This window comes from Solanum dulcamara, chromosome 2 (assembly GCF_947179165.1).
Source record: "Solanum dulcamara chromosome 2, daSolDulc1.2, whole genome shotgun sequence".
Classification (NCBI taxonomy): Eukaryota; Viridiplantae; Streptophyta; class Magnoliopsida; order Solanales; family Solanaceae; genus Solanum; species Solanum dulcamara.
Window position 1 is genome coordinate 1,951,771 of NC_077238.1, and position 71,031 is coordinate 2,022,801.

At 38.4% G+C, this 71,031-nt stretch overlaps 5 protein-coding genes across 5 annotated transcripts; 4 read left to right on the forward strand and 1 right to left on the reverse strand.

The window, feature by feature from the left end:
- The first annotated feature begins 2,101 nt into the window (after positions 1-2,101).
- On the forward strand, positions 2,102-12,656 carry LOC129879953 (glutamine--tRNA ligase). The gene is made up of 23 exons (XM_055953714.1): positions 2,102-2,365; positions 3,815-3,865; positions 4,128-4,199; positions 4,419-4,518; positions 4,710-4,805; positions 5,822-5,883; positions 5,963-6,064; positions 6,220-6,315; positions 7,190-7,342; positions 7,414-7,469; positions 8,959-9,049; positions 9,119-9,205; positions 9,420-9,617; positions 9,701-9,799; positions 10,265-10,396; positions 10,490-10,626; positions 10,707-10,806; positions 10,909-11,004; positions 11,135-11,235; positions 11,343-11,448; positions 11,543-11,632; positions 11,730-11,859; positions 12,379-12,656. The coding sequence occupies exons 1-23, from the start codon at positions 2,243-2,245 to the stop codon at positions 12,471-12,473; spliced, it is 2,373 nt and encodes a 790-aa protein (XP_055809689.1). The 5' UTR covers positions 2,102-2,242; the 3' UTR covers positions 12,474-12,656.
- A 2,849-nt stretch (positions 12,657-15,505) lies between these two features.
- On the reverse strand, positions 15,506-17,193 carry LOC129874145 (MYB-like transcription factor EOBI). The gene is made up of 3 exons (XM_055949391.1): positions 16,938-17,193; positions 16,595-16,724; positions 15,506-16,428 (listed from the first exon to the last, which is right to left on the reverse strand). Exons 1-3 carry the CDS (start codon positions 17,113-17,115, stop codon positions 15,861-15,863), a joined length of 876 nt encoding a protein of 291 aa, XP_055805366.1. The 5' UTR covers positions 17,116-17,193; the 3' UTR covers positions 15,506-15,860.
- Positions 17,194-24,653: 7,460 nt separating this feature from the next.
- On the forward strand, positions 24,654-29,918 carry LOC129874138 (uncharacterized). The gene is made up of 10 exons (XM_055949380.1): positions 24,654-24,709; positions 25,984-26,212; positions 26,865-26,966; positions 27,221-27,390; positions 27,489-27,622; positions 27,715-27,892; positions 28,261-28,831; positions 29,000-29,112; positions 29,223-29,466; positions 29,694-29,918. Exons 1-10 carry the CDS (start codon positions 24,654-24,656, stop codon positions 29,916-29,918), a joined length of 2,022 nt encoding a protein of 673 aa, XP_055805355.1.
- Positions 29,919-31,230: 1,312 nt separating this feature from the next.
- Positions 31,231-32,682, forward strand: LOC129874154 (ethylene-responsive transcription factor CRF2-like). The gene has a single exon (XM_055949402.1). The coding sequence runs from the start codon at positions 31,321-31,323 to the stop codon at positions 32,506-32,508; it is 1,188 nt and encodes a 395-aa protein (XP_055805377.1). The 5' UTR covers positions 31,231-31,320; the 3' UTR covers positions 32,509-32,682.
- A 1,081-nt stretch (positions 32,683-33,763) lies between these two features.
- Positions 33,764-35,090, forward strand: LOC129874163 (dehydration-responsive element-binding protein 1F-like). The gene has a single exon (XM_055949412.1). The coding sequence runs from the start codon at positions 34,203-34,205 to the stop codon at positions 34,908-34,910; it is 708 nt and encodes a 235-aa protein (XP_055805387.1). The 5' UTR covers positions 33,764-34,202; the 3' UTR covers positions 34,911-35,090.
- The last annotated feature ends 35,941 nt before the right edge of the window (positions 35,091-71,031 follow it).

Sequence of the window (71,031 nt, forward strand, 5' to 3'; positions counted from 1 at the left end):
TCGATGAAACATTGCCTAATAAATACTTTGATGATCGTCGCGAAGAATATTTTGAAAAATCACTTCGAACAAATTATTTGTGCTCAATCTCAATTTTTTATTTTTTTTAGCATTAGTAGATTTGTTTTTGGATTTGCTTAAAAAAATAACTTTTTATGTATGAAGTGATTTTAGAACTTTGAAGTGCTGAAAGTTATTTTTATAAATAAGCAGTTAAATGTTTGGATAAAAGTGCTTATGTTGAAAATAAGTGTTTGAATTTTAGGGTTAAAAGAATAAAAAAGGTAGTTTGGGAATTTAGTTAAAATATAAGGGATATAAAAGTAATTTTTATGGTCAAACAAAATGGCTTTAGTACTTAGAAAAAAAAGTTAGAAATCCTAACTTTTTATTTTTGACTGACTTTAAGAACTTTATGGCTTAGAGTTAGCATTAGACAAACACGTCTAAAAGCTAAAAGGGGGCTTATAAGTTGATTTAACCAATTTAAAGCCCATCCAAACATATTTTCAAAATAGAGCAGCTAACATCAAAGTCAGAACCAACATATTTTCAAAATTCCAAACCTATTTTCACTTTACTCTATTATTTAAATTATATGTCGTGATGCTTTTTTATATGTCTCATAAAAAATATTTATTAGGAGAGACTTTTGATAAATTTATCCTTACTTATGCATTAATATATCATCTCTCTTCGAAAAATATTTACTTTATGTATATGTCATTTCTTCATAAGTGAGGTATTTGTATTCCTCAGAAATAATTACTATTAAGAGTAAAAATGAAAAAAAAAAAACTAATAAGGAGTTTTTTATTGCTTGGTTTAAACTCTAAACAACTTGCAACCCAAGAAAATATTGTTGGAGACCAATAAGACATATACGAATATTTTCAGTCAATAATTTTGCCTAAGTTTTCTATAAAGTGGCTATTGGTTTAATCAAAATCGTCTTCCCAAAGTACTTATATTTTAAAACTCCAAATCTTGTTGCATAATTGTACTATAGTAATTTACTTCAAGTCATTATATCTATTAATAATGTATAAATTTCAATTATACGTATAAGTTTTGACAAGACTAACTTTAGATACTATTTAAAGTTGTTTCATGATAACTAGACACAATAAGTTTAAGACATAACTTAAATATGACATCAAAATTGGGTATTTGTGAACTTCAAACCACGAGGTGTAATAACAGTTTAAATGTTCAATCATGGGAGAAGAGCTAAAAATAAAATCACATTTCAAAATAAATGAAATTCAATTACAAATTTGTTTTCAGTTGGTTTGGGCCTTTTGAATAACGCGTTAGATACAAAAAATTGCACACAATAATTTTGGAAATGAGTGATCTTGAAGTTTTAACTGCCATTTACTTCATGGCAAAACTTTGAGGTCAAAAGTTTCAATTTGTTAAACTCAAAATTTTGGCCATTGAGACGAATATAGTTTAACAATTTAAGACCACCTATCCCAAAGACCATTTTTGTTGATCACCCAAATGACCCAATTAGGGCTTAAGTGACTTGTCGAAGTTAAGCAGGGATTTTCCTATTTTGGGATGTACTTTAATTTTTGTCCATACTGCTTATTTAATGAAATTTATGAAACAAAGTATTTTTATCTATAATCAAATTCGCTTTGTATAAATTTAGAGAATTTTTGTCTCATTCGACGTAAATTCTATAAGAATTATATTATGCTTTTTACGATATAACTCGTGGATTTTGAAACTAAAATTTTTGCATTGTTCGTTATAAGTTTAGTAGGAATTGAGTTATGATTTTTACAACATAACTCGTGAGTTCAGAAACTAAGCACTTTGCTTCGATCGACATAAGTCCTGCAATCATAACTTGTTATCTCTTTTACGTCATAACTTATGCATTATGAACTGAATTTTTACCTCACTTGACTATAAGTTTCGTAGGAATAAAGTGATGCAGTACGACATAAATTGTTATGTCCTTTTACTATGTAATTGGGCCAATTTGATCCAACACTCTATTGTAGGGCCTGTCAAGCTTTAGCCCAATTATGGTTTAAACTTAAAACCAAAAGACCTACTAAAATTTTCTGTTCTTCATATTCCCCAAAGGAAAACACTGTCCTAAACTTCCAAAGATTCCTTCTTTAAAGAATCTTTTTATCACTTGTTAAACTTCCCAATTTTATTTTTAATAGTCCTAAAACTCAAGATTCGGTTTTGGGGTTTCTGGGAATCCATTGAAGAAGCTATGGTGAAGGAGGATAGCAATGTTTTGGACCTGTTCTTGAAAATTGGGCTGGATGAAAAAACTGCCAAGAATACTTTGGCCAACAACAAAGTCACCACTAATCTCACTGCTGTTATACACGAGGTACCCCCATGAGCTTCATCTGCAATTTTTGTTTTTCTGTATCTTTTTTTTTTTGAGAAAGTGGTGTAGCTCAAAAGAATTTTAGATGCATAAATACGTATTGGGTATCTCTATATTTGTGTTAATTATGCAAAAGATTTGATTTTGATGAAGTGTTGTAGCTCAGCTCAAAGATTTTTAGATGCATATGGGTATCTCTGTATTTGTGTAAATTCCATACTTTGTATGTAAAAAGGTTTGATTTTTTGAGGAAGTGTTGTAGCTCAAAGATTTCTTGATGCATAAATGCATATGGTATCTTTATTTTTGTGCAAAATTCCTACTTTGTATGCAGAAACGTTTGGTTTTTTGAGGAAGTGTTGTAGCTTAAAGGTTTCTTGATGCATAAATGCATATGGGTATCTTTATATTTGTGTAAATTTACTAATATGTATGCAGAAAGGTTTGATTTTTGGAGGAAGTGTTGTAGCTCAAAGATTTTTAGAAGCATAAATGCATATGGGTGTATTAGTGTAAATTTTCTACTTTGTATGCAAAAAGGTTTGATTTTTGAAGAAGTGTTGTAGCTCTAAGATTTCTAAATGCATAAATGCATATGGGTATCTCTATATTTGTGTAAAGGTTTGATTTTTTGAGGAAGTGTTGTAGCTCGAAGATTTTTAGAATCACATGCATATGGGTATCTCTATATTTGTGTGAATGACCTACTTTATATGTGTATAGATAAAACGTTTAATTTTCCTACTTGTCGGAGAAGAAAAAAGTTTGTAAAAATGAGCAAATGGTAATGTAGATTAAAGAATCTGTTTATTTTTTTCTTTTTCCTTTTGTTGTGTTGAGAAACTAATGAAGAGGGTTGCAGCATCCTGTACCTTCTGTCGTAGCTTATGCTGGGAAATATTACTTGCTTTTCCATTTTTCTGCTGTTTAACATTTGAAAGATTTATTATTATTTATGAAAAAGATTAATAAGTGACCTGTGACTATGCTGCATAGTTAGTGTGCTTAGATGGTTTCTAAATGAATGTTTTATGTACTAAGTCTATGTTATTTATTTGTGGTCGTAAAGCTGCATTCAGCTATAGATGGTTTCCAAATAAATGGTTTATGTGCCCATAAATTTTGGAATTTTAGATGGAGCTCATTTGCTGTTTATACATGCTCATAAAACTGTGTTCAAGATATATATGGTTATATATTGCCATCATCTTTCTTATACCGTCATATTCTTGCACCAAACTGCACAATATAACTAGTTCTGGGGAGGGGTGCTAGGACAGACGTTCAATGTCTCTTAGTGGTTACATGGGCTGATTCTTTGTTTTGCCGGATTTTGTCGCTTGTAATTTGTAAGTCTCGTGAGATGTGATTTCTTATTCTCAACAGAAGTTCCAGAAAAGCAATTATGTCTTAAAATTTGCTCCTAACCTTGTATCATTATTAATCCAGGCAGCTGTGACTGATGGTTGTGACCGTGTTGTTGGCAACCTGCTGTATACGGTAGGCTTCTAGAATCTTGAGACATAAGTTGGCGATGTGTCCTTTATATTCTACTTTCTCATGAAGAAATAATATATTTGAGGTTCATTTTCTGTCAATGCATTATTTAAAGCTTAGGGACATTCCGGTTCTTTTAATTTATCTATTTTTGAAGATAAAAATCTAATTGCACCTCATTCCTTTCCATTATGTTGGGAGGACAAGCGCTACAGCCTACAAGCATGTAAAATATGTAACTGAGCTTTATCCTTTTGCATGATAGGTTGCTACAAAATTTCCAGCCAATGCACTTAACCATCGGCCCACATTGCTTCAGTACATTGTATCTACAAAGGTTTGTTGTTCACTCAAATCTATGTTTATCTATTTTATTTGGTGGTCTATTTATGCAAGCATAGCAGTAGAGTGACACTTAAATTTTGTACAACATCTTTTTCTGTTGCACTAGCAGTATAAGTCCTTTTTTGTCGGAGTTAGGCTTGTAAAGTATTGAGGCTAGATATAATTAATTGGTGATGCCCCTTCACATTTGTCTTTTACTGGATCATTGCAGATTAAAACCCCTGCGCAGTTGGAAGCTGCATTTGCCTTTCTTGCTTCAACTGCTTCTGAAAATCTGAAGGTCCATGATTTTGAAGAGGCTTGTGGTGTTGGTAAGAACAAATCAATTTCTCAAGTCAAAGTATATTATATTTATGACAGCAGATTGTTGTATCTTTTATATTATTATTATTGGGGTAAACTTTTGGACGTGGTGGTGGGTTTGAATTACTCTTTCCTGGAAATAATAAAATATGTTCCATTTAACAGAAAAATTGTATGTATTTCCTATAATTTTGAGCAGGAGTTGAGGTATCCAAGGATGACATTGAACGTGCTGTCAGTGAGGTCTTTGAAGAGAGGAAGACCAATATATTAGAACAGCGTTATAGAATCAATGGTTAGTATTGTTTCTTGTAGAACTCACCTAGTTACCTTTTTCTCTAATTGGATAATCTATGTCTGTCTGTCTGTTTTTATATGCAATTTATTGAATGTTGAGAACTATGAAATGCTAGCAGTTATACAGAACAAAAGGCCTAGGACACTCAAATTGACTTGGTCGTTCTAGATATCCTTGTACCTTTGTTGTTTCTAGATGTCATGATATGCGAACATTATTTGGATGGATTCATCTTGTTTTCATAATTCATACTTATCTTTCAGGCTTCTACGGTATAATAACTCTTTCATACTTGCAAAAGTTTCAGTCCATCTTTTATATCAACTTGATATCTATCTCATAAACAACAGTAAACAATAAGAAAGAGTGTGGATTAATTAATGGTTGTGATGCTTCTTATGCTATTAATAATATAAATGATCCAATTGTCACCTTGTTTGATTAAGGATATTATTCCTGCTTTCTAAATTAGACATAAATGAATAGGATTTTCAACTTCTATAGTTTATTTGTTTGATGAAGGGGAGCCTTGGAGTAACTGGTAAAGTTGCTGCCATGCGACCAGGAGGTCACGGGTTCAAGCCTTGGAAACAGCCTCTGGCATAAATGCAAGGCAAGGCTGCGTACAATAGACCCTTGTGGTCAGGCCCTTCCCCGGACCCCGCGCATAGCGGGAGCTTTAGTGCACCGGGCTGCCCCTTTATAGTTTATTTGTTTGATCAAGTCACTGCCAGGACCTAAATTTGGTAGCTTACTTGTGACCCCTAGGTGGCTCTTTTAACTATCTGATGTGATACTATACTTTTTAAATAAGGGTGGGATTTGGCCCGGGGGTGGGGGTGGTCTCAGATGTATGTGCAGTTGCGACCTTTTTGAAATGTTGGCAACTATAAATGTTATTTGATCCAGGACTTCCTTTTTAGTAAATAAAGTGAACATGGAGGTAAGGGCACCTCTTATTTACAGAGATAATTTCTCTTCCTAATATGCTTTATCTAATCTCTCCTTAATAGTTGGTGAACTCTTTGGTCATATTCGAAAGAAGTTGCCGTGGGCAGATCCGAAAGTAGTCAAGGTACGTTTCTTTTGATGTCAATGTAGTAGATCTGGATTGTGCTTCTTTTTTGATAATTAAAGATTACTTATTGTCACAGGAAGTAGTAGATCTGGAGCTGTATAAATTACTTGGGGAAAGAACTGCAGCAGATAATGAAAAGCCTGTTAAAAAGAAGAAAGAGAAGCCTGCGAAAACTGAGGTGGTGCTTCATCTAATATATTTTTTTTCTTAAACTGACAGGGTTATAGAAAGCGATGTCCTACCTTTTGCTGACCACATGTTTAGGTGGAGATTTTTCATCTAATATTATTTTGTATAAGCTAGGCTAAGTTGCTTCTTCTTCATCTTATGTAGGATAAAGCAAAAGTTGAGGAGACCTCTGCACCAAAGCAGTCTGAAGAAGAACTAAATCCATATTTGATCTTCCCCACACCTGAGGAAAATTATAAGGTGCTTAAGCTAATGTTATATCCATTTTTGTGTATTCATGTTTATAAGTCTTATTTGTCAGTCTTAAGCTTAATACTGTGATGTTTTTCCTCACTTAAATTTTAATGCCATTTCCATGCTTTAACATCTTTTACATGATTAACTACATGACTTTTTAAACTAGAACAAATACGCTTTTGCTGCACGAGAACATCCTGACTAGTTTGTAATCATATGGTGCTGGTCTTATTATCCGCTTTTGCAACTGTAGTTATGTGTTAGAGTGGGTAAAAAGTCCCACATTGGTTGGGAAATGGACTGGTGGTCTCCTTATATGGACTTGGGCAATCCTCCCCTCACGAGCTAGCTTTTGGGGTTGAGTTAAGCATAGGTGCTATATCTTTACATGGTATCAGAGCCAGGTCCATCCCCATTTGGGCTTCCTGTCCACGCTCCAGTTGGGGCTGGGCATGGGCATGAAGGGGGTGTTAGAGTTGTAAAAAGTCCCACATTGGTTGGGGAATGCACTGATGGTCTCCTTATATAGACTTGCCAATCCTCCCTTCATGAGCTAGCTTTTGGGGTTGAGTTAGACCTAGATGCTATACCTTTACATTATGTATGTGAGAAATTTATTTTTCTATGTTGGGTCCTTAACTATGTATTTATGCACACATTTTCCTTGTTCATTCATCATAGGCAGGATCCATTTGGTTGTAAAACTTAGGTAGTCGCTTGTTAGGCTAGATTGCGTATTTGTAGTATAAGTTGTTGGATTAAAGCAGTCCGTTGTTGTCAAATTCCTCCACTTTCAAGCTCTTTAGGAGAGTTATGCAAGATTTTTAGCTACGTTCTTATTTTTAGTGGTATGAACATCTCCTATCCTGATAATCAGGTGCATACAGAAGTATATTTCAGTGATCGGCCTGTGCTTCGAGCGTGCAATTCCAAAGAACTACTTGAAAAGCATTTGGAAGTGACTGGAGGAAAAGTTCGGACACGCTTTCCACCTGAACCTAATGGATTCTTACACATTGGACATGCAAAGGTATATCCGATTCGGATATTGTGTAGTGTGATTTTAATCATGCTCTTAATCTTGACTTTGATGCTAAACAGGCTATGTTTGTGGACTTTGGTCTGGCAAAAGAAAGAGGTGGTGGCTGTTACTTGAGGTACACATTCCTTTTCCTTCTTGCTATGTGTTTTTCCTTCTTCATTATCTTATGTAAATATTACTGCACAATTTTTGCTCAAGATGAAGCAATATATTATGGGAAGGGCGACTGTTTTTGATGCTCAGAATATGTACCCGTGTGTTGTTAGAGTGGATACCTCTCCTGGGACCTGGTCATCATTTGGCATTCACTTATGGTCTTTTGGTTTGAAGATGGGATAATGCTTTTCTCTTATACCCTCAGGTCTGGGATGGAAGTACAATGCTGATGGATTGGTACAGAATTAGATTATGAAGGATTATAACACTGGTGGACCATGGAGGGGTAGTCTCACAGTTTTGATCAAAATTTTCCGCATTTAATTTAGTGTAAATTAGGCCACTCAAACAATAAAGATAATGCAATTTAACAATGCTATTTGGAGCGTAAGCGAGAGGCACAGTGGAGGAAGAGTGGGAGAAGGTTGTGGCTGGAAGGAACTAATGTTGTGCTTCTGGATTAATTAATTGGCTGAGAAAACTGTGCATAGGTTGTCTGAATGTGGTTCACTATGCAATCCACAAGATAACTGTCTATTGTTAATTCTGCCCAAAAATCAACTGAAGCTGGTGGATGTTAGTATTCGCCAATCCCACCTGTTCCTATTCGTCTCTATATAAATGTATTAATTCAGTGTCTAGGTTTAGGTTTCCAGAGAGAAAGGCATGATGTCTTATAATGGAGAGGTGCTATGTTTAGGAAGAGGTTTACATAGTGAAATATAAGCTCTATAAAACGGTGAAACCATTAACATTGTATAGGAGTCTGTGTTGTGCTTTTACCACCCAACATATCAACAAGACGAGTGCCATAGAAATGCTGATATTAAGATGATCAAAAAAGATTAGATAGACAAGTTTAGAAAGACTGAGGTTCAAGTAACACAGGATAAAATGAGAATTCACTCAAGATGGTTTGTAAAATATCATATCTAGAATTCCAAACACGCTGGGCCATAGGTGAAATAATATGATCGTTGCAGATATTAAAGAGCACAAGAGCGACGTGTAATCACAGAGGATTGTTGTCTCGCAAGATCTAAAATTGCTTGAGATCCATATGGACTTAGCGAAGTGGATAATACAACAGAATCAAAGGATCCATATTAAGCGGTATCAACGAGTCGGATTGAGGTTATTCACCATTGACACACTTACATTAAGTTCAATGTTAACCCATAATCTTTTTAGTTTGGTTAAAGATTTGTATAATAAATTACGTTAAGAGTGAGATTCAGAGAATGTATAGTTTGATATCCATTAATTTGTCTTGAAACAAATTATTGAGTATTGGATTGAGAAGTATACAAGGATTTATATTGCCAATCCCAAGTAGTTTGATATCCATTAATTTGTTTTCACATGAAAGAAACCTCTAAGTTTGTTTAATGGAACCTCTTTTTTACTTGGGAGTGTTAGATTCCTCATGACTTTGCTGTGGGATGTAGGTTTGATGATACCAACCCTGAAGCTGAGAAGAAAGAGTACATTGATCATATTATAGAAATTGTTGGGTGGATGGGATGGGAGCCTTTCAAGGTATGATACTGTTCAATACCAATTGTCTACTTTTCGTGTTCTCTATACTAATACGTTGGCAATTTGCAGATCACTTACACCAGTGATTATTTCCAAGACCTTTATGAGCTAGCTGTAGAGCTGATAAGAAGAGGCCATGCATATGTTGACCACCAGGTAATACGGCTATTGTAAATACAAGATGATATGTTTAAAACATGAAAATTGCCATTATTTTTTTCTCTTGATACTCGATTTTGGTTTCTACCTTCAAATTTGCCCTTGCTGACCTGAGTCAACCTCTATTGTAAGGGGCTTAACTGATTGTTGTGATTTTACACTAACTAGATATTATTATGACATATATGGTCTGATTTTATACATAACCCAGACAGCTGACGAGGTAAAAGAATATCGGGAGAAAAAGATGAACAGCCCTTGGAGAGATAGGCCTGTAGAGGAGTCCTTAAGATTGTTTGATGAAATGAAGAGGGGGATGATTGATGAAGGCAAGGCGACATTGAGGATGAAACAGGACATGCAGAATGATAATTTCAATATGTATGACCTCATTGCATACCGTATCAAGGCAAGTTTTTTCTAACAAAAATCTTTTTGAATTCTGTCTTTTTTTTTTTACTGACATTTAATCCATATTACTTGGTTCTACAGTTCACTCCTCATCCGCATGCAGGGGATAAATGGTGCATCTACCCAAGTTATGATTACGCCCATTGCATTGTTGATTCTTTGGAAAATATCACTCATTCGGTACGTATATAACTTGTTGCTGTCAAATACTGTGTTTTTTTCACTTTGGCAAGTCAGCATGGCCTATGTTGAGATTTATACGTCCGCTATAGCTTTCTACTTTCATTTTCATTTGAAAGTAACAAAATATTTATTTATAAATCCATTATGTAGAGTATTCCCTCTCCCCTGTCAAAAAGAGAGAGAGAAGATATTTTTGATGTTTTAGACAGTTTGTAACTGGCAAAGGATATAGGATCCCTTTTTGTAAGTGGACTACACATTTCTGTGCAGCATACCTGTTGATATTAATATAAATGTTACCATTATTTAAAAATAAAGAGAAGCTAAAGCACTGATGTTTGAATGTTGCTATAAATTACTGGTCTATCTTGCTGTGCAGCCCCTAATTATGATAGTAAAATAGTATTGCTGTTCAATAATAGCCTAAATTAATTCATATTTCAATTTCACCATCTTATGCAGCTTTGCACCCTGGAGTTTGAAACCCGCCGTGCATCATATTACTGGTTATTGGATGCTTTAGGCCTTTACCAGCCTTTTGTTTGGGAGTACTCACGGTTGAATGTGTCCAACACTGTGATGTCAAAGCGTAAAGTTGGTTTTTGACTCCTTGGTGTTTCTTATGTTAAAAATTATCTATAATGGTATTCTTGTTTCCAACTGATGCTTGATTTTTATTGTTGTCAGTTGAACCGTCTTGTAACAGAGAACTGGGTTGATGGCTGGGATGATCCCCGTCTCATGACATTAGCAGGATTGCGACGTAGAGGGGTAACTTCAACAGCAATAAATGCTTTTGTTCGTGGGATTGGAATAACTAGAAGGTTGGGTCTCATTTATCAATGTGTTTATGTGTTCCTGGTACAAAAGAAAACCAGTGTTTGACAGCTTTTTTTTGATGCAGTGACTCTAGTATGATACAGCTAAGTCGCCTAGAATACCATATAAGAGAAGAACTAAATAAAACAGCTGCTCGGACACTGGTTGTGCTAAATCCTCTTAAGGTGGGTATCTAGATTTAAATAAAGTGTTCGCGGATGGAATATGCGTATATATGTATTCTACTTCCAATTTTCAGAAACTTAAGTTATGAACTTCATATTCAGGTTGTCATCACAAACCTTGAAGCTGGATTAGTAATGGATCTAGATGCAAAGAAATGGCCTGAAGCACCAGCAGATGACGCGTCGTCGTTTTATAAGGTGGGGACACATTTTGTACCAATAATAATCAACTGCTGATGGATGTTGTCTACTTCTGTCTCCACCTAATAAAGCATTTCAATGTCTTCAATCCCTTAATATCTATTTGCCGTATCTGTTAATTTTGCAGGTTCCCTTTTCTAGAGTTGTGTACATCGAACGTACAGATTTTCGTTTGAAAGATTCTAAAGATTATTATGGCCTTGCTCCTGGAAAATCTGTTCTATTGAGGTACTGTCCTTTAACTCATCTCTTTGGTCATCCAAAATTAGTCTGATTTCAGTTCAGCACTTGCCTTAGATGTACAGTTCAAACTATAAGGCTTATTTGCTTTACAGGTATGCGTACCCTATAAAGTGTACAGATGTAATTCTTGCTGATGACAAAGAGACAGTTCTTGAGATTCGGGCAGAGTATGATCCGTCCAAGACTATCAAGCCTAAGGTGGGCTTTCTGAAGTTAAATTTTTCCTTAAATTATGGTTGGCTTAGTATTTCAGATTCCTTGTCCCTAGTTTCCTGAAACAATGAAGTTGCAGGGTGTTCTTCATTGGGTTGCAGAACCTTCACCTGGGGTTGATCCACTTAAGGTGGAGGTCCGGCTATTTGACAGGCTGTTCCGTTCTGAGGTTTATTTTCTTTACTTTGTTGAACTTACTATAACCCCCTTTTCCCCCCACGTGAGGTTACTTCTGGAGACTTAATGTTACTTGGTTTTCGTAAAAGAATCCTGCCGAACTCGATGACTGGCTTGGTGATTTGAGCCCTGAGTCTAAAGTGGTGATACAAAATGCATATGCTGTGCCCTCAATTAGTAAGGCTGCTCTTGGAGACAGATTTCAGTTTGAAAGGCTCGGTAAGTTTTAATACCTGATAATTATTGGCAGGGAGCTGAAACTTTGCTAAGATGAAATTTTAAGTGCCATTATAATGTTATTTTCCTGGAGTCCCACAATAGGTTCCGCAATTGTCTCTCTTACTTCTTTGATGTTTGTTTTGGGGCTCTTAAAACACAAATAGCGAAAATATCAATTTCTGCCTGACACGCCTTTTCTAAGTTCCTCCTAATAGAGCGCAATAGCACGTGTTTGTGAAGTTCTGATGTGCTGAAATATGGTTTTTGATTTGCTTTAACAATATCAATTTTAAACTGACAGAATCTGAAAAACAAAACATGAAAGATGTAGGTCCCTTGATTTTTGTTTTTCATTTTTTGCGTTTCAAATTCTGAAAGGCCTCATCGGAGCTACCAATATATTGATCAAGCTCAGCAAGAACTTAATTCCATGTGCCCTCAGTTTTTCTTTATTTCCTTAATTTCTCAAAGAAAATGAAGGCCTAACACTTGAGTTGTTTCAACTGATGACTTTTGCAGGGTATTTTGCTGTTGACAAGGATTCAACTTCTGAAAAACTGGTCTTTAATCGGACTGTTACACTGCGTGATAACTATGCCAAGGGTGGAAAGTGAAGCTCTTTTATGAAGAAATTGAAGTGTGTGATTGAGATTATCTAATGTAATTTTTCTTGATATTTACGTGTACAAATAGACGATTTTCAATAGATCAATTTTCCATATTTCATGATAATACTAACTTTAGATTTGTACAAACCATCTATACTTCAAAAAGACAATAAAGTTTTGGTAGCTCAATCTTGTTACTCTCCCTATAAAGTACTTTTTGCTGTTCCATTTATACAAAAAATTGCAGTTATGGACATTAGTTACTGGAGAAGCCAATATTCTGCTTCCATTTCATAATCAGATTTTCGAGCAGCTTCTGGCTCCTGGCAGTTTATTTAAGTCTGCTTAAGTTCCAGCTTTTTGCTTTGATTCTAATCATTGATCATAAGCTTATCTTGTGTGACAATACTACAAAGCGAGTTCTTTTGGTGGGCAGTGGTGTGATAACACGACAGATATAGCGAAGCTATAAGAGGTAGTGATGAGTTTCACGCGTACTTGATAGGAAAACTACTGTTTAGATTTCTCTTTAATGATCTGGCAAGGAGCTCTAATTGCGATGGAGCATGGCTCTTATCGAGATTGTTGAAGCTTTATGTCAGCTAGGAACCTTGATCATAAATGAGTTATTTGTCCCAATGAAAGGGACAAACTCATTATCGTGCATGTTGAATAGTTATGTGCATAACCGAACTCTCCACCAATATGAAAACAAGAAAAAAGTTGCAAAAACTTGGGAAGTTTGTAAATTGGCAAATCTTGTGTAATTCTGTAGCTTGATGGAAGCAGGGACATGCATTTACTTCTAAGGATGGGGGGAACTATGTAGGGTCATCTGTGGAATTTCATTGAAGGTGAAAGAGTCATAGGTGAACACTGAAGGGTAAAGACACCCATAACTTAACAAGATTTTAATGAAGGGTCTTTTGACAAGAAATATCATATTTGGTCCTATGTGAGGATTGATAGAACTACTTTAATGACAAGGGACCAATCAACATGGAGTAAGGGGTCATTTCAATCAAATGTTCAAATTCTCTCAAAAGGTCTTGTACCATAACATGGAGGTGAATGATACCCTTATCATGATGGAGAAATAAGTTCATGTTGCACTGGAGTGTGTCGTTTAGTGGTCAATATAGATATAAAAAGTTAGGTGATTTTTTTCCATCTATTTAAGCCTTGATAGGCAGAGTTATTCAATATCGGTGTTGGTGGGATAGTAGGTACTCAATGGAATAATCAAGGTGTTATGTTGTCCGGACCGTTCAAAAATGTTGCTGCATTGTGTCGGATCATCCAAAATGTGTAGCTTTTGGAGGATCCGATACATAATAATATTTTTAAAAAAGTCCGAGCAATATAATCGAGGTGCGCCTAAGCTTGTCCTGATACTACTGTTATTGGGGGTGGGTGGTGGGATGGGAAGTTTCAAGCTGTACTGTTATTGGGGGTGGGTAGTGGGATGGGAATTTCAAGCTGTGAGCTGTGATTTATGAGAGTTGGAAAAGGAGAAAAGTATGATGCTTAGTAAGTTTCATTTTCACATGAAAACTTAGCCAGTTTGGTCACATGCTAAGTTGCAACTTTTTAAAGGATAGTGAATTCCCAAAGAACATTTGACAGCAAATCTCCTAGCATAAAACTTTTCTTGAAGTTCAGTACTCTTGTTTCATAGTGAAACTTCCACATTGTTGTAGTGTAATTTAGTGCTTTAACCTATGTTGCTTGGACTTTCAAAAAATGATGTTACACATCCTAACTAAATCCTCCAAAACTACACTATTTTTGATGGCTCCGACAACATTTTTGAAGAGTTCGACCATCATGTCCAATTGCTAAAGTATATTAGAGGTATAAGTGCCATCTTTCTTCTTTCCTCTCTTGCTTTTTTCCTATTTGAGAAATCAAGAATAGCATTGCTCTGTAAGTCAATCATTCTCCTGCAAGTGCACCTTGTTATATTTTCTCATAATGCTCTGTTGGTAAAAATGATCACTTTAAGTGTACATCTTTTTCAATTTCACACTCATCACATCACAAGTCCCTTTTTATCCTTCTTTTTTTCTTGAGGGTAAAACAATCAAATCAGTGATTGGATTTCACAATATTCCTTCTAGTTGACCTTTCATTTCATAGCAATCATCCCTGCCTACCATAGGATGACAATGATGAGAGTGCCTACCAAGGGGTATGACTATCCACGGGCACAATGCAACTATTTTTAATCAAAAGTCTCAGGGTCAAATTGAATGAATAGGTTTTCGATCGGAAGCAGTTTTCCCTTAGGTCTTGGGTTTGAACAAAATGAAGAACTTTTCAATCAAAGGTCTCGAATTCAAACTAAATGGAGAACTTTTCGTTTGGGAGCATTTTACCCTTAGGGTCTAAAGTTTGAACTGAATGAAATTTTTTTTGATTAGAAGTCTCGAGTTCAAACTTAATGAATTTTTTTTCTATTGTGAGCATTTTATCCTTAGGTCTCAAATTCAAACTGAATAGAGAACTTTTCGATTGGGAGCACTTTACCTTTAGTGGACCGGGCCTACATGGTAGGAAGAACCTTTGGTTGGTGGAGCTTTACATCTTTAATGACCTACCTGACATGAATCTGGATTAGTCGATGTTAGTGAATATTGAATATTTAAAAATTATAAAGAGGATGAACCCAAGCCAGAGGATGGGGTGGCTATTTGTTGTATGTGTGGGTGGTATATTACATATTACATACCAATACTATATGAAATATCTACCCCCTTTACATGACTAGACAACACAAGGGTCCTTTTCCTTAGCATTTTGAGCTCTCTCTTTCAGCAAGTCACTTCCTCACAGTTTCTTTAATTTGACCACATCCTTTGAGCTTTCCTAGTTATCTATCTATGACTGAAGAGTCATCTTCTCAATCATGGATCAAAATTAGTGGATAACCATAATGTTAACTAAGACTCCTCAATAGTAAAAGAACAAACTTTATTTATTTTTATTTTTTTTCAATAAAAGAACAATCTTTATTTGATTTATCATAAATTAACAAATTTTACACCGACAACTCCTTTATTCGAGCTTGGAACCAGCAAAATGAGCAAGTTCACACATTCGGAGTTCTCAATAGAAAAAAACATGAAAAATAATTAAACAAAAAATCAAGAAAAACATTTCTTAATAGACACTTAAAGAGTAGCCATTTGATATTTCCTCTGTACAAGTCATAGTTAGAACTTTTTTAAAACCTACTAAAAACCATAGTCCATAGCATATAGGCATTATCAAAAGTGATATAAAGCTAAGCTAAGACTTTCAAATACTATATTATGATTTGCATTTTGCCCCCCCCCCCCCCCCCCCACTCACACATCCCTTTCTTGACTTTTGAAAATTGCCCAAGTCTAGCTAGATGTTTACATCTTCTAGCTTTTTGAATTGCCAAAACTCATCCATGTTCCACAATGATCCTTCATCAGTGAACCAATTAGCTTCTGCCACCTCACACTCTGAAATTGACATTTCTTGATATGTAAAATGCTCTGGCTGCTGGATGAAACTTCCCACATGGTAACACTCATCATCTTGATGAATTGAATTGAAATTTTCTGTCAGCACATTCATTGAATCTGATGAATTGATTCTTAAATTTTCTAGTGAAGCCCATGTTGTGTTGTTAACATTATTATTATTAGTATCATGGGATTTGTTCTGTTTTGTACTAGGTTCTTGATTATTGGTTAAGGGTAAATTAGGAAGTACTGAAAGGTTCTGTTTTTTTTCAATGGATGATGAAGAACATTGTTCCATTTTTTCAAGTAATCTTGGCACCCATAGATTCTTGATTGCTTCAACAAACTTCTTGCTATTTGAATCAACTTTGAGTTGTCTTGCTTGTTTTTGTACTCTTGTTCTCCAATAATTCTTGATTTCATTATCTGTTCTTCCTGGTAAATGCTGAGCAATCTTTGACCACCTAGAGGCAAAGACGTATTCATTATTTAAATTTAATAATACCTTGTTTGAAATTAGAAAGGTAATCCCACATTATATGTACCCCTAAGGAGTATAATATAAACAACCTAGTGACACTGGCTTAAATCCGTAAACTATAAATCACACATGTTTGAAAGTAAATTTACCTATTTCCCCATTTGGAGTGAAGTTCAAGAATTAAGAGTTGTTCTTGTGGAGTGAGATTTCCACGTTTAATATCTGGTTTTAAATAGTTCAGCCACCTTAGTCTACAACTTTTTCCTGTTCTCTTCAATCCTGTGAAAAAAAATAATGAGAATTTTCTTTTTATATACCAATATTAAGCATCAATAATGTTTTATTTTAAGACGAAAATAAATAATAGTAAAAGGTTCGTTTTGAACTTGATAGTTCAAAAACACAATTACGACATAATAAAAAAATGTATATTTTTTATAAAAATATTTCTTATGTTAAAAAATAAAATAAAATAAAATAAAATAAAATTACCAGCACATTTTGCTAAGGCATTCCAACGACCTTCACCATGAGTAGAAATATAATGAATAAGAAGATTATCTTCTTCAAGAGTCCATGGCCCTCTTCTTAGCTCAAATAATTCATCTTCATTTGATGAATTATTATTATTATTATTATTATTACTCATTAGTAATATACTTTTGCTCATATGCAAAATAAAGAAAAAATAAATTAAAGGAACTAGAAAGAAGAGAGAGTAGAAAAAAAAGGATTTTTTTTTGTTGATGAAGAATGAAAGAGAATTTAAAGCCAAGTGAGGTATTTTATAGATGATGACAATAAATGATTTTTTTCATACGTGTCAAAAAGAGAAAAAAATATATGAATAAAGAAAGAGTGAATTGTTATTTTTTCCACATGAAAATAGTACAAACTTTATGGATCATAAAAACTCAAATGGAATTTTTAATTATTTTTTGTGTGTTTAAGATAGTATGGAAATATTATGCCAATTAGTAAATAATAATAATAATAATAATGATCTTTGTATGAACTTCTAAGTAGTGTGCTCTAAATGCATGTGGATGGACCCCTTTTCTTTCACTTGAGAATAAATATTGACCATATAAATCTCAACACTCTTTGGTCCTCCAACAAACCCCCCCCCCCCCCGCCCCGCCGCCCCCCCCCCAAAAAAAATAAATATTATTTCACTTTTGAAATAATTTAGCTTAAATTTTCAGATTTCCCTTTAATAACATCATTTCAAAGTTACAATAATGACATGACATATTTAAAAGCTTTTTTTTTTCCTTTTTTAAATTTGGTGTTCAGTTCAACATTTTTCATGTAAAATAAGATTAATATTTTACTTTAATTATATAATTTTAGGATTATAAAAATATTATGACATATTTAAAATTATACATTTTATTTATTTATAAAATACAATAATTTTTGTTTAATTAACATAACACCTTCTTATGAAATGAGACGAAGTGAGATTATTAAGTACATAAATTATATATATATAAAGTTCTTGAACAAGAAAGTGATGGGATCTTTTTTTATCTGGGTGGGTAGTGGGTAGGGGGTTGGGTCTATTATAATACATAGTGCTCTAGCTAGGTTGTCTATTATACTATTGTGTCAAAAGTACATAATCTAGATGATGCATTAAGATAAGTAAATATGTCTTGATACAATGTAAAGAAAATCACATTGAATTGAATAAATTTGTTACTTCCTTCGCCTATTTTTATTTATTCAATTTAAATTTTGAATATTTTTTTTAAAAAAATAATAAAAGAGACAGTTCGATACACTAAAACTTCCGCTATGCACAAAATAATTAATATAAATATTTTATTATAATATTTATATTAATTAATAATTTAAAAATATATAATTTTACTTAATATGTTAAATGTAATAAGTAAAATTTATTTAATTAATTAATTAATTTGCATGGAAAGAAAATCCTTGAGCTAAAAAAGGGAGTCAAGAAAAGTATGATCTTGAAAATGAACTTATCTTTTTCGCTGCCTCCTTGGAAATTGATTCTCTTCACTTTGCCACTTATATTATATTATATTATATTATATTATATTATTCCCTCGTTTTTAATTACGTAAGAAACGTGCTTGACTAAAATATTAGGAGTATATAACTAAAATATTATTTTATGCCCAAGTAAATTAAATAGGGGATTATGTGGTTTGATCATAAGGGCGGCAACCAGAACTTTGCCAAGAAAATGTATGGAAATTATATTAATTAAAATACTTTTTGTTTTGTGTTTTCAAGATAGTGATGTTTCCTCTTTTTTTCTTTCTATGCTTATTCCTATTCTCATATTAATTATCATTTTTCACTTATTTAGAATTAATAATGATATCTTTTTTTATTTAATATATAAATATTATACTTTTAGATATATAAGAATTATATAAAATATATATTAATTTTTTTCATGTTTCGTAAAAAATATATCTTAAAATATTAATTAAAGCTTTTACCGTTTAATACTAAAAAAAGAAGAAGTAGAAATATGACAAATCTTTTGAGTTAGAGAGAGTATTTACAAAATCTTTTTAGAAGCCCAATGTTTATTCTTAAGTCAGAGTCATCAAAATGGCTAACAAATCCAAAAAGTTCGATGTTTTCAAAGTTTTTATAATGCTAAGTTCTTTGTATTAGAATAATGTTTTGTTGGAAGGAATATTATGAACTAGATGTCATTGTAATAGGTGTTGATCATGGGAATCAAACTAAGTGGTGTATCCAATATTGAGCCTTAAAATAATTTAGTGGATGATTCGTAAGAAAGTACTATAAGAAGTTATTTGAGAGTTTGAAGGTAGGGGCCAAGAGGATAGTATGTGTTAAAGTCCTCAAATTTACTTCTAGAAATTTTATTTTAGAGTAATATTTAAATTACATCTAATGTCTACGTATACTTTATCTTTTAGAAATTTTATTTTTGAGATTAAATTTTGTGATGAAACAAGTATTTTAGTAAGGGGAGTTAAATATAAATAAATTAATAAATATATGAAGAAATGAAAAATATTTTTTAAAAATAAATAAGTTGAGGGTAGGAAAGGGGAAGGAGAAATGACAGAGGAGATTATCAGATGGAAATTCAAATCCTCGTCAATAAAATGAAAATTTAGATAGTCAATCAATTAAATTAGTAAGACTATCCAATTAAAAGGATTCAACAAATAATATACATGTTTACCTTACATAGTGTGTTTTTCCATAAGAAAATTAGCTAGGCATCTAAAGAAAAAAAAACATCAGAAATAGGTAAAAATCTTTTATCCATTTATATTTGATTTAATGTCAAAGCACCTCATATAATAATGAGATAAATAGACATATTCTTCCTCCCTTGAGTAATTTTCAAAGATGTCAAAAGAATCTCTACAGAGTGATATTCAGTAAGTGGCAAACATATACAAAAATAGCTAGCAGCATCCAAATTATAAATAAATAAAAAAAGCTCAATAGTGTTGACAATGATAACATTTTTCTAAAGGGAATGCATTATCGTGAGAATTCTCGACTATCGATAAATTACGTTATGATTATAATAGATTTACTTTCGCAAGGAGAAATTTTATATGTCTCATAATCTATTATTTATACTAAAATTACAATTATAATCAAGGTGTTGGATGAGTGAATTTTCAGATACTACGTGGTTAAAGAAAAAAAAGTGTATTTATGTAAAGGGAAAGTTAAGAATATATAATCTTCAGTCAACTAGTTTATCAACATGGACGAAATACACACAACATATACACTATCAATATATATGTTATGTATAATATATGCATATTATATGTATAATATATGTATATATTAAATAAAGTATGCACTATTAATATAGTCATACATATTTTATAAATTAGATGGCCAAAATGGCCAAATGATTGAAACATGTATAAATGAGTCTTAATGGCAAAGTTAAGAGTGGTAAACATGTATTCTATTTACTTTTAAGTCCATTCCAATAGATACAAGAGAGTAGACAACACATGACTAAATCCTATGTAGTCTAAACCCCTCTTTTGCCTCCTCAACTTCAAAAGACAAAAAGAAAAAAAATGAATTCACTCACCAAAAGACAATGAAAAGAAAAAATGAATGATGTGAATTAAAGTAGAAAGAATGAGAATCAATTATTGAGAGTGGAAAACGGAGTGTATAGAGAGAGTTTTGTTATATTCTTAACAAAAGGGACATAGTTTCCATATTGAGTAATAAGGTATAGTGGGAAGAAATGGATGATTTGTTTTTTGTCCAACTTTGGGAAATATATAAAGTTAGTGACTATGCATGTGACCTTAGAGAATTAGGATAAGAATTTGATGAGTAAATTAATGAATAAATCAAGAATTGGACTTAGGATCCATTTGTTTTGATCCTTGATCAATGATATCATAATTCTAATTCCAAAATGAATGATTGATTGATGAGATTGACAATATTGTAGAAATGGACATAAACCAATAACTAATTAATGCTCCCCACACTACATGTGTTTTCACTTCAAGTGAGTTTATGATTTGAGAAAGTGACTAGTATATCTCAACCATTTATCAAACATTTATAAGCAAAATGATAAAAGTTTTATTGGTTTTCTACTTGTTATTTGATATCCAATTTGATCTGGATTAATTTGTATTCGCATAGAAAAGTTTCACTCAATTTGGAGAACTATTTCAGGACTAATATATGTTCTTGTATGAAAATTTTAGTTTGGAGAGTAAATCGTTTTTTACCAAAAGACAAAACTATTCTCATTGCTCGAATTCGAGACTTTTGATTAAGAGTGAATGAATATTTTTTTATTTGTTCCCACTTGATGTTCGATATTCGTGTTGGAACTATATTAAATTTGAATTTGCGGTAGAAAATTGAATATTGAGAGATGAAGCGTCTCCTAATTAATAAAGACAATTTCATATCTAAAATTCTAATTCAAAATCTGTAACGACCCGTTAGGTCATTTTGAGTATTAGAACTTTTTATTTCCTAAAAGACTCATCCCGTAAATTTTTAATTGGGTATTTTGGACTTTTCTATAACTATGATTATTTAGTTGAGGGATAAATTTAAATAACTAATTTAATTAGTGGGCTAAGTTAATAATTTATTTAACACTCTATACCAATTATTAAAGGAAAAGAATCGGGTTTATTAATTCTAGTACATAATTATTTTAGAAAAGAAAAGAGAAAAAACAGCTTACGTGCGCCGAAGGAGAGAAAACCAAGAAATTGATAAGTGCCAGGTAAATCTCATTCTAAATATGTGTAAATTGAGGGCTAGATTAGATAACCCATATATGAATATTATATAATTGGGTGGAACCTTTCAAATCTTTCTATACGTAATTAACAATTAGTATAACTTTTAGAATTGTAAAATAAAGCACTGCAATTTGATGCTTGGTTGAAAAATTGAGGCCCAGGATTGAGAGCAAATCATTGGCAATAGTGAGAAAGTTATTAACAAATGATAAAATAGTTATTAGGATGGATAGTTAATGGCTTTTGTCTAGTTCAAGTTACTGTCTTGTAACTTGAGGGTAATTTGATGTTCTTCTTTTCTTGTTTTGTTATGGGTACTCTATAAAATTAAATTTTTAGTATATTAAAATAGGTAATTAAATATTAGGTATATTTTATTTTATGAATATCATTAGATTTTTTTTAATACTTGAGAAACTGAAACTCTAGGCTTGAGTTTTAGGGAAATTGATTATAGAATTGAGTGAGTTGTTGGGTCTAGGTTAAACATATGAATAATATTGGTGTCTACGGACTAGTTTACTTATAAATATTATATATTTGATAGATTGAAAACAGTCTGAGACATCAAAGAAAGGGAAATCACCGGTGAATTAGCTTGCTTGACTTTGGTTCTTCGGTGGAGGTAGGCTATGGTTTTTATTCTATATCATAGATAGACTTTTAATAGTGATTGATATTCATTGAGTAATATGTGTGAAGTTTACTACGCATTTAATTGTTGTGGTTTGGATGGTTGATATGTTGTTGTGATTGATCTGAAATCCCGAGATCGTGAAATCCATAATCTTGAACCTGCCCTATCAAAAATGGTGCATTGAATAAAGAAGGCTTGATGAAATATTGTTAATGAAGTGGAATGTAATTATGAAGAATGATAAATTAATTATGTTTGGATCGGGTGTCACGTTCCGACATGATATATTTGAATCGGGTGTCACGTTCCGACATGATATATTTGGATCGGGTGTCACATTCCGACACGGTATATTTGGATCGGGTGTCACGTTCCGACACGGTATATTTAGATCGGGTGTCACATTCCGGCACGGTAATGTTAAAGGAAAACAAATTAAAACGACTTAATACTACCCAATCTCCAATAACTCATTATCCAAAAGAGTGTGATGTGAAGGTTTGAGTACTCAGGTGTGATCTTGATATTGTTGATTGGTTATGAAATTGTTCATTGTGTTGTCACTTGATCTTGTTGGTTGCCACCTGTTAAGTGCTATGGTTGATTTCCCGCTATTATTTATTGCATATTGATTCCTATTTTGAGTCGGCCGATGATACCTACTTAGTACATGTTGCCCTGTACTGACCCCTACGTGTATCTTTCTTTGTTTTATTTTGTGAAGTGCAGCGTGTTTTCCATCGGCTTCGACTCGACCTCAGCTCTAGTCAGTCTCCAATTCAGAAGATTTCAGGGTGAGCTATCCTTCTAGCTCGTGATGGATTCTCTCGGTTATGACATAGTGTCTTTAGTTTTCGGACACATTTTGTTATTTGTTTATTCTGGTGTTTGATATTTCCAGACTTAGTTTTAGAATTTAAATGTCCTTCATGTGATGACTTTCAGGTTTTGGGAAAACGTATTTAATTGAGCTTCCGCGTTATTGTCATATTTATTAGTTGATGTTTGTATTGTTGGTTCTCCCACCTAGGATGTTAAGTGTGGGTGCCGCTCACGGCCCATTTTGGGTCGTGACAAAATCTTTAATTAAAAATGAACTAATGCTTTATCTCTATGCTATTATTTTTATTTATAAGATATATATGATCGTAATTACCCCGCCACAGCTTTTTGTTAGACATGCTAAATTTTTATTTAGTTTCCAAAGCTTGGGATTAATTAATTTTATTAGACAAATAAAAACATTATGTTATTTTTATATTTTCCTGTTTTTAATATGTTGAATGAAGAAAATAAAAATTGTAAATCAAGCTGGCAATTTTGAGATTAATGGCTGGGAAGTGTAGTGGCATCTACAAGTTTGAGGATAATTTCCCCTTTGATGATTATTAAGAATTTATACATTGAAAGATAGATTCGATTCATTGCCTTTTTAATTTCTTCAAGCACATGATATAATACTTATTTAAAAAGTCATATTTATTTTTTCGTTATAGTAATTTTTTTGGATCATGAAGATATTTATGTAGTTGTTGTGTCCGCGGCTTTCTTAATTATGTCAATTGGGAAAACATGATATATTTATATTCAATCTCAATTTTTAGGGCATTCTCAAGATATATTATTAGGTAAACCAAGGAGTGGATTAGAAGACATTTTTAGCTAATTATGCCATTGATGAGGAGATTTCTGACACTTTTGAAGAGTTTCACTAGCTGTCTGCATAAGCTAGAAAGCTTATCAATGATATACGTTAACTATATATATATATATATAACATGTACACCAAGCATGACATGCTTTAACATGTACATGTGTTTGATAGTATTCCATCTTCTTCAAATCTTGAGTCGGTTGGATAGGTTGAATAACGACTACAATCCTTTGTTTTCTATATTGGTTAAAATAAATAAAAAGAATAATTTTATTAATTTATATTTTAAAAGTTTATATTTTAGAAAATTTTATAATTTATTTTCTTTTAAAATAATTATAAAAATAAAATAAATATTTTTAATTAATTTTATAAATTGACAAATAATTCGAGATAACTATTTTAGTAACGTAAAGGATAATATAGGGAAAATGTCGATAACGTCGAGTGAGGGCTGAATAAGGGGCATGAGTTGTTGCATGTTGAACACGTGTCCTTACAGATCCCAAAGAATCGAAGCCCACTATAAATTTCTCTTTTTTTTCTTTCTTTTTTCATTCTGGAACTTGTATTCTGTAAAAATAAATTTATACACAAAAACCTTGAATTATTATTCTAATTTTGATAAAAAGATGGAAAAGAAGCATCTTTCTTCCATTACCAACGACGTTATTCATACAAGTGCTATGTTAGTTTTCCTCTTTTCTAAATTTGTTTCATTTTATTTATTACGTATACTATAGTACTACTTTCTATGCTTATTTTTTTTTTTATATCGAAAACGTAACTGTGTTCTTAAAAGATAGAAATAAGATACACATACATACTGTGTTTTCAGATCTTGCTTATGAGATAATTAGACTACTTATAGTGGTTGTTGTTATTGTTATTGAATGGATTAGGCAGAAACTAGGAGCATAAGTGGTTCATTACAATTTTTTTCTCCAAAAAATTGTATTTTTTTTTTAAAAAAATTATTTGTGTATTTATTCTTTATATTTTGAATTTTCTTATTAAAAGATCTAGCTCCACTGCTGGGATGAGGTATTATATTACTAAAAATGTGGACATGACTTTTGCTTGTGTTAGTGTTTATTTTACTAAATAAATTAAACGGTTTAAGTTTGATGGTGAATTTGAGCATGTTTTCTTCAAATTTTTTGAATAAAATTTATATATTTAAAAAACTAAGTAAAAAGTATTATAAGTTATAATAATTGAAAATTTAAAGTATTTATAAGATATATGAAAAGTTAGGTAATATAAGAATTTGGTTGAATTTCGAAATTGGAAAGGTCCGTGGAACAATGGAGTACATGATTTCACTTTCTAGTGATTTGAATTTCGAGCTTCTCTTCAATTTTGAATCACACAAGCATATATACAAGATTGTGAAAACTAATTAACCTAGGTAGCTCGCATAATTTGAATTCGTGTAATTAAGTGCATTATCATACCATTTATGTTGACTTAAATTGTTCGAGAGAGTACACTTATATTTACACTTGTTATTTAATTATGTCTTCAACACACCTCTACACGTGTGCATTGTGAGCTATGAGGGCTTGATTCTTTTTCCTGGACCAAACATTTGATCATGAGTAGTAGTGAGACTCGAACATAGAAATTTGTCCATTCTGATACCATGTTGAAGTGTGTTGCGTGACAATTTCACCTAAAGTTTAAGCTGCCAAAAGGAGCACACTTTTACGTATTTAATTATGTCTTCAACACCCCCCACACGTGTGCATTGTGAGCTATGAGGGCTTGATTCTTTTTCCTGGGCGAAACATGTGATCATGAGTAGCAGTAAGACTCGAACAAAGAAATTTGTCCATTCTGTTACCATGTTAAAGTGTGTTGCGTGACAATTTCAACTAAAGTTTAAGCTGCCAAAAAGAGCACACTTTTACGTATTTAATTATGTTTTCAATAGTTATTGATGTATGTTTTTTGTCACAGGAGGTTGGGCACCTCTGTGGATGAATTAATCCATGAATTTGAGGATGGATGGGAGCCTAAAATGGGGGTTTATTCAAGGAAGTTGGTGGAATTTTGCTGCTCTAAGGCCCTCACCGACGTATGCAGTAAGTTGGAGGAGACGTTAGTCGATGGTTCTTTTAGTCGGATCACGTTTGATATGATGTTAGCATGGCAAATGCCGAGTTCAGCTGATGAAGAGAGGCATTCAGTTAATGTCCTTTGCTTTACTTTTTAATCCACTGACTCTGTCTTTACTACAACTTTGATTTTGTGTATCGTTTACTTTTAGCATCAAATTATAAAGATTTGATCCCAATAGCTCCAGCAGTTGCTATGTTTTAATCCTAAACGGTTTGATGTATTCGTTTCGTGCATAACTATACTAGTTTCATATGCATACATTTAGTAGAATGGCCTACATTTGAAAGTTCTTAGTCTAGAGTGGATCAGGGAGAAAAATTATCTCATCTCAATCCCGAGGAAAATACAAGCATCGTTGTTTTACAGACTCTTCTGTCGTTTATTGTTTAAGTTAAGGAAATTAAAGAAATTCGTGAGACTGTTTCATGAAGAGGATTCTTTTAATTCTAGCAATTTATTTGTCCGCCGAGTGTAAGATGATTACCCTATAATTATGAGTTTAAGTAGATGCTGGTACATTTCCATGTCTATTACGGATCATAATCCATATTTCTCTCGTAATTACTCTTAACAAGTCGCCAGACTTTTGTTTGTAATATGTGGGAGACTAGTGATTCTGTTTTTTTTAGCAAAGGGAACAAGAATGGTTCAACGGTTAGATTTTTTTTCCCTGATGAAAATGTGCAAATTATGTGGCATGGTTTTCCTTTATATTACAGGAGTGCGTGGCAAAAGAAAAAGAAGATAGGAAAGTAACTTGTAAAGTGCCTCAAGAACAAGATGACATTTCGTTGTTCTACTCGGATGTCATGCCGCTCCTTGTAAGGAACTTATATCTTAACTTGGAATTTTCTTTTGTCACATTGTGCTACTAGATAGACACTCGGATTTCTGATCACTTGTCGCTTCAAATATTTCCTCTGGTGTACGCCTCCTGATAAGTGATATATGTATATCTTCTCTGCACCACTCAACTTAAGATGATAGTAAGAAAAATGAAAAGCTAATAGATATTTACACGAAATCTTCATGTTATCCTTAGATTCTTACAGTACATTTACGTTTGATTTGACAGGTTGACAATGAACCAGGTGTTGGAGAGGATGCATTCTTGTGGATGGGGACGCTTGTACATTTAATAGCCGATATTGTTAATGGACGATTTACTTTCGAGACGCTGACAGCATCTACAGAAAATCAACTTCATTATCCCGCTTATGATATGTTTCTGAAAGAGATTGAAAAGTAAGTTTCGTTTCTCGCTTCGGAAAAAAATATAATAGAGTTGTTGGGGTTGAGGCATAGTTGATCGACTGATTGATTGGTTGACTTTATTTGATTAGATGTGTGAAGCATTTGCAAACACAAACAACCCCAACAGGCATGGAAATGGCGGACGATGAGTTCATACTACACGTAGAAGGAACTGCAAGTTCGCTGAGAGTAGTGCGCCACATCGGAGGCACAAGTTGGCCTGGTATTTCTTGCCTTTTATTTTGATTTGTGTTTTCATGTGGCTCGGGATTATTCTAAGTGAGATATAGTTGCTAACGTACTTTTTATTTCTAGGTAGGCTGACGCTAACGAACTATGCCCTCTACTTCGAGGCATCTGGGGTTATCTCTTATAAAGAGGCTATTAAGCTTGATCTTTCGAAAGACAGTGAACAAAGTGTCAAGACAGCTGCCACGGGTCCATGGGGTGCTCCTCTCTTCGACAAAGCCGTAGTTTATGAATCATCTGAATTGTAAGTACTCTTAATACTCAAAATATGTTGGCAGCAGTTATTCAAGTTCTCCAGGCTTTCCTCAAGGATTAAATTGTATTTTCATTTACTAGAGACATGATAAAATGGGTAATTGTTATCTTAAACACTTTATGGATATGTTGCTCGGACTCTTCAAAAATGTCAACGGGATTATGTCGGATCCTTTAAATGTAAAAAGTAACACATTTTCGGAGGATCTGAAACTGATGTAGCAGTATTTTTGAGGTTATCACCAATTCCAGGCCAACTTATATGTGAAACTTCATAGTTGATTACGAAAAAATATATTTTATGTGGCTTTTCATATGTGCAAGATCATGATATAATGGCTTGTGTTTTCCATTTAGGAAAGAAGGGGTTGTCTTCGAATTTCCAGAAATGACTAGCTCAACAAGACGAGACCACTGGCTTTCTCTTGTGAAGGAAATTATGCTATTGCATAGATTTTTACGGAAGTTCAAAGTAGATTCACCATTGGAGTTGTGGGAAATGCACGCGAGGACAATACTAGGAATCATTAGGCTACATGCAGCTAGAGAAATGCTTAGGATATCATCTCCGGGTCCCAAGAACTTCCTAATTTTTGACTTGCTCGATGAATTGCCGAAGGGAGATTACGTACTTAAAGAGCTTGCCGAGAGTTTGAAGAAAGTCGACACTAGACACCCGTGTAGTGCTAGCTCGATCTTGAGGAGCCTTAATGTCTCCCAACTGTTTGTTCCCAGTGTAGAGTTAAAAGAAATCAAAAAAGATATTAATGACGACATCACTACTTCGCCAGTACAAGTCGACCATGTTTCGTCATTGGAGAGTGCTATTGATCAGTCGAGGGAGGAGGCTAAAGAAATTCAAGTGGCAAAAGCTACGGTTGAGGAGCTGAAAGACGAAGGAATCGGCAATAGTGTCCAGGTTCTTATGGTAGGTTGCTACTCCGCTTTGAGGGTAATGCATATCTATCGTTCAGTTATAGAAGTCCTGTTTACGAGTATTATGCATCTCTTATTCCTAATTGAAGAGTTCTCAGTATGTATTTGTACCTTTATGCTGCATATCGATTGTGCTAAAGCATGTTTTATTTTTCCTTAGGGTCTGCTTAAACCGCTAAAAAAGTTAGTTCCATATGTTGAAGAGTCTTTTTCATGGGAAAGGCCATTATCCAGTACCATTCTTGTGGTGACGACGATGGTTGTTATTTACAAGTGAGTTTCTGTATTCCTGCTATGTCACTGGCCTATGTTCGACGTCCAACAGTAAACTTCAATTGTTTTAGAAAGTCCCTATAAGAGCTAACACATGCTTGTGAATGTAGAGAGTGGATCGGCAAGGCAATAGCTGCTCTCTTATTGGGAATTGTCTCTACGATGATATGGGCAAGACGAAAGAGGATGCCAGATAAGGTCCACAGGATAGTTGTCTACACTGGATCCGATCAGTCAACGATGGAAAGTATAGTGTCGGCTCAACAGGGACTGAGAAGCGTCTACAATTTGATCCAAACAATGAATGTAATTATACTGAAAACTTGGTCAGTATTGGTTTCGAAAGCTCCAAAGGTACATCAATATGTTATTTTTTTGCCCTGTATTGTTTTGCCCAATATCTTTTATGCAAAGCATTATATATATATATGTGTGTGTGTGTGATGATCACTCGAGTTTTAATAAATAATAACTTCTGAACTCATAATCTCAAATGTACGAGTTTGAGGTTCATCTACAAGGCTAAGAGCTTATAGGCTGAATCCCTTGAATTTAAATCCTGAATCCGCTTCCCATTGCAGCACGCAGATATGGTAATGGTAGCATTGGTCATTGCTGCGGTGATTTTAGCCGTGGTTCCTTTTAAGTTCATTCTTATGGCGTTGGCGTCGTATGGCTTTGTGGCAGCGTCAAAGATAGGGAAAAACAAGCAAAATGAAAAAGGAAATAGGAGATTACAGGAGTGGTGGGACTCTATTCCAGTTGTTCCTGTAGATATTGTGGACAAAATTGACCCCGATACATAATCTTGGATGCCAATATGATCATGGTTTGTTTCTTCGTTACACTAAGCCTTCTATTGAATAATTGTGTTTGTTTTACAATACCGTCTAGTATTGCAACTCGAAACAAAAAAATTGAAGTTGAACATATTTGTGACGTTTTTCTTTGCATTCGCATTAGTTTATTTTGCAAGTGTTCCTTATGTTTGATGTCTTTCGCGAATTGTGTTCATGTGTTATATGGCAGGGTACCTGAAGGCGCTTCATCCATATACAAAGGAATAATTTACGTGTATGTTAGATAGGAATATAGCAAGTGAAATGGAGTATTTCATGTATACATGTGTTATATTTTCATCGTTTTGTAACGTGGAGTGTGAATTACATAGTTTTTTTTTTCCTATTACAGATGTCTTATGCAGGTTATAGTTTGCAATATGTCAGGAAAATTTGTGGTCAACTGAACAAGTTCATTATTTTGAAGTATATATTCTGAACGTTTGTTTATGAGCATTTGTTTTATGAGCGAAAGTTAGAATCTATGTTTGAGGAACATATCTAAGTTCAAGCTTTTGGCTATAAGATTAGAACTTTTGGGCAATTGAGCAGATTAGATTCAATGTATTGAAATGTTCTAACAAAAAATGTAGGCAAAGTTAATATATGTTTGATGAGCAACAAATACTTGTCTAGTATTTTAAGAATATATATATATATAAATTAATTGATAATAGTATATACTTTTTACTTTTATCTCGTATAAAGTATCTAAAAGCAAATAAATGCACATCTTACCGGTCACATTCTAATTGAATTACTAAATTAACAAGATATCGGTCAGATTTAGAAATGAATCAATAAGATCTTCATTTTAGGATGAAAACTATTGAATTAGTGTAATTGGCTTAGATAAAAGCTAACAAATATTTTTCTTTTAAAACCATTGAAATGTTCTCAAGCTTTCTACAAAACTATACAAATTTAAAAATGGTTTTACAAAAAAAAGACGAATGACAAAATAAATTAAAGGTACGTCATGGAATAAAATATTTCAAAAGAATTTTAGTAGTTGTTAATTATCTGGACTTTTTCTTTATTAAAATATTTTAAAAGAATCTTAGTAGTTCGTGATTATCTGGACTTTTTCTTTATTATTATGAAATTCAATTTTCACTTTGTAATTCTTTCCTTCGTTTTCATTGAATTTTTTTAGAGATATTAATTGTAAAATACTTGATCAAATTAAATAAAATATTTTATAAATTATAAAATCATAAGAATGGCCATCTAATTATTTTTTTTTGGCTATAATTTCTCAAAATTAGTTTTTCGAGGGAATAGTTCCCCAACCACTTTAACCTATTTGTCTACTTTAACCTATTTGTCTTCTCTTATCGAAAAAATCCACTTTTTCACTCTCTTGACCATGAAATCCAAAATTAAACAAGACTTTATTGAGGAAAATCAAGAAGAAGTAATCGAAATCCAGAGGAAAATAAGAGTAAAAATCTCAGACCCAGATGCAACAGAATCATCTTCAGATGATGAAAAACAAGAAAAAAGACCAAAGTTGATTGTTCATGAGATTATTCAGGAAAAGGTAAAGATTCAATCTTTTTCACTAAATAGCAAAAACCCATTAGATTTTTATCAATTTTCTGGTAAATTGCCTCCTCCTATGGCTCGAAAAAGAAAATGTGGAAAATTTCAAGAGAAGGCTATTTCTGCAAAATCTGGAAATCCGCCATTAATGGTGGATTCTCATACCTCGGATTCATCGAAGGTAAAGAATCGTTTTTCACTCAAAAACAGAAACCAATCTTCTGGTAAATTGCCTCCTATGGTTCGAAAGAGAAAATCTGGAAAATTTGCAACTGAGATTAGAGACCCATTTAGCAAGAAAAGAATTTGGTTGGGTACTTTTAATACTCCTGAAGAGGCTTCTGAGGTTTATCAATCTAAGAAACATGAGTTTCAGGAGAAGTTGAAAAAGGCTAAAAATGCAAATGTGAAAAAGGTTATTTCTGCAAAATTTGAACTTGGGTCGTCGTCTTCTTCGAACAATCCGCCATTAATGGTTGATTCTCAGTTCACAGATTCATCAACTGAGTCAGTTGATCGATTGAAGAAGGCTAAAAATGCAAAAGAGAAAAAGGCTATTTCTGCAAAATCTGAACTTGGTTCTTCTTCTAGTGATCCATTATTAATGGTGGATGAGCTTGATGAGCAATTGAAGAAGCCTATGAATGCAAAAGAGAAAAGGGCTATTTCTGCAGAATCTGAATTTGGTTCTTCTTCTAGTGATCCACTGTTAATGGTGGATGAGCAATTGAAGGTGGCTATTAATGCAATTGTGAAAGAGGATAGTTCTGCAAAATCTGAAGTTGGGTCTTCTTCTAGTGATCGAGTGGATGCACAAACCTCGGATTCATCTAATGGGGTCGAAGAAAAAGATCAAGAAAGTGATGAAGAAATGTGGATGGGGCAGTGGATACAAATTTCAGGTGATAAAGAAGTCAAATTTTCGCAGAAATTAGGCGTTCCTATTGTTGACAATTATGGTTTTTTGTTAGGTGAATTTAGCGAATTGGATGATCTTAGTATTTCTGTTTGAGATAATAATAGTTCCATAAATTCTCTGTTCGAAACTTGCAGCAATTTTAGGTAATTTGTGAATATTAACAGTGGCAATTGCAAGTCAATGAATAAATGTTCATATGTTATGGAATTTGTTCTTATGATTAAAACTTTGATTGCATCAATGGAAATGTGTTCCTCAAATTAGAAATTTGAGTTCTTGTCTATTATTATAGTCTCTCTTCTTTTTGATGAAATCTTCTGTTTGCTCGATCCCTTCCTACTTCGTACGAATTAAATGTATAGATATATGATATGCATTTGCTATGTTGTTTGGACTTCCACAATTGTTGCCGCACTTGTATTAAATTCTCAAAAATGCACTATTTTTGGGATATTCGACTCGTCGGGCTTGATGGATGATGTCTTCAAGTCGTCTGTCGGGACTTGATGTAATCTATGGTTGTGAATGAGTGTTGATGAGATGGAGTCTCGATTTTTGTGTCAAGACGAATCTATTTGACATTACAACTCTAAAGTTCAGGAATCGAGGTATGTAATGGCTAAAACTCATCTTCACATTTATGGCATGACTTCATACCACGTGCTATATGAATCTATAAGCTCGTATGTCACGAAACGACATGTGACATTTTTGAATAATCCAAGCAACATAGTGTGTTTGTATGTATTTCTTGGTTGAAAAATGTTTATCTTGTGTGTGTGTGTTTAGTTGGTCTCATGAGAAGATTTAATCTCCACACAATGACACTATGTACAGAGTCAAAAAGAACTGAATTGGCACTATAACATCAGCTACTACTATGTGCTACTCTTCATAGAAATGATTTCTTGCACAATTTTCCTTGTAACTACTTGTGTTGGAGCCTCTGCGTGGCTCGGAATATCCTTCGGTTTCTTTCAATTCATATGTGGTATACACACCTTCTGTCACACACATCCTGAAAATTGTTGCTACTGGACCTTTTTTCCCCTTAGCATTTGTTACAAATGATCCTACTCCACTGGACTCTCTTGAAAACATTTCTAAGTGAGACATACAACTTCTTGATGGAGGTGTTCAGGAATCAGAGTCGAAATTTTATAAATGAAAATTAAGAAAATAATCAAATATGATATTTAGACTTATACTTGTAATCTTAAACAATTTTTGTGTTCCAACTGTTTTGAACTTTCTATGAAAAATAAAAAAAAGTGGGATCAAATCTCAAACTAATTCGATTCTTTAGTTTCGGGTTCGATTCGGTTCTTCGGTTCATCAAAGTAAATGTCGAGTAATCTATAGGCGTGAACAAGTTATAGGTAATTAGTTCCAACCAAAAATTGTTGATTAATTTGTAAATATAGGCGACTAATAGTAATTTGTTCCGATCTAAAACATAAATAATGAGACGCAACGTTAGTATGAAATAATCGAGAACCCAAAATGAATATCAAATACTAAATAAAAAATAAAGAAAAAAGAATAAGAATCAAGTAATATACACCGTATAAAATTTTATTTATAATTTACCTTATATAAACATAAACATATTCTGGTAATGTATTATTTTTTTGGCACAATCAAGGAATAAACTTAAAACTCGTGAGATGAAGATAGACACGATATAATTTGATATTTGGACTAAATTTGATAATTTACCAAATTGGAGATTTTAATATTCCTTTTTTCTTTTATAAAACGTGTTTTTGTTAAATCCTTTTCCTAATATGAATAGGAAAATTGTCATATATATTCATAATTTAGCCTCCATTCTTCACATTCCAATTTTATTTTCTGATCTCTTCTTTACTGAAATAGCCCCTTTAATTATTTTTTCTCCAATCATGAAATCTCAAAAAAGAACATCAAAAAATTCTTCCGTTAGATTGTATCCTGTTGGAGTTCGAAAGAGAAAAAGTGGTAAATTTTGTGCTGAAATCAGACACCCATTTCACAAGAGGAAGATTTGGTTGGGTACTTTCATTACTGTTGATGAAGCTTGTGAAAGTTACAAGTCTAAGCAGCTTGAATTTGAAGAATTGGTAATGGCTAAAAATGCAAAAAAGGGTAAGATTTTAAAAGAATCTGATCAAGAATCTTGTTCGAGTGATGAATTTAAACAAAAATCATTAATGTGTGTTGCTGAGAATATGAATTCATCAAATGACATTGACGAAAAAATCAGTCTTTTTGCCGGTGAAAAACAAGAATCATTGATGGACAATTCTGAGAATTCGAATCCATCAAATGGGGTTGAAGAAAAAAGCAATCTTTTTTTTGGGAATGCAGGTGATGAAGAATTGTTTAAGAGGACTTGGGTGAAAATTTCAGAAGGTAAAGAAGTGATGTTTTCACACAAATTAGGGGTTCCAATTGTGGATAATTACGGGTTTTTGTTGGGTGAATTTAGTGTTTTGGATGATCTTACGATATAATAAAGATTTTTTTTGGCCAGAATAGCAATTTTGTAACTATTGTGAGGTACAAGCTCTGTTTTTAGAATGTCGCAGGAACGAGGTCTTTATATAATGATCAGTAGTATATGTATTGATGTAGAAATTGTTTGGCCCTAAATTTCTAAATATAAAATTTATGCATATTTTATTTTTCTCAGATTTTACTTAAGAAATTACACTTAGTATATCGTTATTATTGTTATCTATAATTGTCATAAATATTAAGGCATAATATGCATATATTATCATAATTGTCGTTCAACTCGATTGATTCGATAGTAATAGTACCTCTATTTACAAAGTGCGTTTACTTATCTTATATAGATCAATCACTATTAGGTCTTATTTATTCATACACAACTATTTAATATCATGTTTTTTAATTTTTATCCACCACTTGGGACACGTCAATATTTTTATAAAAAAAATATTTTCTTTTGTATCGAACATACCCTTAATAGTTTGCACGAGTCTTCTTCAATATAATAACTTTCTTATTTATTTTCTTTTATTCAATATTTCTGTAAAAACTATTTGGATAAAATTCAAACAAATATCATGGGAGGTTGGGGTGAGTGAGGGGTGAGGGTAGGACTGGAAATGAAGACGAGGTGTGTTGGATGAGATATTATCGATGTGGAACATATTTTTCTGCTTCCATTAAGAAAGTCATTTTTTTGTATTAAGGAACTTGTAAAAAATAATTTCTATATATTTTGAACAATCGAATAGGAAAAAATTGAAAATAAAAATAAAAATAAATATTATATTCTAGAATGAACGAATTAGCCCTAAAATAAAACAAGACTAACATACGCGTATCCCGAAATATATAATTCACTAGGGAAAATGAAATAGAAAATGCAAAATGACTTATAGGGTTATTTATAACATTTATGGGCCACTCAAGCGTAATTATATGGTTTTCTCATTTTTTTTTATTTGTGAGTTTTTTGGTGATATAACTTTCGATCAATTTTTTTGAACCTATTATGAGATCCTCTGTAAGCACCTGGGGGAGCTGTACATGTAGCCTCGACACGATCAATAAAATATTTATAGTATTTAGGGGCGACTCAAGGAGAATTAAGCGATTTTCTCATATTTTTTTTCATATGTAAATTTTTTAATGATATGACTCTCGATCAATTTTATTTGAAACCATCATGGGACTCATTGAAAGTACCTAGGGGAGCAGTACGTATATCGACATGATCTACGATATATTTATAGCATTTAGAGGCCACTCAGGCAAAATTAGACGATTTTCTTATTTTATTCGTGTGTGTTAGCCATGAATTTTTTGATGATATGATTTTCTGTCAATTTTTTTGCAATATCTTTGTGGGACCCTTCGTAAGTACATGGGGGAGCAGTACGTATAACTTCAACATGATCCACGAAATATTTACATGTGTTGGGGGCCACTCAAGCAGAATTAGACGATTTTCTCATTTTTTTCCCGTGAGTAACACCTATAAATTTTTTTGTGATACGACTTTCGGTCAATTTTATCGCAAAAATTTTACGGGACCTTCTGCAAGTACCTGGGGGAGCAATACATTTAGCTTCGGCATGATCCACAACTTATTTATTGCATTTAGGGGCCACCCAAATGAAATTTAGCGATTTTCTTTCGTGTGTGTTAGCCACATAATTTTTTGGAAATATGCATTTCGGTCAATTTTTTCGCGAAATCTTTATGAGACCCTTAGAAAGTATTTGGGGAAGCAGTACGTGTTGCCCCGACATGATTCAAACCATATTTATAGCATTTATGAATCACTCAAGCGAAATTACATGATTTTATCATTTTTTTGTATGTGTTAGCCCATGATTTTTTTGGTGATAGACTTTCAGTCAATTTTTTGAAACCATTAAAGGACCCTTCGTAAGTACTCAGGGGAGAAGTACGTGTAGCCTCGACACTATTCATGGCATATTTAAAGAACTTAGGGGCCATTTGAACGAAATTAGGTGATTTGTTTTTGTGTGTGTGTTAGCCGATTAATTTTTTGGTGGTATATATTTTGGTCAATATTTTTGAGAAACCTCTATGAGACTCTCCGTAAATATACGAGAGAGCATTACGTGTAGCCTCGATGCGATCCACGTTAAAATTATAGCATTTAGAGGTTACTCAAGTGGAATTAGGCGATTTTATCATTTTTCATGCTTGTTAGCCCGTGAATTTTTCGGTTATATGACTTTCGGTCAGTTTTTTTGTGGAACCATTATGGGACCCTCCAGACGTACTCGGTGGAGAAATACGTGTAGCCTCGGCGCGATCCATGAATATATCGTTAGAATTTAGGGGCCATTCAGGTCGAATTAGACGATTTTTTTTATTTTTTTGTGTGTATTAGCCCATAATTTTTTTGACAATATAGCTTTTGATTAATTTTTTTGCGAGCATTTATGGGACCCTCTGTAAGTTCTCGGGGGAGCAACAGTTATAGGCTTGGTATGATCCATGACATATTTATATCATTTAGGAGCCACTCAAGTCGACTTAAGCCATTTCTCATTTTTTCTGCGTGTGTTAGCTAATAAATTTTTTGATGGCTTTCGGTTAACCTTTTTGCGAAACCTTTATGGGATCATCCTTAAGTATCCGAGGAATAGTACGTGTAGCCACGATATGATTTACGACATATTTATAGCATTTAGAGGTCTGTCAAGAAGAATAAGTCGATTTTCTCATTTGTTTCTGATGTGTAAGCCCATCAATTATTTGGTGATATGACTTTCGATCAATTTTTTTTGCAAACCCTTTTTGTGACCCTATGTTAGTTCCCAGGGGAATAGTACGTATAGTTTCGACACGATCTACGTCATATTTTGGTGATATAACTTTCGATGAATTTTATGGCGAAACCTTTATTGGACTCTCCATAAGTACTTGGGGGAGAAGTACGTGTAGCCTTGACAACATTTATGGGCCACTTAAGTAGAATTAGTGATATGACTTTCGATTAATTTTTTTGTGAAACCATTATTGGACCCTCAATGAGTATCTGGAGGAGCAATACGTATAGTTTTGGGATGATCTACGACATATTTATAGCATTTATAGGTCATTCAAACATAATTACATAATTTACTCATTTTTTTGTATGTGCTAGCCCATTAGTTTTTTGGTGATATTATTTTTAGTCGGTTTTTTCGAAATCGTTATGGGACCCTTCATAAGTATCGGGAGGAGCAGTACGTGTATCCTCGAAATGATGCACAACATATTTATAGCATTTAGGGGTCACTCACACAAAATTAGACGATTTTTTCATTTTTTCATGTGTGTTAGTCCTTGAATTTTTTGGTGATATAACATTCAGTCAATATTTTTTCAAAACCTTTATGAGACTCTCTGTAAGTACTCGAGGGAGCAATACGTGTAGCTTCGACACAATCTACGATATATTAATAGTATTTAGGGTCAGTCAAATGGAATTAGGTAATTTTTCTCATTTTTTTCATGTGTGTTAGCAATGAAATGTTTGGTAATATGACTTTTGATCAATTTTTTTGCTAAACCTTTGTGGGATCCTTTGTAAATATCATGGGAAGCAGTACGTGTAGCTTCGGCACAATCTATGTCATATCTATATTATTTAGGGTCCACTCAAGTAGAATTAAATAGTTTTCTTATTTTTTTCGTGTGTTAGCCCATAAATTATTCGGTGATATATCTTTTGGTCAATTTTATTGAGGAAACATTATTGAAACCTCGGCAAGTACCTAGGAGAGCAGTATATGTAGACTCTGCATGATCTATGACATATTTATAGCAATTAGGGGCCACTCAAGTTGAATTATGCGATTTCTCATATATGTTTTTCATGTGTGTTAGCACATGCATTTTTGGATTTATGACTTTCGTTTTATTTTTTTGCGAAACCATTATGAAACCCTCAAAGAAGTACTTGGGGGAGCAGTATATGTAGACTCAACACAATTCACAATATATTTATAGCATTTAGAGGTCATTCAAGCGAAATTAGGCGATTTTTTTATTTTTTTGTGTGTTAATCCATAAATTTCTGTGTGATATGAATTTCGATCAAATTTTTTGCGAAACCTTTATGGGACTCTTTATAAGTATTCGGGGGAGCAGTTCGTGTAGCCTCGACATAATTTTCAGCATATTTATAGCATTTTGGGCAACTAAAGTAGAATTAGGTGATTTTTTCATATTTTTCGTATGTGTTAACCCATAAATTTTTTAGTGATATAGCTTTCGATCAATTTTTTGTGAAACCTTTATGGTATTCTCCGTAAGTACCTGAAGGAGAAGTACGTGTAGCTTCGACACTATCCACATCATATTTATAGCATTTAGGGGTCAATCAAGCGTATTAGACGATTTTTTTATTTTTTGTGTGTTAGCTATTAATTTTAAAGAGATATGTCTTTCAGTCAATTTTTAAGCAGAACCTTCATGTGACCCTTTATTAGTACCTAAGGGAGCATTACGTGTAGCCGCATCACGATCTATGATCTACGACATATTCAAATTTTTTATGACCCTTTATGAGACCCTCCACCCTTAGAGCAGTACGTGTAGCCTCGACACGATCCAAAATATATTTATAGCTTTTAGGGGCCGCTCAAGCTGAATTAGGTGATTTTCTTATTTTATTCATGTGTATTAGCTTATAAATTCTTTGGTGATATAATTTTTGGTAAAAAAATAATTTGAAATCTTAATGGGACCCACTGTAAGTACTTAGGAGAGCAATATATGTAGTATCGATACAATTTATGATACATTTATAATATTTAGGGGCTACTCAAGCTGAATTAGGCGATTCTCATTTTTTTTGCGCATGTTAACGCATAAATTTTTTGTTGATATGACTTTAGGTTAATTTTCCGTGAAACCTTTATGGGATCCTCCGAAAGTACCCTGGGAGCAGTATGTAGTTTTAGCACAATCCATGACATATTTGTAGTATTTAGGGCCCACTGAAATGGTACTAGGCTAATTTCTTTTTTTTTCGTGTTTATCCCATTAATATTTTAGTGATATGATTTTCGGTTAATGCTTTTGCGAAATATTTATGGACTATCCTTAAGTACACGGGAGAGTAGTACGTGTAGCCTTGACACGATCTACGATATATTTATGGCATTTAGAGGCTAGTGAAGCGGAATTTGGTGATTTTCTCATTTTTTTCGTGTGCGTTAGATCATGAATTTTTCGTTGATATGGCTTTCAATTAATTTTTTGTGAAACTTTTATGGAACCCTCCGTAAGTACTCGGGGGAGCAGTATGTGTTGCCTCAGCACGATCAACGGCATATTTATAGCATTTAGGGGCCACTCAAATGAAATTAGGAGATTTTTTCATTATTTTTTATGTGTGTTTGCCTATGAATTTACTAGTGATATGACTTTCGATCAATCTTTTGCAAAAGCTTTATGGGACTAACTTTAAGTATCCGTGAGAGCAATATAGGTAGCCTCGCCGGGGGTTCGGGTCAAACTTTCTTGTACTCTTCTATATTAGTATTCGTAACGACCTAGAAAACGACTCTAGTAGCCCTGGCGACGCTTTAGAGAGGTTTAAGTGTATTTTATTAGCGACGCAACAAGAATCAGGCGATTTTGTTAGTTTTTCGTGTGTGTTAGCCCATTGATTTTTTAGGTGCCGAGTGTTCGGGTCAAATTTTCTTGGATTCTTCTATAGTAGCGTTCATAAAGATGTGAAGAACGAATCCAGTAGCCCCGGCAGCGCTTTAGAGAGGGTTAGGAGCATTTTATTAGCGACGCAACAGGAATTAGGAGATTTTGCCAATTTTTCGTGTGTGTTTTAGCCCACAGATTTTTAGGTGCTGGGGGTTCGGGTCGAACTTTCTTGGATTCTTCCATAGTTGCATCCGTAACGACCTGGGAATGACTTCAGTAACCTCGGCGGTACTTTAGAGGGGTTTAGGAATATTTTATTGATGACACAACACGAATTAGGTGATTTTGCTAGTTTTTCGTGTATGTTAGCACACAGATTTTTAGACGCCGGGGGTTCGAGTCGAACTTTGTTAGATTCTTCTATAGTACCATCCGTAACGACCTGGGGAACGACTCTAGTAGCTCCAGCGGCGTTTTAGAGGGGTTTAGGAGCATTTTATTGGCGACGCAACAGGAGTTAGGTGATTTTGCCAATTTTTTGTGTGTGTTAGCACATAAATTTTTTAGGTGCCAGAGGTCCGGGTCGAAATTTCTTGGATTCTTCTATAGTAGCATCCTTAACGACATGGGGAACGACTCCTGTAGCCCGGAAATGCTTTAGAGTTGTTTAGAAGCATTTTATTGGCGACGCAACACGAATTAGGCGATTTGGCCAATTATTCTTGTGTGTTAGCCCTCGAATTTTTAGGTGTTGGGGGTTTGGGTCAAACTTTCTTGTATTCTTCTATAGTAGCATCCTTTAGGACCTAGAGAACGACTCTAGTTGCCCCGATGGTGCATTATAGGGGTTTAGGGGCATTTTATTGGCGACGCACCAGGAATTAAGCGATTTTGCCAATTTTTCGTGTGTGTTAGCCCACGAATTTTTAGGTGCTGGGGGTCCGAATTGAAATTTCTTGGATTATTCTATAGTTGCATCCGTAACGACCTGGGGAATGACTCCAGTAGACCCGACGATGCTTTAGTGGGGTTTAGAAGTATTTTATTGGCGACGCACCAGGAATTAGACGATTTTTAAAATTTTTTGTGGTTAGCCCACGATTTTTTTAGGTGCCAGGGGTTTGGGTCAAACATTCTTGGATTCTTCCATGGTTGCATCCGTAATGACCTGGAGAATGATTCCAGTAGCCTCAGCGGTATTCTAAAGGGTTTAGGAAAATTTTATTGGCGACGCAACACGAATTAGGTGATTTTGCTAGTTTTTTGTGTGTGTTAGCCCACAGATTTTTAGGTATCGGGGTTCCGGGTCGAACTTTTTTAGATTCTTTCATAGTAGCATTCGCAATGACCTGGGGAATGACTCCAGTAGCCCTGGCGGCGCTTTAGAGGGGTTTAAGAGCATTTTATTGGCGACGCAACAGGAATTAGGCGATTTTGCTAGTTTTTCGTGTGTGTTAGACCACAGATTTTTAGGTGCCACGGGTCCAGGTCGAACTTTCTTAGATTCTTCCATAGTAGTATCCGTAATGACCTAGGGAATGACTCCAGTAGACTAGGAGATGCTTTAGAGGGGTTTAAGAGCATTTTATTGGCGACGCAACAAGAATTAGGTGATTTTGTCAGTTTTTCGTGTGTCTTAGCTCACAGATTTTTAGGTGCCGAGGGTTCAGATTGAATTTTCTTTGATGCTTTGATAGTAGCATCCGTAAGGACCTGGATAACGACTCCAATAGCTCCGACAACAAATTAGAGAGGTTTAGGAGCATTTTATTGGCGATGCAACAGGAATTAGGCGATTTTGCCAATTTTTCGTATGTGTTAGCCTACAAATTTTTAGGTGCTGGGTGTCCGGGTCGAACTCTCTAGGATCTTTACATAGTAGCATCCTTAATCGTTACGTATGCTATAATGGAAAATCCAAGAAAATTCAACCCAGACCCCTGGCACCTAAAAAATTTGTGGGCTAACACGCACAAAAAACTGGCAAAATCGCATAATTTCGATTGCATTGCTAATAAAATGCTCCTAAACCGTTCTAAAGCACCGCCAGGGCTACTGGAATCGTTTCCTAGGTCATTATGGACGCTACTATGGAAGAATCAAAGAAAATTCGACCCAGACCCCCGGCACCTAAAATATCTGTGGGCTAACACACACGAAAAAGTTGCAAAATTCCCTAATTCCTATTGCGCCGCCAATAAAATGCTCCAAAACCTCTCTATAGCGCCACCGGGGCTACTGGATTCAATCCAAATTTTCTTGGATTATTCCGGGGGCCGTGTCAAAGTTTCTTGGATTCTTCCATTGTAGCATCCATAACGACCTGGGGAATGACTCTATTAGCCCCGACGGCTCTATAGAGGGGTTAAGGAGCATTTTATTGGTGGCGCAATAGGAATTATGCAATTTTGCCATTTTTTCGTGTGTGTTAGCCCACGGATATTTTAGGTATCGGCGGTGCGGGTCGAATTTTCTTGGATTCTTCCATAGTAGCATCCGTAACGACCTTGGGAACGACTCCAGTAGCCCTGGCGGCGCTTTAAAGGGGTTTAAGAGTATTTTATTGGCGATGCAATAGGAATTAGGCGATTTTGCCAGTTTTTTTGTGTGTTAGCCCATGGATTTTTTAGGTGCCGGGGGTGCCGGTCGAATTTTCTTGATTTCTTCCTTAGTAGCGTCCGAAACAACCTGGGGAACGACTATAGTAGCCTCGGCGATGCTTTAGAGGGGCTTAGGAGCATTTTATTGGCGATGCAGTAGGAATTAGGCGATTTTGCCAGTTTTTCGTGTGTGTGTTAACCCACGGATTTTTTAGGTGCCGGGGGTCTGGGTCGAATTTTCTTGGATTGTTCCATAGTAGCGTCCGTAACGACCTAGGAAACGACTCCAGTAGCCCCGGTGGCGCTTTAGAGGGGTTTAGGAGCATTTTATTGGCGACACAATAGGAATTAGGCGATTTTGCTATTTTTTCGTGTGTGTTAGACCATAGATTTTTTAGGTGCCGGGGGTCCGAGTCAAATTTTCTTGGATTCTTCAATAGTAGCGTCCGTAACGACCTGGGGGAACGACTCTAGTAGCCCCAACGACGCTATAAGGGGTTTAGGAGCATTTTATTGGCAATGCAATAAAAATTAGGCGATTTTGCCAGTTTTTCGTGTGTGTTAACGCACAAATTTTTTAGGTGCCGGGGGTTCGGATCAAATTTTCTTGGATTCTTCCATAGTAGCGTCCGTAACAACCTGGAGAACGACTCCAGTAGCCCCGGCAGTGCTTTAGAGTGGTTCAGGAGCATTTTATCGGCGACGCAATAGGAATTAGGCGATTTTTTCAAGTTTTTCGTGTGTGTTAGCCCACAAATATTTTAGGTGCCGGGGGTCCGGGTCAAAATTTCTTGGATTCTTCCATAGTAGTGTCCGTAACGACCTGGGGAATGACTCCAATAGCCCCGACGATGCTATAGAGGGGTTTAGGGGCATTTTATTGGCGACGCAATAGGAATTAGGCGATTTTGCCAGTTTTTCGTGTGTGTTAGCCCACAGATATTTTAGGTGTCGGGGGTCCGGGTCAAATTTTCTTGGATTCTTCCACAGTAGCATCCGTAACGACTTGGGGAACGACTCCAGTAGCCCCGGCGGCACTTTAGAGGGGTTTAGGAGCATTTTATTGGCAACGTAATCGAAATTAGGCGATTTTTCCAGTTTTTTGTGTTTGTTAGCCCACAGATTTTTTAGGTGCAAGGGGTGCGGGTCGAATTTTCTTGATTGCTTCCATAGTAGCGTCTGTAACGACCTGGGGAACGACTCCAATAACCCCGGCGGCACTTTAGAGGGTTTAGGATCATTTTATTTGAGACGCAATAGGAATTAGGCGATTTTGCCAGTTTTTCGTGTGTGTTAGCCCACAGATTTTTTAGGTGTCGGGGGTCCGGGTCAAATTTTCTTGGATTCTTCCATAGTAGCGTCCGTAACGACCTGGAGAACGACTCCAGTAGCCCCGGCGGCGCTTTAGAGGGGTTTAGGATTATTTTATTGGCGACGCAATAGGAATTAGGCGATTTTGCCAGTTTTTCGTGTGTGTTAGCCAACGGTTATTTTAGGTGCCGGGGTTCCGGGTCAAAATTTCTTGGATTCATCCATAGTAGCGTCCGTAACGATCTGGGGAACGATTCCAATAGCCCCGACGGCGCTTTAGAGGGATTTAGGAGTATTTTATTGGCGACGCAATAGAAATTAGGCGATTTTGCCAGTTTTTCGTGTGTGTTAGCCAACGGATTTTTTTGGTGCCGGGGGTCCGAGTCAAATTTTCTTGGATTCTTCCATTGTAGCGTCCGTAACGACCTGGAGAACGACTATAGTAGTCCTGTTGGCGCTTTAGAGAGGTTTAGGAGAATTTTATTAGCGACGCAATAGAAATTAGGCGATTTCGCCAGTTTTTCATGTGTGTTAGCCCACTGATTTTTTTGGTACCGAGGGTCCGGATCGAATTTTCTTGGATTCTTCCATAGTATCTTCCATAACAACTTGGGGAACGACTGTAGTAGCCCCGGCGGCACTATAGAGGGGTTTAAGAGCATTTTATTGGCGACGCAATAGGAATTGGGCGATTTTGCCAGTTTTTCGTATGTGTTAACCCATGGATTTGTTAGGTGCCGAGGGTTTACGTCAAATTTTCTTGGATTGTTACATAGTAGCGTCCGTAACGACCCGGGGAACGACTCCAGTAGCCCCGACGGCGCTTTATAGAGGTTATGAAGCATTTTATTTACGATGCAATAGAAATTAGGCGATTTTGCCAGTTTTTCGTGTTTGTTAGCCCACAGATTTTTTAGGTGCCAGGGGTGCGGGTCGAATTTTCTTGATTTCTTCCATAGTAGCGTCCGTAACGACCTAGGGAATGACTCCAGTAACCCCGGCGGCACTTTACAGGGTTTAGGATCATTTTATTTGAGACGCAATAAGAATTAGGCGATTTTGCCAGTTTTTCGTGTGTGTTAGCCCACAGATTTTTTAGGTGTCGGGGGTCCGGGTCAAATTTTCTTGGATTCTTCCATAGTAGCATCCGTAACGACCTGGGGAACGACTTCAGTAGCCCCGACGGCACTTTAGAGGGGTTTAGGAGCATTTTATTGCCAACGTAATAGGAATTAGTCGATTTTGCTAGTTTTTCGTGTGTGTTAGCCCACAGATTTTTAGGTGCCAGGGGTTTGGGTCAAATGTTTCTTGGATTCTTCCATTGTAGCGTCGGTAATGGCCTGGGGAACGACTCCAGTAGCCCCGATGGTGCTTTAAAGTGGTTTAGAAGCATTTATTGGCGACGCAATAGGAATTAGGCGATTTTGCAAGTTTTTCGTGTGTGTTAGCCCACGAATTTTTTAGATGCCGGGGGTTCGGGTCGAATTTTCTTGGATTCTTCCATAATAGCATCCGTAACGACCTGGGGAATGACACCAGTAGCCCCGGCGGTGCTTTAGAGTGGTTCAGGAGCATTTTATCGGCGACGCAATAGGAATTAGGCGATTTTGCAAGTTTTTCGTGTGTGTTAGCCCACAAATTTTTTAGGTGCCGGGGTTCGAGTCGAATTTTCTTGGATTCTTCGATATTAGCATCCGTAACGACCTGGGAAATGACTCCGGTAGCCCTGACGGCGCTATAGAGGGATTTAAGAGCATTTTATTGGCGACGCAATAGGAATTAGGTGATTTTGCCAGTTTTTCGTGTGTGTTAACCCACGGATTTTTTAGGTGCCAGGGGTTCGGGTCACATTTTCGTGGATTATTCCATAGTAGCATCCATAACGACCTAGGGAACGACTTCAGTAGCCCCGACGGCGCTTTGGAGGGGTTCAGGAGCATTTTATTGGCGACGCAATAGGAATTAGGCGATTTTGCAAGTTTTTCGTGTGTGTTAGCCCACGAATATTTTATGTTCCAGGGGGCCATATCAAAGTTTCTTGGATTCTTCCATAGTAGCATCCGTAACGACCTAGAGAACGACTCCAGTAGCCCCGACGGCTCTATAGAGGGGTTTAAGAGCATTTTATTGGAGACGCAATAGGAATTAGGCAATTTTTCCAGTTTTTTGTGTGTGTTAGCCCATTGATTTTTTAGATGCCAGGGGTCCGAGTCAAATTTTCTTGTATTCTTCCATAGTGGCGTCTGTAACGACCTTGGGAACGACTCCAGTAGCCCTGGCGGCGCTTTAAAGGGGTTTAAGAGTATTTTATTGGCGACGCAATAGGAATTAGGAGATTTTGCTAGTTTTTTTTGTGTGTTAGCCCACAGATTTTTTAGGTGCCGGGGGTGCCGATCGAATTTTCTTGATTTCTTCCTTAGTAGTGTCCGAAACGACCTAGGGAACGACTATAGTAGCCCCGATGATGCTTTAGAGGGGCTTAGGAGCATTTTATTGGCGACGCAGTAGGAATTAGTTGATTTTGCCAGTTTTTCGTGTGTGTGTTAGCCCACGGATTTTTTAGGTGCCGGGGGTTTACGTCAAATATTCTTGGATTGTTACATAGTAGCGTCCGTAATGACCTGGGGAACGACCCTAGTAGCCCCGACAACACTTTAGAGGGGTTATGAAGCATTTTATTTGCGATGCAATAGGAATTAGGCGATATTGCCAGTTTTTCGTGTTTGTTAGTCCAAAAATTTTTTAGGTGCCAGGGGTGCGGGTCAAATTTTTCTTTGATTCTTCAATAGTAGCGTCCGTAACGACCTGGGGGAATGACTCTAGTAGCCCCAACGGTGCTATAAAGGGGTTTAGGAGCATTTTATTGGCGACGCAATAGAAATTAGGCGATTTTGCCAGTTTTTTGTGTGTGTTAACGCATAATTTTTTTAGGTGCCGAGGGTTCGGGTCAAATTTTCTTGGATTCTTCCACAGTAGCGTCCGTAACGACCTGGGGAACGACTCCAGTAGCCCTGGCGGTGCTTTAGAGTTGTTCAGGAGCATTTTATCGGCGACTCAATAGGAATTAGGCGATTTTGCAAATTTTTCGTGTGTGTTAGCCCACAGATATTTTAGGTGCCGGGGGTCCGAGTCAAATTTTCTTGGATTCTTTTATAGTAGTGTCCGTAACGACCTGGGGAATGACTCCAATAGCCCCGGCGATGCTATAGAGGGGTTTAGGAGCATTTTATTGGCGACGTAATAGGAATTAGGCAATTTTGCCAGTTTTTCGTGTGTGTTAGCCCACAGATTTTTTAGGTGTCGGGGGTCCGGGTCAAAATTTCTTGGATTCTTCCACAGTAGCATCCGTAACGACCTGGGGAACGACTCCAGTAGCCCCGGCGACACTTTTGAGGGGTTTAGGAGCATTTTCTTTGAGACACAATAGGAATTAGGCAATTTTGCCAGTTTTTCGTTTGTCTTAGCACCCGGATTTTTTATGTACCGAGGGGCCGGGTCAAATTTACTTGGATTCTTCCACATTAGCATCCGTAACGACCTGGGGAACGACTCCAGTAGATCCAACGGCGCTTTCGAGGGGTTAAGGACCATTTTATTGGAGACGTAATAGGAATTAAGCGATTTTGCCAGTATTTCCTGTGTGTTAGCCCACAGATTTTTTAGGTGAAAGGGGTCCAGGTCAAAGTTTCTTGAATTCTTCCATAGTAGCATCCGTAACGACCTGGAGAACGACTGCAGTAGCCCCGGCGGCGCTTTAGAGGGGTTAAAGAGCATTTTATTGGCGGCGCAATAGAAATTAAGCAATTTTGCCACTTTTTCATGTGTGTTAGCCCACAAATATTTTAGGTACCGGGGGTATGGGTCAAAGTTTCTTGGAGTTTTCCATAGTAGCGTCCATAACGACCTGGGGAATGACTCCAGCAGCCCCGGAGGTGCTATAGAGGGGTTTAGGACCATTTTATTGGAGATGCAATAGGAATTAGGCGATTTTGCCAGTATTTCTTGTGTGTTAGCCCACAGATTTTTTAGGTGAAGGGGGTCCGGGTCAAATTTTCTTGAATTCTTCCATAGTAGCATCCGTAACGACTTGGAGAACGAGTGAAGTAGCCCCGGCAGCGCTTTAGAGGGGTTAAAGAGCATTTTATTGGCGGCGCAATAGAAATTAAGCAATTTTGCCACTTTTTCATGTGTGTTAGCCCACGAATATTTTAGGTGCTGGGGGTATGGGTCAAAGTTTCTTGGATTTTTCTATAGTAGTGTCCGTAACGACCTGGGGAATGACTCCAGCAGCCCCGGAGGTGCTATAGAGGGGTTTAGGACTATTTTATTGGAGACACAATAGGAATTAGGCGATTTTGCCAGTATTTCTTGTGTGTTAGCCCACACATTTTTTAGGTGAAGGGGGTCTGGGTCAAATTTTCTTGAATTCTTTCATAGTAGCGTCTGTAAAAACCTGGGGAAGGACTACAGTAGCCCCGTAGGCGCTATAGAGAGGTTTAGGAGCATTTTATTATCGACACAATTGGAATTAGGAGATTTTGCCAGTTTTTTATGTGTGTTAGCCCACGAATTTTTTAGGTACCGGCGATCCGGGTCAACCTTTCTTGGATTCTTCAATAGTAGCGTCCGTAATGACCTGGGGAACGACTCTAGTAGCCCCGGTGGCGCTTTAGAGGGGTTTATGAGCATGTTATTGGCGACGCAATAGGAATTAGGCGATTTTGCCAGTTTTTCGTGTGTGTTAGCCCATGGATTTTTTAGGTGCCGGGGGTTTGGGTCAAATTTTCTTGGATTCTTCCATAGTAGCATCTGTAACGATATGGGGAACGACTCCAATAGCCCCGACGACACTTTTGAGGGGTTTAGGAGCATTTTATTGGCGACGCAATAGGAATTAGGCGATTTTGCTAGTTTTTCGTGTGTGTTAGCCCACAGATTTTTTAGGTGCTGGGGTCCAGGTCAAATTTTCTTGGATTCTTCCATTGTAGCGTCCATAACAATCTGGGGAACGACTCTAGTAGCCCCGGTGGTGCTTTAGAGGGGCTTAAGAGCATTGTATTAGAGACGCAATAGTAATTAGGCGAATTTGCCAGTTTTTCGTGTGTGTTAGCCCACAGATTTTTTACGTGCCAGGGGTCCGAGTCGAGTTTTCTTGTATTCTTCCATAGTAGCGTCCATAATGACCTGGGGAAAGACTTAGTAGCCCCGGCGGTGCTATAGAGGGGTTTAGGAGCATTTTATTGGAGACGCAGTAGGAATTAGGCGATTTTGCCACTTTTTCGTGTGTGTTAGCGTAAGGATTTTTTAGGTACCGAAGGTCCGAGTCGAATTTTCATGCATTCCTCCATAGTAGCGTCCGTAATGACTTGAAGAACGACTTCAGTAGCCCCGGCGGTGCTATAGAGGGGTTTAGGAGCATTTCATTGGCGACGCAATAGGATTTAGGAGATTTTGCCAGTTTTTCGTATGTGTTAGCCCACGAATTTTTTAGGTGCCGGGGGTTTGGGTCAAAGTTTCTTGGATTCTTCAATAGTAGCATCTGTAACGACATGGGGAATGACTCCAGTAGCCTCGACGGTGATTTAGAGGGGTTTAGGAGCATTGTATTGGCGACGCAATAGAATTTAGGCGATTTTGCCAGTTTTTCGTGTGTGTTAGCCCGTAGATTTTTTAGGTGCCGGGGGTTCGGGTTAAATTTTCTTCTATTCTTCCATAGTAGAGTCCGTAACGACCTAGGGAACGACTCCAGTAGCCCCGGCGGCGCTTTGGATGGGTTCAGGAGCATTTTATTGGTGATGCAGTAGGAGTTAGGCGATTTTGCAAGATTTTCGTGTGTGTTAGCCCACGAATATTTTACGTTCCGGGGGGCCGTGTCAAAGTTTCTTAGATTCTTCCATAGTTGCAACCGTAATGACCTGGGGAACGACTCCAGTAGCCCCGACGGCCCTATAGAGGGGTTTAAGAGCATTTTATTAGTGGCGCAATGGGAATTAGGCAATTTTGCCACTTTTTCGTGTGTGTTAGCCCACGGATATTTTAGGTACCCGGCGGTCCGGGTCGAATTTTCTTGGATTCTTCCATAGTATCGTCCGTAACGACCTAGGGAACGACTCTAGTAGCCCTGGCGGCGCTTTAGAGGGGTTTAAGAGTATTTTATTGGCGACGCAATAGGAATTAGGCGATTTTGCCAGTTTTTCGTGTGTGTTAGCCCAAGGATTTTTTAGGTGCCGGGGGTCCAGGTCAAATTTTCTTGTATTCTTCCATAGTAGCGTCCGTTACGACCTGGAGAAAGACTCCAGTAGCTCCGGCGGCGCTTTAGAGGGGTTTAGGATCATTTTATTTGCGATGCAATAGGAATTAGGCGATTTTGCCAGTTTTTCGTGTGTGTTAGCCCACGGATTTTTTAGATTCCGGGGGTCCAAGTCGAATTTTCTTGTATTCTTCCTTAGTAGCATCTGTAACGACCTGGGGAACGACTCCAGTAGCCCCGGCGGTGCTATAGAGGGGTTTAGGAGCATTTTATTGGCGACGGAGTAGGAATTAGGCGATTTTGCCACTTTTTCGTGTGTGTTAGCGTAAGGATTTTTTAGGTGCATGGGGTCCGGGACAATTTTTTTTGAATTCTTCTATAGTAGCTTCCGTATCGACCTGGGGAACGACTCCAGTAACCCCAGCGGTGCTTTAGAGGCGTTTAGGAGCATTTCATTTGCGGCGCAACAGGAATTAAGCAATTTTGCCACCTTTTCGTGTGTGTTAGCCCACGGATATTTTAGATGTCGGGGGTCCGGGTCAAATTTTCTTAGATTCTTCTATAGTAGCATTCGTAACGACCTGGGGAATGACTCCAGTAGCCCCGGAGGTGCTATAGAGGGGTTTAGGCGCATTTTATTGGCGATGCAATAAAAATTAGGGGATTTTTCCAGTTTTTTGTGTGTGTTAGCCCACATATTTTTTAGGCGCCGGGGGTCCGGGTCAAATTTTCTTGGATTTTTCCATAGAAGCGTCCGTATTGACCCGGGAACGACTCTAGTAGCCCTGACGGCGCTTTAGAGGGGTTTAGGAGCATTTCATTTGCGGCGCAATAGGAATTAAGCAATTTTGCCACTTTTTCGTGTGTGTTAGCCCATGGATATTTTAGGTGCCAGGGGTCCAGGTCAAATTTTCTTGGATTCTTCCATAGTAGCATCCGTAACGACCTGGGGAATGACTCCAGTAGCCCCGGAGGTGCTATAGAGGAGTTTAGGAGAATTTTATTGGCGACGCAATAGGAATTAGGGGATTTTGCTAGTTTTTCGTGTGTGTTAGCCCACAGATTTTTTAGGTGCCAGGGGTCCGGGTCAAAATTTCTTTGATTTTTCCGTAGTAGCGTCCGTAACGATATGGGGAGCGACTACAATAGCCCCGATGGCGCTTTAGAGAGGTTATGAAGCATTTTATTTACGATACAATAGAAATTAGGCGATTTTGCCAGTTTTCCGTGTTTGTTAGCCCACAGATTTTTTAGGTGCCAGGGGTGCGAGTCGAATTTTCTTGATTTCTTCCATAGTAGCGTCCGTAACGACCTAGGGAATGACTCCAGTAACCCCGGCGGTACTTTAGAGGGTTTAGGATCATTTTATTTGAGACGCAATAGGAATTAGGTGATTTTGCCAGTTTTTCGTGTGTGTTAGCCCACGGATATTTTAGGTGTCGGGGGTCCGGGTCAAAATTTCTTGGATTCTTCAATAGTAGCATCCGTAACGACCTGGGGAATGACTTCAGTAGCCCCGACAGCACTTTAGAGGGGTTTAGGAGCATTTTATTGGCAACGTAATAGGAATTAGTCGATTTTGCCAGTTTTTCGTGTGTGGTAGCCCACAGATTTTTAGGTGACAGGGGTTTGGGTCGAATGTTTCTTGGATTCTTCCATTATAGCGTCGGTAATGGCCTGGGGAACGACTCCAGTAGCCCCGGCGGTGCTTTAAAGTGGTTTAGAAGCATTTTATTGGCGACGCAATAGGAATTAGGCGATTTTGCAAGTTTTTCGTGTGTGTTAGCCCAAGAATTTTTTAGATGCCGGGGGTTCGGGTCGAATTTTCTTGGATTCTTCCATAGTAGCATCCGTAACGACCTGGGGAACGACACCAGTAGCCCCGGCGGTGCTTTAGAGTGGTTCAGGAGCATTTTATTGGCGATGCAATAGGAATTAGGCGATTTTGCAAGTTTTTCGTGTGTGTTAGCCCACAGATTTTTTAGGTGCCGGGGTTCGAGTCGAATTTTCTTGGATTCTTCTATATTAGCATCCGTAACAACCTGAGAAATGACTCCGGTAGCCCTGACGGTGCTATAAAGGGATTTAAGAGCATTTTATTGGCGACACAATAGGAATTAGGCGATTTTGCCAGTTTTTCGTGTGTTAACCCACGGATTTTTTAGGTGCCAGGGGTTCGGGTCAAATTTTCGTGGATTATTCCATAGTAGCATCCATAACGACCTAGGGAACGACTTCAGTAGCCCCGACGGCGCTTTGGAGGGGTTCAGGAGCATTTTATTGGCGACGCAATAGGAATTAGGCGATTTTGCAAGTTTTTCGTGTGTGTTAGCCCACGAATATTTTACGTTCCGGGGGGCCATATCAAAGTTTCTTGGATTCTTCCATAGTAGCATCCGTAACGACCTAGGGAATTACTCTAGTAGCCCCGACGGCTCTATAGAGGGGTTTAAAAGCATTTTATTGGTGGCGCAATAGGAATTAGGCAATTTTGCCACTTTTTCGTGTGTGTTAGCCCACAGATATTTTAGGTATCGGCGGTGCGGGTCGAATTTTCTTGGATTCTTCTACAGTAGCATCCGTAACGACCTTGGGAACGACTCCAGTAGCCCTGGCGGCGCTTTAAACGGGTTTAAGAGTATTTTATTGGCGACGCAATAGGGATTAAGAGATTTTGCTAGTTTTTTGTGTGTGTTAGGCCACAGATTTTTTAGGTGCCGGGGGTGTCGGTCGAATTTTCTTGATTTCTTCCTTAGTAGTGTCCGAAACGACCTGGGGAACGACTATAGTAGCCCCGATGATGCTTTAGAGGGGCTTAGGAGTATTTTATTGGCGACGCAGTAGGAATTAGGCGATTTTGCCAGTTTTTCGTGTGTGTGTTAGCCCACGGATTTTTTAGGTGCCGGGGGTTTTCGTCAAATATTCTTGGATTGTTACATAGTAGCGTCCGTAACGACCTGGGGAACGACCCCAGTAGCCCCGACAACGCTTTAGAGGGGTTATGAAGCATTTTATTTGCGATGCAATAGGAATTAGGCGATTTTGCCAGTTTTTCGTGTTTGTTAGTCCACAGATTTTTTAGGTGCCAGGGGTGCGGGTCGAATTTTTCTTGGATTCTTCAATAGTAGCGTCCGTAACGACCTGGGGAATGACTCCAATAGCCCCAACGGTGCTATAAAGGGGTTTAAGAGCATTTTATTGGCGCCGCAATAGAAATTAGGCGATTTTGCCAGTTTTTTGTGTGTGTTAACGCACAATTTTTTTAGGTGCCGGGGGTTCGGATCAAATTTTCTTGGATTCTTCCATAGTAGCGTCCGTAACGACCTGGGGAACGACTCCAGTAGTCCCGGCGGTGCTTTAGAGTGGTTCAAGAGCATTTTATCGGCGACTCAATAGGAATTAGGCGATTTTGCAAATTTTTCGTGTGTGTTAGCCCATAGATATTTTAGGTGCCGGGGGTCCGAGTCAAATTTTCTTGGATTCTTCTATAGTAGTGTCCGTAACGACCTGGGGAATGACTCCAATAGCCCCGACGATGCTATAGAGGGGTTTAAGAGCATTTTAATGGCGATGCAATAGGAATTAGGCAATTTTGCCAATTTTTCGTGTGCGTTAGCCCACGGATTTTTTAGGTGTCGGGGGTCCGGGTCAAATTTTCTTGGATTCTTCCACAGTAGCATCCGTAACGACCTGGGGAATGACTCCAGTAGCCCCGGCGACACTTTTGAGGGGTTTAGGAGCATTTTATTTGAGACACAATAGGAATTAGGCAATTTTGCCAGTTTTTCGTGTGTCTTAGCACATGGATTTTTTACGTACCGAGGGGCCGGGTCAAATTTACTTGGATTCTTCCACAGTAGCATCCGTAACGACCTGGCGAACGACTCCAGTACATCCAACGGCGCTTTCAAGGGGTTAAGGACCATTTTATTGGAGACGTAATAGGAATTAAGCGATTTTGCCAGTATTTCCTATGTGTTAGCCCACAGATTTTTTAGGTGAAAGGGGTCCAGGTCAAATTTTCTTGAATTCTTCCATAGTAACATCCGTAACGACCTGGAGAACGACTGCAGTAGCCCCGGCGGCGCTTTAGAGGGGTTAAAGAGCATTTTATTGGCGGCGCAATAGAAATTAAGCAATTTTGCCACTTTTTCATGTGTGTTAGCCCACAAATATTTTAGGTGCCGGGGGTATGGGTCAAAGTTTCTTGGATTTTTCCATAGTAGCGTCCGTAACGACTTGGGGAATGACTCCAGCAGCCTCGGAGGTGCTATAGAGGGGTTTAGGACCATTTTATTGGAGACGCAATAGGAACTAGGCGATTTTGCCAGTATTTCTTGTGTGTTAGCCCACAGATTTTTTAGGTGAAGGGGGTCCGGGTCAAATTTTCTTGAATTCTTCCATAGTAGCATCCGTAAAAACCTAGGGAAGGACTACAGTAGCCCCGGAGGCGCTATAGAGAGGTTTAGGAGCATTTTATTATCGACACAATTGGAATTAGGAGATTTTGCCAATTTTTTGTGTGTGTTAGCCCACGAAGTTTTTAGGTACCGGCGATCCGGGTCAACCTTTCTTGGATTCTTCAATAGTAGCGTCCGTAATGACCTGGGGAACGACTCTAGTAGCCCCGGTGGCGCTTTAGAGGGGTTTATGAGCATGTTATTGGCGACGCAATAGGAATTAGGCGATTTTGCCAGTTTTTCGTGTGTGTTAGCCCGTGGATTTTTTAGGTGCCGGGGGTTTGGGTCAAATTTTCTTGCATTCTTCCATAGTAGCATCTGTAACGATATGGGGAACGACTCCAATAGCCCCGACGACACTTTTGAGGGGTTTAGGAGCATTTTATTGGCGACATAATAGGAATTAGGCGATTTTGCTAGTTTTTCGTGTGTGTTAGCCCACAGATTTTTTAGGTGCTGCGGGTCCAGGTCAAATTTTCTTGGATTCTTCCATTGTAGCGTCCATAACAATCTGGGGAACGACTCTAGTAGCCCCGGTAGCGCTTTAGAGGGTCTTAAGAGCATTGTATTAGAGACGCAATAGTAATTAGGCGAATTTGCCAGTTTTTCGTGTGTGTTAGCCCACAGATTTTTTACATGCCAGGGGTCCGAGTCGAGTTTTCTTGTATTCTTCCATAGTAGCGTCCGTAATGACCTGGTGAAAGACTCAGTAGCCCCGGCGGTGCTATAGAGGGGTTTAGGAGCATTTTATTGGAGACGTAGTAGGAATTAGGCGATTTTTCCACTTTTTTGTGTGTGTTAGCGTAAGGATTTTTTAGGTACCGAAGGTCCGAGTCGAATTTTCATGCATTCCTCCATAGTAGCGTCCGTAATGACCTGAAGAACGACTTCAGTAGCCCCGGCGGTGCTATAGAGGGGTTTAGGAGCATTTTATTGGCGACGCAATAGGATTTAGGAGATTTTGCCAGTTTTTCGTGTGTGTTAGCCCACGAATTTTTTAGGTGCCGGGGGTTTGGGTCAAAGTTTCTTGGATTCTTCAATAGTAGCATCTGTAACGACATGGGGAATGACTCCAGTAGCCTCGGCGGTGATTTAGAGGGGTTTAGGAGCATTGTATTGGCGACGCAATAGAATTTAGGCGAATTTGCCAGTTTTTCGTGTGTGTTAGCCCGTAGATTTTTTAGGTGCCGGGGGTTCGGGTTAAATTTTCTTCTATTCTTCCATAGTAGAGTCCGTAACGACCTAGGGAACGACTCCAGTAGCCCCGGCGGCGCTTTGGATGGGTTCAGGAGCATTTTATTGGTGATGCAGTAGGAGTTAGGCGATTTTGCAAGATTTTCGTGTGTGTTAGCCCACGATTTTTTTACGTTCCGGGGGGGCCGTGTCAAAGTTTCTTAGATTCTTCCATAGTTGCAACCGTAATGACCTGGGGAACGACTCCAGTAGCCCCGACGGCCCTATAGAGGGGTTTAAGAGCATTTTATTAGTGGCGCAATGGGAATTAGGCAATTTTGCCACTTTTTCGTGTGTGTTAGCCCACGGATATTTTAGGTACCGGCGGTCCGGGTCGAATTTTCTTGGATTCTTCTATAGTATCGTCCGTAACGACCTAGGGAACGACTCTAGTAGCCCTGGCGGCGCTTTAGAGGGGTTTAAGAGTATTTTATTGGCGACGCAATAGGAATTAGGCGATTTTGCCAGTTTTTCGTGTGTGTTAGCCCAAGGATTTTTTAGGTGCCGGGGGTCCAGGTCAAATTTTCTTGTATTCTTCCATAGTAGCGTCCGTTACGACCTGGAGAAAGACTCCAGTAGCTCCGGCGGCGCTTTAGAGGGGTTTAGGATCATTTTATTTGCGATGCAATAGGAATTAGGCGATTTTGCCAGTATTTCTTGTGTGTTAGCCCACAGATTTTTTAGGTGCATGGGGTCCGGGACAAATTTTCTTGAATTCTTCCATAGTAGCATCCGTAATGACCTGGTGAAAGACTTAGTAGCCCCGACGGTGCTATAGAGGGGTTTAGGAGCATTTTATTAGAGACGCAGTAGGAATTAGGCGATTTTGCCACTTTTTCGTGTGTGTTAGCGTAAGGATTTTTTAGGTACCGAAGGTCCGAGTCGAATTTTCATGCATTCCTCCATAGTAGCGTCCGTAATGACCTGAAGAACTACTTCAGTAGCCCCGGCGGTGCTATAGAGGGGTTTAGGAGCATTTCATTGGCGACGCAATAGGATTTAGGAGATTTTGCCAGTTTTTCGTGTGTGTTAGCCCACGAATTTTTTAGGTGCCGGGGGTTTGGGTCAAAGTTTCTTGGATTCTTCAATAGTAGCATCTATAACGACATGTGGAATGACTCCAGTAGCCTCGGCGGTGATTTAGAGGGGTTTAGGAGCATTGTATTGGCGACGCAATAGAATTTAGGCGATTTTGCCAGTTTTTCGTGTGTGTTAGCCCGTAGATTTTTTAGGTGCCGGGGGTTCGGGTTAAATTTTCTTCTATTCTTACATAGTAGAGTCCGTAACGACCTAGGGAACGACTCCAGTAGCCCCGGCGGCGCTTTGGATGGGTTCAGGAGCATTTTATTGGTGATGCAGTAGGAGTTAGGCGATTTTGCAAGTTTTTCGTGTGTGTTAGCCCACGAATATTTTACGTTCCGGGGGGCCGTGTCAAAGTTTCTTAGATTCTTCCATAGTTGCATCCGTAATGACCTGGGGAACGACTCCAGTAGCCCCGACGGCCCTATAGAGGGGTTTAAGAGCATTTTATTAGTGGCGCAATGGGAATTAGGCAATTTTGCCACTTTTTCGTGTGTGTTAGCCCACGGATATTTTAGGTACCGGCGGTCCGGGTCGAATTTTCTTGGATTCTTCCATAGTATCGTCCGTAATGACCTAGGGAACGACTCTAGTAGCCCTGGCGGCGCTTTAGAGGGGTTTAACAGTATTTTATTGGCGACGCAATAGGAATTAGGCGATTTTGCCAGTTTTTCGTGTGTGTTAGCCCAAGGATTTTTTAGGTGCCAGGGGTCCAGGTCAAATTTTCTTGTATTCTTCCATAGTAGCGTCCGTTACGACCTGGAGAAAGACTCCAGTAGCTCCGGCGGCGCTTTAGAGGGGTTTAGGATCATTTTATTTGCGATGCAATAGGAATTAGGCGATTTTGCCAGTTTTTCGTGTGTGTTAGCCCACGGATTTTTTAGATTCCGGGGGTCCAAGTCGAATTTTCTTGTATTCTTCCATAGTAGCATCTGTAACGACCTGGGGAACGACTCCAGTAGCCCCGGCGGTGCTATAGAGGGGTTTAGGAGCATTTTATTGGCGACGCAATAAAAATTAGGCGATTTTGCCAGTATTTCTTGTGTGTTAGCCCGTAGATTTTTTAGGTGCATGGGGTCCGGGACAATTTTTTTTGAATTCTTCTATAGTAGCTTCCGTATCGACCTGGGGAACGACTCCAGTAACCCCAGCGGTGCTTTAGAGGCGTTTAGGAGCATTTCATTTGAGGCGCAACAGGAATTTAGCAATTTTGCCACTTTTTCGTATGTGTTAGCCCACGGATATTTTAGATGTCGGGGGTCCGGGTCAAATTTTCTTAGATTCTTCTATAGTAGCATTTGTAACGACCTGGGGAATGACTCCAGTAGCCCCGGAGGTGCTATAGAGGGGTTTAGGCGCATTTTATTGGCGACGCAATAAAAATTAGGGGATTTTTCCAGTTTTTTGTGTGTGTTAGCCCACATATTTTTTAGGCGCTGGGGGTCCGGGTCAAATTTTCTTTGATTTTTCCATAGAAGCGTCCGTATTGACCCGGGAACGACTCTAGTAGCCCTGACGGCGCTTTAGAGGGGTTTAGGAGCATTTCATTTGCGGCGCAATAGGAATTAAGCAATTTTGCCACTTTTTCGTGTGTGTTAGCCCATGGATATTTTAGGTGCCAGGGGTCCAGGTCAAATTTTTTTGGAATCTTCCATAGTAGCGTCCGTAACGACTTGGAGAACGACTACAGTTGCCCCGGCGGCGCTATAGAGGGGTTTAGGAGCATTTTATTAGTGACGCAATAGAATTAGGTGATTTTGCTAGTTTTTCGTGTGTGTTAACCCTCGGATTTTTTAGGAATTAGGCGATTTTGCCAATTTTTTTTGTGTGTTATACCACGGATATTTTAGGTGTCGGGGGTGAGGGTTAAATTTCTTGATTTCTTCCATTGTAGCATCCGTAACGACCTAGGGAATGACTCCAGTAGCCCCGGCGGCGCTATAGAGGGGTTCAGGAGCATTTTATTGGCGACGCAATAGGAATTAGGCGATTTTTCCAGTTTTTCGTATGTGTTAGCCCATGGATTTTTTAGGTGAAGGGGATTCGGGTCAAATTTTCTTGAATTCTTCAATAGTAGCATCCGTAAAGACCTGAGGAACGACTCCAGTAGCCCTGGCGGCGCTTTAGAGGGGTTTAGGAGCATTTTATTGGCGGCACAATAGGAATGAAGCAATTTTGCCACTTTTTCGTGTGTTTTAGCCCACAGATATTTTAGGTGCCGGGGGTCCGGGTCAAATGTTCTTGGAATCTTCTATAGTAGCATCCGTAACGATCTGGGGAATGACTCCAGTAGCATCAGAGGTGCTATAGAGGGGTTTAGGAGATTTTTATTGGCGACGCAATAGAAGTTAGGGGATTTTGCCAGTTTTTCGTGTGTGTTAGCCCACATATTTTTTAGGCGCCGGGGGTACGGGTCAAATTTTCTTGGATTTTCCATAATAGCTTCCGGAAGGACCTTGGGAATGACTCCAGTAGCCCCGGCGGTGCTTTAGAGGGGTTTAGGAGCATTTCATTTGCGACGCAATAGAAATTAAGCAATTTTGCCACTTTTTTGTGTGTTTTAGCCTACAGATATTTTAGGTGCCGGGGGTCCGGGTCAAATGTTCTTAGATTCTTCTATAGTAGCATCCGTAACGACCTGGGGAATGACTCCAGTAGCCCCGGAGGTGCTATAGAGGGGTTTAGGAGATTTTTATTGGCGACGCAATAGAAGTTAGGGGATTTTGCCAGTTTTTCGTGTGTGTTAGCCCACATATTTTTTAGGCGCCGGGGGTACGGGTCAAATTTTCTTAGATTTTCCATAATAGCGTCCGGAAGGACCTTGGGAATGACTCTAGTAGCCCCAGCGGCGCTTTAGAGGGGTTTAAGAGCATTTCATTTGCGGCGCAATAGGAATTAAGCAATTTTGCCACTTTTTCGTGTGTGTTAGCCCACAGATATTTTAGGTGCTGGGGGTCCAGGTCAAATTTTTTTGGATTCTTCCATAGTAGCATCCGTAACGACCTGGGGAATGACTCCAGTAGCCCCGGAGGTGCTATAGAGGAGTTTAAGAGAATTTTATTGGCTACGCAATAGGAATTAGGGGATTTTGCTAGTTTTTCGTGTGTGTTAGCCCACAGATTTTTTAGGTGCCAGGGGTTCGGGTCAAAATTTCTTTGATTTTTCCGTAGTAGCGTCCGTAACGATATGGGGAACGACTACAGTAGCCCCGATGGCGCTTTAGAGGGGCTTAGAAGCATTTTATTGGCGACGCAGTAGGAATTAGCCGATTTTGCCAGTTTTTCGTGTGTGTTAGCCCATGGATTTTTTAGGTGCCGGGGGTCTGGGTCGAATTTTCTTGGATTCTTTCATAGTAGCGTCCGTTACGACCTGGAGAACGACTCCAGTAGCCCTGGCGGCGCTATAGAGGGGTTTAGGATCATTTTATTTGCGACGCAATAGGAATTAGGCGATTTTGCCAATTTTTCGTGTGTGTTAGCCTACAGATTTTTTAGGTGCCGGGGGTCCGAGTCGAATTTTCTTGGATTCTTTCATAGTAGCGTCCGTAACGACCTGGGGAACGACTCCAGTAGCCCCGGCGGCGCTATAGAGGTGTTTAGGAGCATTTTATTGGTGACTCAATAGGAATTAGGCGATTTTGCCAGTATTTCTTGTGTGTTAGCCCACAGATTTTTTAGGTGAAGGTGGTCCGGGTCAAATTTTCTTGGTTTTTGCCTTAGTAGCGTACGTAACAACCTGGGAAATGACTATAGTAGCCCCGACGGAGCTTTAGAGGGGCTTAGGAGCATTTTATTGGCGATGCACTAGGAATTAGACGATTTTTCCAGTTTTTCGTGTGTGTTAGCCCACGGATTATTTTAGGTGCTGGGGGTCCGTGTCGAATTTTCTTGGATTCTTCCATAGTAGCGTCTGTAACGACCTGGGGAACGACTCCAGTAGCCCCGACGGCTTTATAGAGGGGTTTAGTAGCATTTTATTGCTGACGCAATAGGAATTAGGCGATTTTTCTAGTTTTTCGTGTGTGTTAACCCTTGGATTTTTTAGGTGCCGAGGGTTCGGGTCAATTTTTCTTGGATTCTTCAATTGTATCATCCGTAACGACCTAGAGAATGACTCCAGTAGCCCCGACGGCACTGTAGAGAGGTTTAGGAGCATTTAATTGGCGACGCAATAGGAATTAGGCGATTTTGCCTGTTTTTCATTTGTGTTAGCACGCGGATTTTTTAGGTACTAGGGGTCCGGGTCAAATTTTCTAGGATTCTTCTATAGTAGCGTCCGTAACGACCTAGGGAACGACTCCAGTAGCATCGGTGGTGCTTTAGAGGGGTTTAGGAGCATTTTATTGGCGACGCAATAGGAAATATGCAATTTTGCTAGTTTTTCATGTGTGTTAGCTCACGGATTTTTTAGATGCCGGGGGTGCGGGTCGAATTTTCTTGATTTCTTCCATAGTAGCATCCGTAACGACCTGGAGAACGACTCCAGTAGCCCTGGCGGCGCTTTAGAGGGGTTTAGGAGCATTTTATTGGCGGCACAATAGGAATTAGGAGATCTTGCCAATTTTTCGTGTGTGTTAGCCCAAGGATTTTTTAGGTGCTGGGGGTCTAGGTCAAATTTTCTTGTATTCTTTCATAGTAGTGTCCGTAACGACCTGGGGAATGACTCCAGTAGCCCCAGAGGCGCTATAGAGAGGTTTAGGAGCATTTTATTGGCGACGCAATAGGAATTAAGCGATTTTGCCAGTTTTTCGTGTGTTTTAGCCCACATATTTTTAAGGCGTCGGGGGTCCGGGTCAAAATTTATTTGATTTTTCCATAGTAGCGTCTGTAACGACTCCAGTAGCCCTGACGGCGCTTTAGAGGGGTTTAGGAGCATTTTATTGGCGGCGCAATAGGAATTAAGCAATTTTGCTACGTTTTTGTGTGTGTTATCCTACGGATATTTTAGGTGCCGGGGGTCCGGGTCAAAATTTCTTGGATTTTTCCATAGTACCGTCTGTAACGACCTGGGGAACGACTCCAGTAGCCCCGAAGGTGCTATAGAGGGGTTTTGGAGCATTTTATTGGCGTCGCAATAGGAATTAGGGGATTTTGCCAGTTTTTTATGGGTGTTAGCACATAGATTTTTTAGGTGTTGGGGGTACGAGTTAAAATTTCTTGGATTTATCCATAGTAGCATCCGTAACGACATGGGGAATGACTACAGTAGCCGCAGTGGCACTTTAGAGGGGCTTAGGAGTATTTTATTAGCAACGCAGTAGAAATTAGGCGATTTTGCCAGTTTTTCGTGTATGTTAGCCCACGGATATTTTAGGTGCCGGGGTCCGGGTCATATTTTCTCGGATTCTTCTATAGTAGCATCCGTAATGACCTGGGGAATGACTCCAGTAGCCCCGGAGGCGCTATAGAGAGGTTTAGGAGCATTTTATTGGCGATGCAATAGGAATTAGGCGATTTTGCCAGTTTTTCGTGTGTGTTAGCCCACAGATTTTTTAGGCGCCGAGGGTTCGGGTCAAATTTTCTTGGATTTTTCCATAGTAGCATCCGTAACAACTTGGGGAATGACTCCAGTAGCCCCGACGGCACTTTAGAGGGGTTTAGAAGCATTTTATTGGCGGTGTAATAGGAATTAAGCAATTTTGCCACTTTTTTGTGTGTGTTATCCCACGGATATTTTAGGTGCCGGGGGTCCGGGTCAAATTTTCTTGTATTCTTCAATAGTAGCGTCCGTAACGACCTGGGGAACGACCTGGGGAACGACTCCAGTAGCTCCGGAGGTGCTATAGAGGTGTTTTGGAGCATTTTATTGGCGACGCAATAGGAATTAGGGGATTTTGCTAGTTTTTTGTGTGTGTTAGCCCACAGAATTTTTAGGTGTCAGGGGTCCGGGTCAAATATTCTTGGATTCTTCCATAGTAGCATCCGTAACGACCTGGGGAGCGACTCCAGTAGCACCGACGGCGCTTTAGAGGGGTATAGGAGCATTTCATTGGAAACGCAGTAGGAATTAGGCAATTTTTTCCAGTTTTTCGTGTATGTTAGCTCACGGATTTTTTGGGTGTCGGGGGTTCGGGTCAAGTTTTCTTGGATTCTTGCATAGTAGCGTCCGTAACGACCTGGGGAACGACTCCTGTAGCCCCGGAGGTACTTTAGAGGGGTATAGGAGCATTTTATTGGAGATGCAAAAGGAATTAAGCGATTTTGCCAGTTTTTCGTGTGTGTTAGCCCACAGATTTTTTAGGTGCTGGGGGTCCGGGTCGAATTTTCTTACATTCTTCCATAGTAGCGTCCGTAACGACCTGGGGAATAACTCCGGTAGCCCCGGCGGCGCTATAGATGGATTTAGGAGCATTTAATTGGCGACGCAATAGGAATTAGGTGATTTTGCCAGTTTCTCGTGTGTGTTAACGCACAGATTTTTTAGGTGCCGGGGGTTCGGGTCACATTTTCATGGATTCTTCCATAGTAGCATCCGTAACGACCTGGGGAAAGACTCCAGTAGCCCCGGCTGTGCTATAGAGGGGTTTATGGGAATTTTATTGGCGACGCAATAGTAATTAGGCGATTTTGCTAGTTTTTCATGTGTGTTAGCCCACTGAATTTTTAGGTGCCGGGGGTCTGGGTCGAATTTTCTTGATTTCTTCCATAGTAGCGTCCGTAACGACCTGGGGAACGACTCAAGTAGCCTCGGCGGTGCAATAGAGGGGTTTAGGAGTATTTTATTGGCGACACAATAGGAATTAGGCAATTTTGCCAGTTTTTCGTGTGTGTTAGCCTATGGATTTTTTAGGTGCCAGGGATGCGGGTCGAATTTTCTTGATTTCTTCCATAGTAGCGTCCATAACGACCTGGAGAACGACTCCAGTAGCCCCGACGGTGCTATAGAGGGGTTTAGGAGTATTTTATTGTCGACGCAATTGGAATTAGGAGATTCTGCCAGTTTTTCGTATGTGTTAGCCCACGGATTTTTTAGGTGCCGGAGGTCTGGGTCAACTTTTCTTCGATTCTTCTATAGTAGCTTCCGTAACAACCTGGGGAATGACTCTAGTAGCCTTGGCGATGCTATATAGGGGTTTAGGAGCATTTTATTGGCGACGCTGTAGGAATTAGGTGATTTTGCCAATTTTTCGTGTGTGTTAACCCTCAGATTTTTTAGGTGTCGGGGGTTCGGGTCAAATTTTCTTGGATTCCTCTATAGTAGCGTCCGTAATGACCTAGGGAACGACTCCAATAGCCCCGGTTGCGCTTTAGAAGGGTTCATGAGCATTTTATTGGCGATGCAATAGAATTTGGTGATTTTGCCAGTTTTTCGTGTGTGTTAGCCCACGGATTTTTTAGGTACCGGGGGTGCGGGTTGAATTTTCTTGATTTCTTCCATATTAGCATCCGTAACGACCCGGAGAAGGACTTCAGTAACACCGACGGTGCTATAGAGGGGTTTATGAGCATTTTATTGGCGAAGCAATAGGAATTAAGAGATTTTGCCAGTTCTTTCGGGTGTGTTAGCCCACGGATTTTTTAGGTGCCGAGGGTCCGGGTCAAATTTTCTTGGATTCTTCCATAATAGTGTCCATAACGACCTATGGAACGACTCCAGTAGCCCCGTCGGTGCTTTAGAGGGGTATAGAAGTATTTTATTGGAGACACAATAGGAATTAGGCGATTTTGCCAGTTTTTCGTGTGTGTTAGCTTACGGATTTTTAAGGTGTCGGGGGTTCGGGTTAAATTTTCTTAGATTTTTCCATAGTAGAATTCGTAACGACCTGGGAAATGACTTTAGTAGCCCTGGCGGCACTTTAGAGGGGTATATGAGCATTTTATTAGAGACGCAATAGGACTTAGGCGATTTTGCCAGTTTTTCGTGTGTGTTATCACACGGATTTTTTAGGTGTCAGGGGTCCGGGTCAAATTTTCTTAGATTCTTCCATAGTAGCATTTGTAACGACCTGGGGAATGACTACGGTAGCCCCGACAGTGCTATAGAGGGATTTAGGAGCATTTAATTGGCGACACAATAAGAATAAGGCGATTTTGCCAGTTTTTCGTGTGTATTAACCCATGGATTTTTTAGGTGCTGCGGGTTCGGGTCAAATTTTCATTGATTCTTCCATAGTAGCGTCTGTAACGACCTAGGGAATGAATCCAGTAGCCTCGGCGGTGCAATAAAGGGGTTTAGAAGCATTTTATTGGTGACGCAATAGGAATTAGGCAATTTTGCTAGTTTTTCGTGTGTGTTAGCCCACAGAATTTTTAGGTACCGGGGGTCCGGGTTGAATTTTCTTGATTTCTTCCATAGTAGCATCCGTTACGACCTGGAGAACGACTCCAGTAGCTCCGGCGGCGTTTTAAAGGGGTTTTGGACCATTTTATTTGCGATGCAATAGAATTAGGCGATTTTGCAAGTTTTTCGTGTGTGTTAGCTCACGGATTTTTTAGGTGTTGGGGGTCCAAGTCGAATTCTCTTGTATTCTTCTATAGTAGCGTCTGTAACGACCTGGGAAACGACTCCAGTAGCCCAGACGGTTCTATAGAGGGGTTTAAGAGCATTTTATTAGCGACGCAATAGGAATTAGGCAATTTTGCCAGTATTTCTTGTGTGTTAGTCCACAGATTTTTTAGGTGAAGGGGGTCCGGGTCAAACTTTCTTGAATTCTTCCACAGTAGCATCCGTAACGACCTGGGGAACGACTCCAGTAGCCCCGACGGCGCTTTAGAGGGGTATAGGAGATTTTTATTAGAGACGCAATAGGAATTAGGCGATTTTGCCAGTTTTTCGTGTGTGTTAGCCCACAAATGTTTTAGGTGACGGGGGTCCTGGACAAATTTTTTTGAATTCTTCCATAGTAGCTTCCATATCGACTTGGGGAACGACTCCAGTAACCCCGGCGGCGCTTTAGAGGCGTTTAGGAGCATTTCATTTGCGGCGCAACAGGAATTAAGCAATTTTGCCACTTTTTCGTGTGTGTTAGCCCACGGATATTTTAGATGTCGGGGGTCCGGGTCAAATTTTCTTAGATTCTTCTATAGTAGCATTCGTAATGACCTGGGGAAGGACTCAAGTAGCCCCGGAGGTGCTATAGAGGGGTTTAGAAGCATTTTATTGGCGACGCAAAAGGATTAGGGGATTTTGCCAGTTTGTCGTGTGTGTTAGCCCACGGTTTTTTTAGGTGCCAGGGGTGCGGGTCAAATTTTCTTGATTTCTTCCATAGTAGCGTCCGTAACAACCTGGGAACGACTCCAGTATCCCCGACGGTGCTTTTGAGGGGTTATGGAGCATTTTATTTGCGACGCAATAGGAATTAGGCGATTTTGCCAGTTTTTCGTGTGTGTTAGCCCACGAATTTTTTAGGTGCTAGGGGTGCGGGTCAAATTTTCTTGGATTCTTCCATAGTAGCGTCCGTAACGACCTAGGTAATGACTATAGTAGCCCTGGCGGCGCTTTAGAGGGGTTTAGGAGCATTTTATTGGCGACGCAATAGGAATTTTGCGATTTTGCAAGTTTTTCGTGAGTGTTAGCCTACGGTTTTTTTAGGTACCGGGGTTGCGGGTTAAATTTCTTGATTTCTTCCATAGTAGCGTCCGTAACGACCTGGGAAAGACTCCAGTAGCCCCGGCGGCGCTTTAGAGGGGTTATGGAGCATTTTATTTGCGACGCAATAGGAATTAGGTGATTTTGCAAGTTTTTCGTGAGTGTTAGCCCACGGATTTTTTAGGTGCCGGGGGTGCGGGTAGAATTTTCTTTATTTTTTACATAGTAGCGTCCGTAACGATCTTTGGAACGACTCCAGTAGCCCCGGCGGCACTTTAGAGGGGTTTAGGAGCATTTTATTTGAGACGCAATAGGAATTAGGCAATTTTGCCAGTTTTTCATGTGTGTTAGCCCACAGATTTTTTACATATTGGGGGGCTGTGTCGAAATATCTTGGATTCTTCCATTGTAGTGTCCGTGACGACCTAGGGAACGACTTTAGTAGCCCCGGTGGTGCTAAAGAGAGGTTTAGAAGTATTTTATTGGCGGTTCAATGGAAATTAGGCAATATTTCCATTTTTTCGTGTATGTTAGCCCACAGATTTTTTAGGTGCCAGGGGTTCGGGTCAAATTTTCTTGGATTCTTCAATAGTAGTGTCCGTAACGACCTGGGGAATGACTCCAGTATCCCCGGCGGTGCTTTAGAGGGGTTTAGGAGCATTTTATTGGAGATGCAATAGAAATTAGGGAATTTTGTCAGTTTTTCGTGTGTATTAGCATAAGGATTTTTTAGATGCCGGGGTTCGGGTTAAATTTTCTTGGATTCTTTCATAGTAGCGTCCATAACGACCTGGGGAACGACTCCAGTAGCCCTGGCGGCGCTATAGAGGGGTTTAGGAGCAGTTTATTGGAGACCCAATAGGCATTAGGCAATTTTGCCAGTTTTTCGTGTGTATTAGCATAAGGATTTTTTAGGTGCCGAGGGTATGGGTCGAATTTTCTTGGATTCTTCGATAGTAGCGTCTGTAACGACTCCAGTAGACCCGACGGCGCTTTAGAGTGGTTTAGGAGAATTTTATTGGCGATCCAATAGGAATTAGGCGATTTTGCCAGTTTTTCGTATGTGTTAGTCCACGGATTTTTTAGGCGTCGGGGGTACGAGTCAAATGTTATTCCATTCTTCCATAGAAGCGTCCGTAAAAACTTGGAGAACGACTCCAGTAGCCCCATTAGGCGATTTTGCCTGTTTTTCGTTTGTGTTAGCCCACGGATTTTTTAGGTGCTGGGGGTCCGGGTCGAATTTTCTTCGATTATTCTATAGTAGCATCCGTAACGACCTAGAGAACAACTCCAGTAGCCCCGGTGGCGGTTTAGAGGGGTTTAGGAGTATTTTATTGGCGACACAATATTTGCCAGTTTTTCGTGTGTATTAGCCCACAGATTTTTTAGATGCCGGGGGTGCGGGTCTAATTTTCTTGATTTCTTCCATAGTAGCATCCGTAATGACCTGAAGAATGACTTCAGTAGCACCGACGGTGCTATAGATGGGTTTAGGAGTATTTTATTGGCGACGCAATAGAAATTAGGAGATTTTGCTAGTTTTTCGTGTGTGTTAGCCCAAGGATTTTTTAGGTGCCGGGGGTCCAGGTCAAATTTTCTTGGATTCTTCCATAGTAGTGTCCGTAACGACCTGGGGAATGACTCCAGTAGCCCCGGAGGCGCTATAGAGAGGTTTAGGAGCATTTTATTGGCGACAAAATAGGAATTAGGCGATTTTGCCAGTTTTTCGTGTGTGTTAGCCCATAGATTTTTTAGGTGTCGGGGGTCCGGGTCAAAATTTCTTGGATTTTTCCATAGTAGCGTCTGTAACGACCTGGGTAACGACTCCAGTAGCCCCGACGACGCTTTAGAGGGTTTAGGAGCATTTTATTGGCGGCGCAATAGGAATTATGCAATTTTGCCACTTTTTTGTGTGTGTTATCCCACAGATATTTTAGGTGCCGGGGGTCCGGGTCAAAATTTCTTGGATTCTTCCATTGTACCGTCCGTAACGACCTGGGGAACGACTCCAGTAGCCCCGGAGGTTCTATAGAGGGGTTTTGGAGCATTTTATTGGCGACGCAATAGGAATTAGGGGATTTTGCCAGTTTTTCATGTGTGTTAGCCCATAGATTTTTTAGGTGTCGGGGGTACGGGTTAAAATTTCTTGTATTTATCCATAGTAGAGTCCGTGACGACATGGGGAACGATTACAGTAGCCGCAGCGGCGCTTTAGAGGGGCTTAGGAGCATTTTATTAGCGACGCAGTAGGAATTAGGCGATTTTGCCAGTTTTTCGTGTATGTTAGCCCACATATTTTTTAGGTGTCGAGGGTCCGGGTCGAAATTTCTTAGATTCTTCAATAGTAGCGTCTGTAACGACCTGGGGAACAACTCCAGTAGCCCCGACGGCGCTTTAGAGTGGTTCAGGAGCTTTTTATCGGCGACGCAATAGGAATTAGGCGATTTTGCAAGTTTTTCGTGTGTTATCCCACGGATTTTTTAGGTGCCGGGGGTTCGGGTCGAATTTTCTTGGATTCTTCCATAGTAGCATCCGTAGCGACCTGGGGAACGACTCCAGTAGCCCCGAAGGCGCTATAGAGGGATTTAGGAGCATTTTATTAGCGACGCAATAGGAATTAGGCGATTTTGCCCGTTTTTCGTGTGTGTTAACCCACAGATTTTTTAGGTGCCAGGGGTTCGGGTCAAATTTTCTTGGATTATTCCATAGTAATATCCGTAACGACCTAGGGAATGATTCCAGTAGCCCCGGCGACGCTTAAGAGGGGTTCAGGAATATTTTATTGGCGACGCAATAGGAATTAGGCGAGTTTACAAGTTTTTCGTGTGTGTTAGCCCACAGATTTTTTACGTTCCGGGGGGCCGTGTCTAAATTTCTTAGATTCTTCCATTGTAGCATCCGTAACGACCTGTGGAACGACTCCAGTAGCCCCGACGGCTCTATAGAGGGGTTTAGGAGCATTTTATTGGTGGCGCAATAGGAATTAGGCAATTTTGCCACTTTTTCGTGTGTGTTAGCCCACAGATATTTTAGGTACCGGGGGTCTGGGTCAAATTTTCTTAGATTCTTCAATAGTAGTGTCCGTAACGACCTAGGGATGACTCCAGTAGCCCCGGCGGTGCTTTAGAGGGGCTTAAGAGTATTTTATTGACGACGCAATAGGAATTAGGCGATTTTGCCAGTTTTTCGTGTGTGTTAGCCCACAGATTTTTTAGGTGCCGGGGTTGTCGGTCAAATTTTCTTGATTTCTTCTATAGTAGCGTCCATAACGACCTGGAGAACGACTCCAGTAACCCTGACGGTGCTATAGAGGGATTTAGGACCATTTTATTAACGATGCAATAGGATTTAGGAGATTTTGCTAGTTTTTCGTGTGTGTTAGCCCACAGATTTTTTAGGTGCCAGGGGTCTAGGTCAATTTTTCTTGGATTCTTCCATAGTAGCGTCCGTAAAGATCTGGGGAATGACTCCAGTAGCCGCCCCGACGGCGCATTAGAGGGGTATAGGAGCCTTTTATTGGAGACGCAATAGAAATTAGGCGATTTTGCCAGTTTTTCATGTGTGTTAGTCCACAGATTTTTTAGGTGCCGGGGGTCCAGGTCGAATTTTCTTGGATTCTTCCATAGTAGCGTCCGTAATGACCTGGTGAATGACTCCAGTAGCCCCGGCGGCGCTATAGAGGGATTTAGGAGCATTTTATTGGCGACGTTATAGGAATTAGGCGATTTTGCCAGTTTTTCGTGTGTGTTAGTCCACTAAATTTTTAGATGCCGGGGGTCTGGGTCGAATATCTTGATTTCTTCCAGAGTAGCATCCGTAACGACTTGGGGAATGACTCTAGTAGCCCCGGCGATACTTTAGAGGGGTTTAGGATCATTTTATTTGCGACGCAATAGGAATTAGGTGATTTTGCCAGTTTTTCATGTGTGTTAGCCCACAGATATTTTAGGTGCCGGGAGTCCGGGTCAAATTTTCTTGGATTCTTCCATAGTAGCGTTCTTAATGACCT

Bases quoted from the DNA above. Each gene is read 5' to 3' on its own strand.
- LOC129874154 (XM_055949402.1), top strand. From the start codon at position 31,321: ATGAAATCCAAAATTAAACAAGACTTTATTGAGGAAAATCAAGAAGAA.
- LOC129874163 (XM_055949412.1), top strand. From the start codon at position 34,203: ATGAATAGGAAAATTGTCATATATATTCATAATTTAGCCTCCATTCTT.
- LOC129874138 (XM_055949380.1), top strand. From the start codon at position 24,654: ATGGAAAAGAAGCATCTTTCTTCCATTACCAACGACGTTATTCATACA. The intron at 26,213-26,864 runs GTTAATGTCCTT...TTTATATTACAG, and splicing joins CTGATGAAGAGAGGCATTCA to GAGTGCGTGGCAAAAGAAAA. The intron at 26,967-27,220 runs GTAAGGAACTTA...TTGATTTGACAG, and splicing joins CGGATGTCATGCCGCTCCTT to GTTGACAATGAACCAGGTGT.
- LOC129874145 (XM_055949391.1), bottom strand. From the start codon at position 17,115: ATGAGCAAAAGTATATTACTAATGAGTAATAATAATAATAATAATAAT. The intron at 16,725-16,937 runs GTAATTTTATTT...TTTTTTTCACAG, and splicing joins TGCCTTAGCAAAATGTGCTG to GATTGAAGAGAACAGGAAAA. The intron at 16,429-16,594 runs GTAAATTTACTT...CTTTGCCTCTAG, and splicing joins CACTCCAAATGGGGAAATAG to GTGGTCAAAGATTGCTCAGC.
- LOC129879953 (XM_055953714.1), top strand. From the start codon at position 2,243: ATGGTGAAGGAGGATAGCAATGTTTTGGACCTGTTCTTGAAAATTGGG. The intron at 3,866-4,127 runs GTAGGCTTCTAG...TTTGCATGATAG, and splicing joins TTGGCAACCTGCTGTATACG to GTTGCTACAAAATTTCCAGC. The intron at 5,884-5,962 runs GTACGTTTCTTT...TTATTGTCACAG, and splicing joins CAGATCCGAAAGTAGTCAAG to GAAGTAGTAGATCTGGAGCT.